The 72,089-nt window shown below is 42.1% G+C and overlaps 1 protein-coding gene and 1 long non-coding RNA gene across 2 annotated transcripts; one reads left to right on the top strand and one right to left on the bottom strand.

The window, feature by feature from the left end:
* The first annotated feature begins 14,939 nt into the window (after positions 1 to 14,939).
* TMSB4X (thymosin beta 4 X-linked) lies at positions 14,940 to 16,590 on the top strand. Its single transcript, XM_066176825.1, has 3 exons — positions 14,940 to 15,047; positions 15,633 to 15,746; positions 16,128 to 16,590. Exons 2-3 carry the CDS (start codon positions 15,647 to 15,649, stop codon positions 16,160 to 16,162), a joined length of 135 nt encoding a protein of 44 aa, XP_066032922.1. The 5' UTR covers positions 14,940 to 15,047; positions 15,633 to 15,646; the 3' UTR covers positions 16,163 to 16,590.
* LOC136285535 (uncharacterized) lies at positions 16,508 to 32,279 on the bottom strand. The gene is made up of 3 exons (XR_010719481.1): positions 32,233 to 32,279; positions 19,765 to 19,906; positions 16,508 to 18,819 (listed from the first exon to the last, which is right to left on the bottom strand). It is a non-coding gene; the product is annotated as an uncharacterized lncRNA (long non-coding RNA).
* Between the last annotated feature and the right edge of the window lie 39,810 nt (positions 32,280 to 72,089).

Below are 72,089 nucleotides of genomic sequence, written 5' to 3' on the forward strand. Positions count from 1 at the left end.
GGGTGAGCAGATACCTCCTCAACCTTGTTTTCTCCAGGCTAAATAAGCCCAGCCGCCTCAGCTGCTCCTCCTAAGACCTGTGCTCCAAAGCTTTCACCAGCTCTGTTGCCCTTCTCTGGACATGCTCTGTTATCTCGATTTCTTTCTTCTAGTGAAGGGCCAAAAGGCTTGATTTACTCTAGACCTTAGCAACCCAGACACTCCACTTTGGTGAGTGCTATGGGTTTAAGCTTGGTTGGGCTCGAGATGAGGGGTGACAGAATGGGGTTTTTTTTCCAAAAAAGAAAATCTTTGAAAACAGAACATAGCATTGAAAGGCTGCATGGAAAATCCAGTGGGATAGAAGAGGTGTCTCTCCTGGCTTTCAACGCATAAAATTCTGTTCTTCATCCACCTTTTTTCATGCCAAAAGGAGAATCATTCTTATAGTTCTTCAATAGCAGAATTGTCAATATTTTCGAAGCCACTATCCCTCCAGAATGTCTGCATAGGGCCAAGTATAAAATGTAGAGAAACATTTCCATCCAAGGTCTCTTTACATTAAGATACAATTTTTAGGTCTTTATTTCACAAGAAAGACTTCCATTAACATCATTGTGACCAATATGGGAAGAAGATTCTCAGACAAGGATCAGCATTAGCTCCATTGATTTCTTTGTGCAACCTGCAATCCTTTCCCCTCAGTAATATGGCACAGAGGGTGGCCCAGGCTTACACCATAAGTTTAGGAGTCCTTAAAGAGCCCAGTGATTTGCCTGAAAAATGCAGGAACAGGCAAGAGCCTAAAAATCCCCATAAAACCTATTTCTTGTGGGAACCTCCTCACTCAGTCAACAGATCTCAGGTTGTCAGATCTACTTAATGTTGACTTTAAAGGGAATTAAGCACCCAAGTATCTCTGAGAGTCTGGGTAGCTCACTGGTTAAAAGACTACAGGTCTCACCTAATACTAACTATCTAAAAGTTAAGTGACTATTGTGAGGTAGTCCTTCTACACCCTCCTATGGCCAATGGGATGGCAGTGAGAGGAAACTGGAGAGTGATTCATTTCCTCAGCCTCTATCCTTGGATTGGCTGAATCATCTAAAGCTGCTGCACTGATTGTGGGAAGAGTCTGGGCTACAGCTGCAGACTGACTTTAGGTAGGATGACTAGAATTCTCTGCAATGCTTTCAGCAGCAGTCAGGGTAATCAGGGAGTGTCCATTTTTCCTGTGAGAATAAGTTTTCCAAGTCACTTCCTTTTTTTTTTTTTAAAGACTTTGTCTGTCAGGCTGCTAATAAAAATCCCCTCTCTCAAAACACCTCTCATCTTGATAGAGGACTGATTGCTGATTCTTACTTTTAGTGGACACCTTTTGTAGGGGTTTCCCCATCCTGGCTATATTTTCTCAGTTTGGTTACAAGAACAGGAGCAGTATCATGGGCCCTAAGGAAGTCAGGATATTTTACACTTACTGATTTCTCATTATCCAAAGAAAGAAACTGGATTGGCTTGATCCTTGTTGGCAGTTCTTTATCATGATGTTATCTTCTGGGTATTAAATCTTTTTTTCTGAGGCTTGAAGTTAGGCTGTTAAGTATATTATGATGCTGTGTTTCTGTATTCCACTATTTAAAAATGAGTGTAGACTTTGACTTTCACATCTTTTCAGAGATCTCTCTTGTCTCTTCCATATTCTTTGAAGAACCCCCGAAGTTATTACTTTTATTTGCTCCATAAATATCTTGTCAAATTTCATCAGAATGGTTCAGCTCAACCTCACTGCCTAACTCAGTCTTCCCTTAGCTTGAATGCCACTCCTGTCTTCATCTGTCTAAACTAGTGTGATTAAGTCCTCACAGAGTTTACCTTTTGGCACCCAAAGGTAAAAGGTATTTTCTGATTTTTCCTAAAATTTTGTAGGGAGGCTTAAGTTTTAGGCACTCATTTGCTCAGAAATTTTTGTTTCATGATTGTGGATACTTACTATGTCCCACCCCATATTAAGGCACATGGACATCACCAACTAGATGAGGGAGTGAGGGACCTTCTAAGACAAATCCTAGGAGGTACAGCAATTGTCTGGGGCATGGGAGATCCTGTGATTTCAAGCCATGCCCCTTCTTGCCCCTTGTCCCATGCCAAGTGGTTTCAAGACATGCCCTGTGCACTCATGCTTGTGAATGTTTTCAGCCTACCATGGTCTGAATGAGAGAAGAGGTTCAAGATGCTCTCCTAGTATATTAAAATTTTAAGCCCATAGGGTCTGAGTAGCTCCATCTGCCTGGAGGTTACCCCATTTTTGATGCCAGAGTGCAAAGAACAGGCGCTAGCACACGCTGCCCCTCTGCTCTGCAAAGGGCCAGGGGACGTCACAAGTGGAGGACAGAGGGGTTCAGCATGCCCTTGAGCACCAGTGGAAGGCACCACCTGTGGGAGATGCCTCTGGTCGCTCCCTAGTCTAATCCAGGAAACACAATTACAAGCAGATTGCATCTTCCCCTGAAGCTTCCTGACCTCCCATTTTAGGCTTTAGGACAAGCATGGTAGCAACATTAAGGCAAATTTGGCTCTTTCCCCTGCTTCCCAGGCTGCACACTGAAATGTTCAGTGAAGCATTGCCTATCTTGGGCATCTGGATTACAGCAGGCTGGATTTCATCCACCTAATGCTGATGATGTATTTGTAAAATCTCAGAGGAATATTGATATTATGAACCACATGAGTATTTTAATATATCATTTGAAAAGTGGCAGATTTATATAAAGTATTTAAGATGCTGAAAGAAAAATTATCCCAAATACCCATTTATATAAACAAAGTAATTTTACAATATCTCTTGAAATCTTGCCCACCCCCCCACCCCCCCCCCCAAAAAAAAAAAAAAAGCTTGGGTCAAAACTTTGTGTCAGAAAATAATTAATCAGTTCTCTGAGGGAGACTGATCAGTCTCACTCTTTACTTCATTCTTTCTCCATTACCAAATCCCTCCTTAATCTTTCATTCCTTTCCTTTGCCCATTAATTGAAAACAGTAGCTTTCTCTCCCCAAGACAGTTTTGACTAGAAGTATCAAAAGTAAGTCTCTGATGTCCCCATCTCAGCTGATATCACACACCCTCAGCCCTCCTTATAGTCTGGGGATAGTAGGGGGTGGCCACCAAATTGACCTATTTTGTCACCAAACCACAGGACAAAGACAAATGCCAATAGAATACTAATTTAGATAATATCCATAGCATATCTTAACTGGTGCAAAAGAAATAATGGACTCTTTTAAGGTTTTAAATTCCAGGTGAGTTACTATGGCTGCTGGGGGCAGATGGGCAACTACCTGGATTAATAAGCATAAATGACTTTTTATGCTGGCTGACTTTCTGTGTTATCTTCCCCAATTCAAAAGGGACTTTGGATAATCAAAAGGTTCAATGGCTGAAATAAAAAGAGCAGTCCCATATGTGACTTCTTCCTCTGTGTCTAGTTTCAGTTATTAAAGGCAAAGGATAATCAAACTGTACCAAACTCTCTGATTCATGGTATTATTTATTTTCTCCCTAATTGTATTTTGTTTGCTAGGCATTCCTATTAAATTCATGATTGTAGAGCTGGTAAAAAGCAGGTGCAGATGCACGTAAGGAAGAAGGACTGGTTTGAACTGCAATAAAGACAACTTGCTGCCATTTTCCATCTCATTCAGAAACTCTGCTCTGTTCCAGTCTAAAAAGGGAAACAATACCCAGGAGCCAATGAGTAATACAAAAATAATCAGTAAGTCTGAAAACTTCATCAAGGCATAAAATAAATGATTCGTTTGCTCTCATCTGGGACAACTGCCTAAGCATTCAGTAGCAATAATATCACTCTGGCTAGACAAGCAAGGCTGTACCATGCACGTGACTGAACCGTGGTCACCATGCTTTTCTCTGGTCTCTGCCTAGAAAACAGAGAGGCAGTCTCAAAAGCCATGACAAATATCCATCTCGAGGGAACCTCGAGGTTGGGCTGCACTGGTAACTTTCAAAAGAAGATAATAAAAAGCATCCTGATGAGGATTTAATAAAGGTGATGAATGACACATAGAAGAAAAAGAATAACTGGAGATATCTGTTTATCACTTGCCCTTGTGGCAAAAGCAGATCTCCAGTGAGAGTGAAACTCCATGCATCTGCTGTTGGTAGAAAGATTTCTCATACAACTGAAAATTAACAATGTGAATTCCCACTAGGTATCAAGAAGAAGAGTTTGGTAAAGCTCATGACAAGTGACATGAAACAAATGTCCAGTTATGGTCTGTTCTCCTGAAGGAGTATAAAGCCTTATGCCTCACTCCAGTGCACAGTGGGCTTCTCACATCAATAATGGCTGCAGAAGCATCCACGTCAGTCTTTGCATGGGTCCTTGCAACTCTGCCATATTGATCACTTACTGTACTCAGACATGAGTATTTACCTCCAGCCTATTTTTCCTGCTGTTTCTAATCTATGGCACTATTTTTTCCTCGCTATCCGAGTTCAGAGTTCTCATAAAATGTGTTTCCCAAAAGTTCTTTGTTTTGTTTTGTTTTGTTTTGTTTTGTTTTGTTTTGTTTTAAATAAAGCAGTTACCTATTCTTGTTTAATCTCTGTTCTTCTAGGCTTTACATTCTGTCATAGGAAGCATCATCTTAATATTTTCCAGAAGCAATATTGACACATCATAGAATATTTTCTGAGCATATGTTAAAACTCCAATTACAGTTCAGCTAATGAAGCCATACAAATGTTTAATTAAATAAAACATATGCAGTGCAGTCTACCCACCAAAGTTCTTGCCCAGCAGCTGACTATAATGAGATTATGTGGATTCCTATCAGATCTGCTTCTTCAAAATTTTGAGGTGACTTACTGACTTAGAATATTGAAAATTAAATTGAAAACAAGTGAGTGCTCATCTCTCTGACCACAGATTGTTCATCACAGGGTCCCTCATTCTCACCAAGAACACGAAAACGAGAAGCCTCAGCATTTCCTCTTGACTAACTCCCTTCATAGTTCTTGCTCGTCTTTTCTTCCCTCAGGAAGGAAAAAACACCATAAATTGTAGGGTTTCCTCTTTGACTCTGTGGATTTTAACTTTAAAATATGGACAAAACTAGTCTTCACAATCTTTGTTTCATTTTCAAAATGAATTGTCTTATTTTCCAAATACAGTGCAAACAGCAGCTATTGGCAAAGTCAGCAAATCCAAAGCAAGTTATTTATGGAGCACATAACCATGGAGCTAGAAGCCTATATGCTGCAGATGTATGAGGATGGTGAAGCAATTGTGCCCAGTGGTATGAGCTCAAGAAAGATGTTTGAACAAACACCAACAGAGTCTTTTATTTCTTGTTGAAGTATTCTATGGATTATCTGAGACAGACTACTAAGTACCATCCTTCTGGTATCAAAAGAGTTGCATTCCTATTTTTCTGATAACCTCGTATTACTCTTGGAGAGGAGATATAATTTTAGATTCCTCATATTAATGAATTTTAGAAAAAAAAGCATACTACCTAATTATTATTATTCCCCTAATGATCAGAACCTTCCTCATGGCAGTGTGTTGGAGTTGCAAACACAGAACAAAAACATGGGTTTAGACTCACTGCAGGAACTGGAACAGTCGTTTTGCTCGCCAGCAATTGATAAATGAAGTTCTTGCAATAACTCTGCCCCAGGATCAACAGGAGAGAGTCTCTTTAGACCACTGCAATTCATTACTCACTCAGCAATGAAATCAGCCCACATTTATGGAGTCCTAATCCCTCATTCTTTTGAAGAATTTGAAGCAAATTTGAGATTTTTCAACTTCATAGCAAAGATGGTGACAGTTGTAAGCTGCATGTGAACAACAATTTTGTGCATGAACCCACTGCAGGGCTATGTTTCAATTCAGTATCATCTTTTAATGGATGAAATTGTGTGGTGCTAAGAAGAGGTGGAATGCTCCAGTATGATGAAGCTTTTCAGGAAATCCATTTTGGCTGCGGAGGCTGAATTTTTCCTCTTAAATAATTTTGCCCATGTCAGTAACACATCCAAATAGGAAAGATTCTCCACAGTCTTGCTGCTTTGCTTTCATTTTAGTGGTGTGTGAACTGGATGTGCAACATTAACCCTTACTGCCTGGGTAGAGTATTTTCCAGCAAGGTAAAAAATGTTAATGTGAATGACCCCCAGGCTAAGAAATATAACTAAAATGTTGAGTCAATATAGCATAATGTAATATAATATTATAGGTATACTACATTATCATATTACATTAAAAATGTACTCTATATCTTATGCTGTATTTTATGTTGTGTATGTATTATATATTCCATATTCCATGCTCTGTATTATGGTACATATATAAAAAATATGTATGATACATTGTATTTTGTACTCTCTCTCTCTCTATATATATATATATGCTGTAGGTACATATACATACATATAAGGATTATCATCACCCCCATCTCTGGCCATATTCTCACAGAAATGGTAGAAACAGGCATATTTTTGAAGAGTCAGAGTTCTAATGTGTTTTAGTCATGGCCTGATCAAGCATTAAGGAATTCTGGAGTGATGTAATTTCCACATCTTTGATAAACTTAGTCAAGAGCAAAGCACTGGGTGCTCAAAGTAGCTTATGTTCCTGTTTCAAGTCACGGATGGATCTTTCCTGCTGAAGCTGACCTTCAGTGTCTGAAGCCTGTGTTTTCTTGAATACCGATGTTCAATCTCTGCAGACGCATGGCAATGCTCAGTAAAATTTGAACCCTACAGTTTATACATATACAATTGCATTCCCTCCAAATAACCAATGTTAGGACTAAGCAATGGCAGGACTAACACTAACAGATGCAGTGAGTGTAAAGTTTATTGTGGAAAAAGGATCCCTCGTGGAACTTGAGGGTATGTCTAAATGAACAGAATTAACATCTATGCTGAGGGCATATTGCTGAGAGAGAAATGTAACTTTCTATCTAGTAAACGTCTCCCTCCAGCTGTCCTGTTCAGACATGGCTTGATTTTAGACCTGCATTCTTGGAATGTTTTGGCTATTGTGACAAGCATTGCGGACGGGTAGCATTTGACGTGTGTGTCGATACAAACCGCAGCCCACTGGTGGCAGCAGCTCGTTAAGAGCGGACAGACGCTGCCTGAGCAGCACGGGGTCTGCGCACAAACACGTCATTTGTGGGCAGAGACAGCCAACGCCCACATCTAGTTCAACCTACATGGATGCTCCTCTTCCTTATCCCAGAATGCGGGTTTCATGAAGACCACTCCTGTGAAATAAATTAAAAGCTAGGGAGACAATCGTCCAAATACCACAAGGCTATGAGTTGAGATGTGCTCCCTTTGGAACGTTTGGTACCATCCCCAATTTCACATCTGTTTTGTATAAGGCACAATGAGTAACTGTAATAAATGGAAGTTGGATCCTTATTAATATTAGTAGCAAACAACCATGGACTAAAACAAAACAAAACAAAACAAAACAAAAAAAAAAACCCACAAAAATCCCCCACCAAACAAAAACAAAAACAAAAACACCAAAAAACCAAAACAAAACCCTAAATCTTTTTACTCTCTGTCCTTCTGTGTGATAGCTTGCATTCAGGTTCAAAGTAGCTGTACACCTTTCTGCACAAATGAGCTCTGCCTGCCTGCAGTGACATATTTTGGCAATAATCCACTACGTCAATATGTATTAGTGTTACTGTTGTTGCTTTTCCTGAGCAAGTGCACAGTAACTTCCTACCAACCTCAAAACAGGCCAGGCAATGCTTTGTTTCTGTTAGACATAAACAAACTTGTATCTGTGATGATGAGCATGAGGTGAAACTTGAGATGCTACAGACCCTGTTATCACCAGAAGCTGTCAATAAAACTGAGGGTTCCTCTTCTTGCAAGGGGAAATGGACACTGATCCATCTGTTCCCACAACTACTTTTTCTGCCATCAACCATGTCTGTGGCTGTATGCATCTAAGCCTGACACTTTAAAAACAAAAATCACAAGCTTCAATTTTTAATCTCTAGCACTGGTCCATACCTTTCTGTGTGGAATAGCCTGAACATTCCTATGGGCAAAGTGGTGCATTCCTGAGCCCCCTGCCAGTCGGTCTTAATGGCCTCAAGAGCAAAACTAGTCCAGGTGAGATTGTTTGAAAAAGTGAGACAATGAGACAGCCTGAGAAAACTCTACCTACCAAGCACAGGGTCCTTTTCAACCCACACAACCTGCATGTGTGACTGCTGCAACAGATGTCCCTGCCAATCCACACCTCTGTTTGCACTTAGACATTGTAATTCCCCTCCAACTTAAAAGAAAAAATGTGAGAGAAAAAGATTTGCAAGTTTCAGGAGCTGTGTGGGTGCCAAGGACACAGGTTTGTCAGGTGATAAGAGAGCTGTGAGATGAGAGATGCTGTGAGAGCTGTGCCTTTCATCCTCAAGAAGATAAACCTGCAACACACACACACACACACACACGCACGCACGCACGCACGCATGCACATACACACCTAGTCGGTGACATCTGTGGAATACACCAGAGACAAATAAAATTCAGGATTATGGCAGTTACAAGAAGGACTTCTCCCTTTCTTTTTACAAACTGGCACTATAAAGAAAGCATCACATCAAGAAAATTTAAATGACTGTATGTGCTTTACATCAAGAGCTTCATCTCTCACTCCTTACCCTGGTGTAAGATTGAATGTCAGAGATGTGAGACATGTTTTGAGCAGACATCCTAGCTTTTTTTTAAATCTTGTTGGGTGGCAAACTTAGTTTCTTCTATTTTCTTTCTTTTTTTCTCTTTCTTTTCTCCTAAAATTAAATTAAGAAGGGAGTACTGTTGAAAAATAAATAGATTAGATAGATAAACCCACATATAAACTTTGAAAAACCTCACCTGCCTACAGCCTTACAAGAGACCAAAGATTGTTGCACTTGTTTTGGTTTGGGAAGCCAAAACCAGAAAGAAGCTTGATAGCTGAATATGTATAAGATGGTTTGAAAGCAAATGCCACAGACAAGGCTAGCAGCGTTCAGCACAAGCGGTAAAATCCACCCAAGAAAATCAACATGAAGCAATAAACCCGGGGTGAGTTCCAAGTTGCCACTAGTTTAAAGCCAGCTCAGAGATAACTATATACAGAGCACATAGCACAGGTGTGGCCTCAATGGCAGTGCTATTTTCCAAGCTAAATAAATAAGTCCTTCTGTATGCTCATACATAGTGACTTACACTACTCTTCTGTGTCATGCCAACTTGTCATAAGAATGTTGGCTGTGGAGGGAGGGAGGCCCACTTTGGAATGACATAATTCACCTAATTAATGATTCTGGGTACATTTTGTCGCTCTGAGACCCATCCATGAGTACAGTGTGCAATGTGGGTATCCTGGGGATGGTCTCTGACAGGTATTTCCTTATTTCTGTGCAGTTTCTTAAGAGCAAGTGGACTGGCAATCCTCAAGGGGAGTGCCAAAGCCCATACAATAGCCCAGGCAGTTTGACGCTATTAGTCATTGTTTCATTCTGTGTTTACTTCGGTCATTCCTTTTTCAATGGAAAGCAGATAAGAATGGCTGCCTTGTCTTTTGTACACATGGATGTCTTTGTATTTTGAATGGACATCACAGTATTTTGAATGCCTATCTAGCTTTACCTTTGCATTGAAAGAAACTCATATTCAACGATGACATAAAAATCCAGTCTTTTTTCATTTGCCTGAGATTTCTGTTTGTGATCACTATTGACACCCATACACATGCTATAAAATTAGCACTTTTGCTTAGGAGAAACCTAGTGTTGTAGGAACAAGGGGTTGCTGAGTTGCACTAGGAGAAATGATTCATCATGCTTTTGTGATGCATAATGCTGATATTGTCACTTACACACTTTCAAAATTATTATTTTTATTAATATAAATGAGGGGGAAATTGCTGCAAAATAAAGAAAGTGATGGCACGCACTTGTGAAACTTTGGCACAGAGATGCTATTCCTCAGGCAGGAGATTTGCTAGGGTATGGTTTTCAGTTCTCTCAGCTACTTTGCAACTCAGTCACTGTTTCTAGAGATAGCTTTCAAACATACTGTTTACATATAGAATCATAGAATAATTGAGGTAGGAAAATACCTGTAAGATCCTGTCATTAACCCAGCACTGCCAATTCCATTGCTAAACCACGAACCCACGTGCCCTGTGTGAAAAACACAAGACAAATAACGGGAAGTTTGATGGTTCCCTGCAAACTCACAGATATCCTTATGAAACTTTGAGACATACATCTCTTTCTTCTTCTCCGTTTATTAGAAATTTCAGAGTATGATGACAATAAGTTCTTGGCATCCTTGAAAAGCCAGAAATGACAGCCGAAGGCCCCCTCATCTTGTTTGCTTTGTTATTGATGATATGCAGGCAGCCTTCCACTTGCAGTATTTGAATAGCCTGGCTTCCAAACTGTTGCGCTGCCACAACTTTCCATGTGCATTAAATAAAGGCTCAGCACTCTTCATTTATTGTTTACCGGTATAGGCAAGGCAGGGAAAACAGAGTCAGGCAGATTGGTGTGGGAGAGGAGCATCTGCTACTGGAGAGTATTGAGCTTCCTGTGCAGCAATCTGAGCTCCCCAGCCTGGCTTCTCTTCTCCCACTACCTTCTGAAAGTCAGGACCTGTTGCAAAGTTCCCTTTTGTCAAGCACAGTAAAAAAGGAAATGCCGCTTCTTGTAAAGCCAATTAGCACCAGAATCTGTTCAGCTAGGACAAGCATTTTGCAATCCCTCTTCTGAAATCAAGTGGTGGGGGGGATGGGAAAGTTCTCCTTTTAAAAAGGTTGCTCCATGAATCAATTACCCTTTTTTAATTTTAATTGTCGGTAGCGACTTGTGGAATGTGGCACACCACAAATATTGTGCTCTGGTGTTTGAACAACTGAACACCCAAGTCCTGATGTCACTGTCAACACCCTGCTGCTGTTGGCAGGGAGGCAGTGCAGAAAGTGACTGCCCATAGGGATTGTCTCTTCACTTACACTCACAGGCTCACTGCCAACTCCTGTTTCCTCTAGCAGTATAAGGAGTGAGAGAAAGCATCCTCTCTCAGAGAGTCAAGCATGTGAAAAGAAGATTTCACATGTGAAACTGAGACCTGGAAAACAATCACTTGGCTTCTCTTTCTTTAATTTATTTCCCATATGATGGAGAAACTTGCATAGAGAATTTATTTTTAGCTTACTAGTCATTTTATGTGCCTGGAATCCCATTTTGAATAGTAAGTTGAGATGGGAATTAACCTTGGGAGCTTTATCACATAGATGTTTATTTATCATATTTATCACATAGCATGGTCCTTTACTTTTTTTTCTTTTTTTTTTAATAAATGAGTAAACTCTGGCAGAATAAGCATAAGGTCAGAAGATTTCTGCTCCTGATCATATCTCAAAACATTCTTTGAATAGAGTTCAAGGAAAAGTCCACTGAAGTGAGTTTGAGATACAGACACTTCCATTGACAGCTGCTAGCATCTGATTAAGCCCCTGTTGCATGGCCTTGAGCAAGTCTCATATTACATTTAAGCAAAGAGTATCAGTATGTACTTCCCTGAAGAAATTTTCATGTTTTTATAAGGCTTCAAACTTGAACATAAAATGACACAAAAGAACTATGGTTTACCAGTTACTACCTTTCCTGCAACGTGAATTTCATGGAATGCAAGAAAGAACTTGCTGCCTTGCTCTAACTCAGCCCTTGAAGGTGTTAGCCGAAAACTATGTTAGCAAGGGTCCAATTTCCTTCTTGCAAACGGAATCAGCAATGTGCTGAAAAGTGCTTTCCTTTAACATGCAAATGACTAATAGAGTGCATGTCTAGCAGGGTCCTACAACACCAAATATTAGTTGACTTTTTCAACTGATTAGTTAAATTTTTGTTTTTAAATAATCACAGGAAGAAACTGCTGACACAAAACTCAGTAAAGCACTTAAAAAAAAAATATTATCAGCTCATTGATATCCAAACTAAGAATTCCTAAGCTCACTATCCCTTACAATTCATGGCCTCGGACATTTATCGAGGACATCAACTCTTTCCCATCTAAGTGTGCTTTGTTGTCCTCAAAAGTTACTTGACATGTGATGGTTTTGCACGAACATATCTCTTCCTTGCATTCTCCAAATAATAACAAATATAAGCAAACATAAAAGGACAAGGAGATGTGCAATTTCTCGAGCTACACAACTAATGCAAACTGCTGTGGAGAGGATTTAATTTTACAGAAATTAGCTGACCTCTTACCACCAAGATGCAACAACATTCATTTTGCTTCACCAAAACAATCCTGCCTTGGTATGGAAAGTACATGTAACATTACTAAAGTACTGTGATTACCTCAAGTATTACTCCACCAGAAAGAAGGTACAGGAAGGCAGAGAAACAGCAACAGTGTGTATCTTTTGTCACTGTGTCTCAGAACTATGAGTCAGAAGTGGAGTCTGGTTTGTAGATAGCGGCAAAGTTCCACCTAAGGCTGTGGCTTACACTGATTTAGGGGATCCACGGCTCTGTCCCAAAATGAGCAGAAGAAGGCAATGTTGCTACTGGACAAGCAGCTTCTGAAAAAATTACCAGACCCCAGTCATACAAAAATTTGCTGTTCTTTCATTTCAGGAGAACATTTCCTGCACTGAAGTCAGGGGAATACTGACTTGCTTAGAAAAATCTGTGAAAAGTTAGAGAATTCATAGGGAAGAACAATTCTAAAGAGTATTTATGTTACATTTACTCTCAGAGTAAAACAGAAAAATTAAAAATCAGAAAAATGTTTGGCAAACCTGAAAAGTCTGAGGCTGTAACACCATTGGGGATGATTGAACTGATCATCAGGGAAGTTTCACAATTCCTAGTCTTGAGGTTCAACGCCCTAAAGCATCCAAGCAGTAAACGGCCATAAACTCATTTTACAGAACTTGCTCAAAAGCTAGCAGAGTTAGCTGGTATCCAACACAGAAGATCCCTTGGGAACATTTTTAAATGCCATTATTGTGAAAATATGTAAAGATCCCCAAACTATATTAAATATTCCTTGTCCTTGCTTTCCTGGGAGGTTCCTCTGGCCTTCAGCCTTGTGCAGTTCCTAACTTACACCATGTTGATTTCAGTTTTGGAGGTGCTCATGAACTGCAGGAGGAAACTTGACTTTATACACCACATCTCCAGATGCAAAGGAGCTCAGCTTTAGGATGACTGTGGGCTGACTGGAAATCCTGGTTCACTACAGAAAGTATAGAAAATATTGTTGGGATTCCCATGGGGACAAGATTTTACCTCCTCGAAAATACAGCTCTGGAAACACTATGAAAAGTAGCCAGCCAAGGGGGAGAGGACAACCATGAAACAGACAAAGCAGAATCCCCAGGGAATTTACTGACATGTATTTACAGTTCTCCTTGCATGTATTAATACTGTTTGTGACTCAGGGCTCTTAATTCACTAGCGATCACACTCACATCGAATATCCTTTTGGAGGGTGAGGAGCAGGGAGCAATACACTCCATGGTTTCCATTTAGGTACACCAGAAGGAGCAGAAATTAAGTGAATTCCCACACGCCTGCTCCTGTACCCCCTCAGACCTCGAAAGCGAGCGTGCCTTTGCTCCCGTGCAGGGGCTGCTGCCAGACAAAGGCGCAGAGATTTCCCCGTCTCCCCCGTCAGTCAGCCACACGCACACGGCACACAGTACTCCCCCCGGCGTCTCTAGGCTCTTCCACGTGAATAATTCAGTTATTTCCCAATGCCGTATTTGCAGAAACAGGAATCACGGGTCCCATACACTCCTCGCTTCTGCCCCCTCCCCTACAGCAGCTGCCCACCAAGCAGATGATGATGCTGCGGTTGGGAGCGATTGCTGCTCGGGGCTGCCTGTTTGAATCCCCCGAGCCGAGGGAGCCGCTGAGCACATCTGGAACACCGCAGCGCGGCCAGGCAGCAGCCCTGACCCAGCCGAGGGCCCCCACAACGCCGTCCTCGCCCCAGCCCTGTTCCCAGCCCTCCTTCCCTCCGGGCACCGTCAGACAGGGCCGGGCGGGCGGTGCCAGGCCGGGGCCGCCCCGCTGCTCGGGAGTGGGGCTGGGAGGCAGGGCCCGGCGGCATCTGGCCAGAGCCATTGTCTGCTGGCCCGGCACCAGAGCCTGGCCTGGGGGCGTTGTGGGGTGGTTCCCTGCTTCTGCTGCAGCAGGGTTGCAGCGACAACAGCAATGGGATTTTGCTGTCCCTGCATCGGGATGCAAAGGCAGCGGGGGACTGGGGAGGGGGTTGGGGGGCGCGCCGGCCGGCAGCTCCCGGAGCTCTGCAGGGACGAGGCTTTCGGCTTTTCCTTCTAAATGCCGACATTTGAGTAACGTTATCAGCGAGACGGTATTGCTCAACCCGGAGAGCGTCACGCAGGGATGTGGAGCACAACCACCGCCCGGCTCCAGCCGAGCACACCCCTCCGCCACCGCGGGAGGCGGCCGGCGGCTGCCCTTGCCCTGGCCCCGGTCCCTGCCTCTGTCCTGGTCTCAGCCCCCGGCCCGGCCCGGACACGCTGCAGCCCCGGGACGGGGGCCCGGGAGCCAGGGGCAGTGGCCGCCCCCCCCCCCGAACCCGTCCTGGGGCTGCCTCCCGTCGGCTGGGGCCGGGGCAGGGACCGAGGAGACTGGGGCGATGCTCGGCTACGAGCCGAGCTGAAAGCCGTGCTTGTGTCTCTGTGTGTGTGTCTGTGTGCGTGTGCGTGCGTGTGTGTGTGTGTGTGTGTGTGTGTGTAGCTTTGTGTGCGTGTACGCGTGTGCGCGGGGAGGAGGAGAGCTGGGCGATGAAGGGAGGGGAAGGAAGCCGGGGGGAAAGAAGAAGAGAGAGAGAGAAACGCGGAAAGCGGCAAAATGACATCACCGTCATTTGCATAGGCGCGGGGATAAAACCGCCCCGCCAGCGAGCGCCCTTTATACTGGCGTGCGGAGCGGCGGCTGCAGCGAGCGGCGGGACTGAGCATCACCGCGCGGCGACACCGGTGGGTCCCGCCGCACCCCCCCGGGTCCCTCAGCACAGGCAGCATGAACCCGGCACGGCTGCCGGGGGGGGACCGCGAGCAGGGCAGGGCAGGGCGCGGGGGCTTTTGTCCGGGGGGGTGGGAGGGAGGCAAGCAGGAAGGGAGGGGGCTATTGTCCGCGTGGGGGTATTGTCTGAGGGCGCGCTGCTGCAGGGCGGTGGCGTGCGAGGCGCAAGGCGGGTATGTTGCCGCCACGGGGCTCTATTTTTTAATTAGTTTTCCCTTAACGAGTTAAAAACGCGGTCAGAGCCGGGTGCGTCCCACCTATTGTACTCCGCCGCGCGCAGATACTGGGAGCTTCCCACGGTGGAGGCTGGCGGCGAACCGCAACGCCGGGGTTGCTGGAATATACAGACACTTCTAAAAATTAGTGATATTTTAAAATAAGTCGGGGGTGAAGCGTTTTACTTGCAGCGAGCTGGAGCGTGCGGCTCCCGCGGGTGCCCGCGCTGGGCGCGTTGGGCGCGGCCCCGCAGGCAGGGGCGCCGCGGGGGCCGGGCAGCCCTGGCCGGGGGTAACGGGCTCTTCCCTCCCCTCCGTGCGCAGAGTCACCTGCCAACATGTCCGACAAGCCAGACATGGCCGAGATCGAGAAATTTGACAAGTCCAAATTGAAGAAGACAGAGACGCAAGAGAAAAACCCGCTGCCTTCAAAAGAAAGTAAGTGAGGGCAGGCGGCAGGGAAGCGCAGGCACGGAGGGAGGGAGTCAGGCAGGGAAGGAGGGAGACGGGCAGGGAGGGAGGGAGGAAAGGATGAAGGGAGGGAGGCGGGAGGAGACAAAGAGGGGCGGCAGGCGGGAGCCGGGGGTGCGGCGGGTGTAGGGTGGAGGGAGGATACACGGCTGTGTCTGTGCTAGACAGCGAAAACCTGAACCCACCGCCTAGCAGCGCTTAATTTACAGTTATTTACACCCTGGTTTGATCTGTATCTAAAAATATACATTTATTTTAGCAATTTATAGCAATTGTTTTGTGAATGCATTTCAGGTTCTCGATTTTCATTTCGTTTTCTCCTTTTCTGTTTTTTTTCCCCCTTTTTAGCAATTGAACAGGAGAAGCAAGCGGGTGAATCGTAATGAAATCTGCCCTTCCAAATTATGCACTGTACATTCCACAAGCATTGCCTTCTTATTTTACTTCTTTTAGCTGTTTAACTTTGTAAGATGCAAAGAGGTTGGATAAAGTTTAAAATGACTGTACTGCCCCTTTCACATCAAAAGAATAGAGAGAACTACTGACACTGAATGAAGGCGCTGCCTTTCCCTCTGCCTGTCTGGCGTTGGTCCTGGTGGCATGAAAGAGCTTGCATGTTGATGAAAGAAGAACTTGGGTGGGACTACAGTAAACTAGAGTAACACACGAATAAATGCAAAGCTGTACCAAGGTCCTGCGAGCTGTAAAATGCAGTTAATCGAGTGCCATTTTTTTTTTTTTTTGTTCAAATGATTTTAATTATTGGAATGCACAATTTTTTTAATATGCAAATAAAATGTTTTAAAACCTGGATGGTATTTATGTCCTCTATCTGGAGAACTGTATCAATGGATAAGAAGCATAAGAGCCGGTACTGAGACACAGGATACTATAAAACCTTTGGAGATGCCTCAAACATCAGTCACCATTCTCTTTTTTTTCAATATGTGTGCTCACCAATACATAAATTTGTGATCCTCGAAGCTAGTTTTTAGACAGATTTCAGTAAAAAATTGCATATCTTAAAATTTATCACCATGTGAGTATATCCCTTTAAGTATTTCTTTTATGTAGAGATTGATAAAGGCAAAAAAATCGGGCTGTATTTATTGCTTTGCCCCACCCATAGCATAGCTCTTTTATTAAGAACCATTCTGTACTGTTGCAGAGATTCAGCCTCGGTTGTATAAACCCCTAATTAGTTTGTTTAATAATTAAGGCTTGTTATTTTGATACGGTATTTAAAGGAAGCTGTAACTTGAATTTTAAGTCCAAGATTGAACCTAAGGCTTTCAGTTTCGTAAGCATTTAGTGGTTGATGTCCCATGGAAATAGAAATAATTTTGCTACTATGTTGCTCATGTTTTAAACAATGTCTTTTAACAGTCTCCTTGATCCTAAGAACTGGTTTCCAAGTTTAAAAAGCTACAGTCTTCTTAAAAATCCAAAATGTACCATTTGGGGACAAAAACGTTGTGGTAACTTCTAAAATAAAGATCGTGATAAATGTGGCAATGCAAATAGCCACACTCCATTTCTGGTTTACAGCAATTCTTTCAGGCCTGGGACAGTTTTTGGTTATTTTTCTTCAAATGACTGCGGGTAAAACCTGTGATCCAGGGAGATCAGTAGGAGTTGACTTTAGTAGTCATGAATTTCATCAGAGTGGAGTGAGTAATGAACATTCTGGGAAACAAAAATGCTGTCAGATAACCTGTAGGAGGGTGGTGAGCGTGCTTCTGCAGTGCCTAAGTTTTATCTTATGGATTTGAGGCTGCATTAATTTCAGACAGTTCCTATAAAGCAAAATTAGTCCCTCTGGGGAAGCTTGAGTTTTGATGAGGCTGCCGACTTGGTGGGGTCTAGCTGATTTGGGATTTCATCCTATCGCTGCTTCCTGGAAGCATCTGACTGCAACAATATGCTGTCCTTGGGTTTACACCATTGAGGGCAGTGAGGCTCCTCTCCTTGGAGATTTGGTGGATGTTTGTGCTTCTGGAGGGTGGGAGCCAGAGGGGTGCCACGTGCTTGTGGGGACAGCTCCCAGCCCCCAGCAGTGGAAAACTTGCAGAGTTGAGTGTTTGAAAAAAATCTCATTTCCGGCTTGAGATTTTTTGATGCAGTCCATGAGAAGATTTGGGAAGTCCTGGTGCCATATAAGGACCTTCACAGTAATTTAAGGTGATGAGTTCAGGAAGGAAATGAACCATTTCTTGTGCTTGTTTAAGCTCTGATTTTATTCCCCATTTATAATGGGAAAGATGGGAAACTTACAAGCTGAGTTTCTGAAAAGTCAATTAATCAACTCCCAGCTACTGATCTTTATCAGGTAACATGGGATGTGACTTGGTGCAGAAGTGTACAGTATGAGCTGCATGGGCGCAGATGAGTAGAAGCAAGTGCTTGCTTAGTGTGGATTTATCTATGAAAAAAAAACCAGCAAGATGTTTCTGAGGGAGGCAAAGCATGAGGTATACACAGCTCTGTGTCAGTCAAGGAAAGTGCATGCTGTAATACAGCATAGTTCAGCAAAAATGTAATGAGTAATGAGGCCTATGACTTCAGAACTGCACGTCCAAAGTGATCAGTGCTGGTCAAAGGGTACCATCAACTGCAACACGAGGTGGTGAGGCTCAGGTCTGTTTTCAGGAGATAAGGCAATAAGCCACTACTACTGTTATAGCTCTGTTTCTGCCATCAAGGACTGAACAAAATTACAAAATCAACTGTGAAGAAAACCTTCCAGGTCAAATTCAGGGATTTCTGTCTGGAGTCTATCATCCCCTGCTTTGCACCTTGTTCAGCTCTTTTAATACATTGAAAGAAAATTTTGGCAGGTCTTTGCCATGCTTTGCATAGGCAGTACTGAGGTGGTCACATCTGACACCTATTTCATGGCAACGCACTTGATGATGTGAAACATGAAGGCTTGGAATTGATTGTAATACTCAGGACTGTGTCTGGACTGGTTGTTGCGTGTTGTCAATAAAATCAGTCTCTTCAGCTGTCAGTCTAGAAACTTTCATCAGCCACAAATTAACTAGAAAAAAAATACAACAAAACCTGGTTATGAAAAAGGGTCATTAGAAAGAGAAACATATGGGTTTTGATCTCACACTCTGTGCAGGCACAGTTTGCCAGCCCTATGAAACTTATGGTGTCTAGTGTCACTGCCTCCCCACCCCCAGCTGAAGCAGCTCCTCCGAGGTGATGTGGTGAGAAGCTATGCCCTCCAGTACTGAAGCAAATTCTTCCTTTCTCAGTATTCCTCAGAAGATTTTCTCTCCCGTTCATGCATGTCCCCAGATATCATTAGCTATACATATATTGGACAGAAAGCATATGCTAACCATATCAAAAATAGATCGTCGTGGTATTAATTACAGAAATGTGGACACTTCAGTGTAAGCATTTTGGTCTTCTGGGCTATTTTTGTGCAATGTTGAATGTGTGATAAAACACCACTTCCCCTAGTAACCCTTTACTTCCCTAGAAACAGTGTAGAAATGAGCAGTTCCTACTGTGTATTGTGATCATATATGGCTGCCACATACATCTGCTGCACAGCAGAATTTTATTAATAAAGAACCCTGCACTGCTCCAAGCATCATATAAAACACAATGAGCACATGATACAGTGTTCAGTGCAATAGTTCCACTGGGCTGATATAAAATGGGTGTGAAGAAATAAAAAATGCAGCTCTTGCTTATTTGTTGATATACAGTAGGACAACAATGCAAAGCAACCTTTGTCAAGCTTGGCCTCTCTTTGAGATCCTCTGATGTGCCACCTTTGTGCATTTTCAATTAGAACAGGCAAGGCAATCAAATTCTAAAAGAAAGGGCTACTTTGTTAATTCAGAGAAAAAGAATTGCAGACAGCATTTATTCATTATTTTTATGCTGTCTGGCAGTTTCATTTGCTAGTGTCCCTGTGATATGGTGATTTAAAAAAACCCAGCACACTGTGCTTTACCATACACACCTGTTTCGAAATTCTGTGCCTTAATGACAGGAGTCTATTTTTCTCTCTGTTTTAAGCTGAAGTTAATGACCTGAATTCCATTATTGCTTTCACTGGCTTTTAAAAAAATGTCAGAACCCTCTCTGACTTCCTCTTCTTCCTGCTTAGAAAGAAAAAAAAAAAAAAACCAACAACAAACCAAAAAACACCATAGTGTGTTCTCAGAGATGCTTAATTTGCCTCTGGGTTAATGAGCTCTTAGCATATTGGGAGCAGAGCAAAGATAATTTTTTCTCCTGTTTCTACAATCATGACAATTACAACATTGGTTTTTCTCCTTGTAATCAAAAACTGGAGTTCTCGGGAGATTTTTTGGTCTCATGGAGCTTGGGCTTTATGAAAACTGTCAGGCACAACAAGATTCAGGCAACGTTATGGGAATTGGCAACTGGGAGGTTCTGCAACCACTGCTCCCTCACAGTAAGTGGATGCTGATGGCTAAGCAGAATCAAATACAGACCTATAGCCTTAGTTTAAGGCCATAATATGCAAAGACTGGCACAGTGAGATGAGTAAATATGTTTGTTTTTTTTTTTAAATTTACTATTCCTGTTACCTCAGGTTTTCTGATAGCTCTAGATTTATTTTTGCCTAACATAGATTTTCCTTTCAGCAGTATTTTGGAACTGATTGAGTGGATTTACTCCAGCTTAAAAACATTTCCAGCATTTGAATAGTCCTCAAATATTCACCACATGTCCCATCAATACATTGTTGTGAAAAAAAAGTCATCACTACATTGACCAAGCTCTTCTCAGTGATGAAGAAAATTTTCCCCACTATTGTAATTCTCATCATTTTATCTTTGGCATGTGGTCATGGGCTTGAAATTTGGGCCAGGAAAAAAAATCTCATGTGATTTTTAGACATTGCAGATTCCATGAATTTGAAGTGCTCTTTGCTTGCATGTTATGGTCAAATATTGACTACACTTACCACACTTAGAGATAGGTTTGAAAATGGAAAGAAAATCCCCCCAAATCAAAACAACTCCCCCCAGTAAATACCAAACCAAGAAGAGGAATGCATTTGTGTGTTTTGTAATATCTGCCATGAACAATTTAGTTATTCCTAGTATCTTCTAGTGGTGTAAAACTACTACAGTAACATTCAGGTCTCTAAGGAAGTCAAATGAACTTGCTGAAATCTACTCTATAACTAAAAGTATGAAATTCAGACTCTCAGATGGTTCAAATCTTACCTAATGTATTTTGCAAGTTTCCATAGATATTACTTTATGTTTTATTTTTCATAATGGTGCTTCCTTTCCATCTGACATATAACTATATATGTTATGGTTTATATTATTCAAGTTATTATTCATTTTTAAATGTTTTGAAATGGATATATACTTCTTCAACCATCACTTGAAGTTTTGGAATTTATCTTTAAAGCCTTCTGCTCAGCTAGATTTTGATGTAAGATAATGCAGAGAATTGTGGAGCTGCATAATAATCAGAAAAATAATTTTTTGGATTAGTTTTTCATTCATCTTAGTTCACCTCACCTTCTTTGTATCATGTGGCCTGTACAAGAAAATTGAGCCAACAGAAAGATATTCTTCATCTTTCCACCTAAACTGGACACTGCCTCTAACAAACGCCACTGACCCCCCGTGCAGTGTGAATAAAAAAGTCCATTCTTTGCGCTGCACATTTTTCTTGATGTTTAATGTGAGAACCAGTAGTGGGGAAAAAGAGGCCATTGCAGAGTGACATCCACAGACCAAAAAGTGGACATGACCCCAAGCATCCACATTGCCAAAGTGGAAACTATCTTCAGCATGCTGAGCACCCACCAGGCTCACAGCAGGTTTACTCACACCTTTTTAGGTTCTTGTGAAGGGGGACCTGGTGGCAGGTCACCCACAGTGTCATCCTGTGGTGTGCATTGCTGGCAGTATCACAGGATGGCCCCCAGAGGCAGCCCCAGGGCAGCCCCAGGACAGCAGGGACTTTTGTATTTTCACATTTCAATTCATCTTTCCCATCACTTCAGTCACAAAGTTTCAACCATACAGAGTAGTAACACAAAATGCTTGAGCCTTACTAGAACTAGGCTGGAATGCAGACCAGCCATAACCTTACGGTCCCAGCCCAGTGATGGCTTTACATCCAAAGAACAGGGCAAACAACTCATATGTAAATCCATTACTTAAAGAAATTAATGACTAGATTAAGGATACTACAACCTGTATGAAGGCTTTTGCTGATGGGGAGCCTGATGCCTACCTCTTCAAAAAATCTTGTCCTTATGCTAAGCCAAAGGCTAGAAGGTCCCACAAAAAGCTATCATAGAGGGCATAACAAAATGACTTTCATGAGAAAGCAGTAAAAGATGAGCTTCATACAAAAAGTCCTATTCCCTAGCAGGAGCAAGAAAAACAAGGAATTGAGTTGGTGAAAACATCAATGATTTTGCTGCCACTATTTTGTTTCAGAATGAATTAAGAATAAGAAATCTCCTAGTAGCTGAGCTATACCCCACGACTCTGACATGTTGGGGCAGAACAGATGGATCCCAGACAATCTCATCTCCATAGCTTGCAACTACAAAAGCAGCTGATGCTTGGATCATGCAGAGAACATTGCTCCTGGGAAGAACTTCACGTTTCTTTAATTTTTTCATTATTTTTTAGCAATTTTAATTACCACTCTGAGATACACACAAAAAACTGCTGCCTGCTTTACTCGTGGTAGCTGACTTGCCAGCATTTAGTGGAGGGGGGAAGGGGAAGCCCTGAAAATTAATGAGGCTAAAAATGACACCACTTCTCAGCATGAGGAGTTAGAATGATGCCAAGAGGAATACAGGTGAAATTCTGGGAGACATGCATCCTTTTACAGTGGTCCATAGTCTGTACATATTCATACATGTCTGCTTCCTTGGTGCTTTGCTTGTAAAGTCATCCCTGCTGCGTGTGGGAGGTGTGGGTTACACTGAGAAATGCCAAAGTTGCTCTTGAAGTCCTTGCTGCATTTTAAAGGTTAAAACTAGAAACAGACTGGCATTCTCCTAAAGGTCTTTAAATGGAAGAGCTGTTTAATCACATGCACTGCAGCACGAGTAGAGCACTGTCTCTTCTATATCATTCTCAGCTGGAATTTTTGAGCTGATAGGCACAGAGTTTCTTTTCAGCAAAGGCAATGCTGTGGCATCTACAGTTCGCTCTCTCCAAGATTAAAAAAAACCAAACAAACCCAAAAACAAACAAAACAAAAACAAACAAAACAAAAAAAACCCCCAACCAAACAACTAATAAATAGTGTTTTGAGACCAGGAATTGTTTCACACAGTTTTTAATTTGGTTGCCTAGAAAACTTCTAAATGCACATTTAGGGCAAACAGTAGTGGAGCAGTTGAATGCTCACACCTTCCAGTGAAATTTCCCTCCTTGCTGAAGCAAAGTCCCTTTGAAATGCCAAGGTGCTGAGCAGGTGTGGTTGCCTTAATTTCGTTGAGTTTTCTAGATATGAGGCTATTTTTCATTTGAGTGTCTAATTAAGGGTAATAACATAGTTTTAGTCCCATGCAACTCTCCTCAGTTTATGATATTAGCTTGTATGGGGCCTCCCAGCCCTCCCCTCTGTTGCAATGAACACTTCTCAGAAGGAATGGGAGTATCCCCCCTCTTTGCACAACATATGAAATGAAATCACATATCTCAAGGCTTTCTCTTCTCACTGTTTCCTTTCACATATTCTAATTTTTCATGGAATCCTGCCCTAAATTTGTTCTCCGCCACCTAGATAAGCACCCTAGTAATGCCACCCTTATATGCCTAAGAAGTTTGGTTTTCTCCTTGGTCCTCATTCATCAAACCCAAGCTGTGACCCCTGTCAGCAACTACTCCCTGCTTCAGATCATATGTCTGACTCCACTATATGGTCTAATAGTCTGTCAGATTGCTGGGAATCTTCAAATTGCTCACTCCCAGCAGGAGACTTCTGCCAACTTTTTGACAGTGGAACTCTGTGAAGTACTTTTTGCCTGAGAAGGCTGTGCCTTTAAACTACTGCCAGCAAAAGCTTCGCTCTTTCCTTTTCCTTCTATATGGAGTGACCAAAACTGCTCCTCAGGGCTGATCCAGCAGAGGAAAGAGCTGCATGCCAGCAAACGGGAAGGGTTAGGTGCTGTGTAGGCTGCCTACCAGGAAGAAAGAGCTCGTCCCTAACCTTTATACAGTCCTTCCTCTTGTTTGTCTTGGCTTCAAAACAATAAATTTTAGATGGTGGCAACGAGCTTGTTTATTTCTAGTGCTAAATTCCTAGACTTATCCTTTTTCACACTGCTAGCCAGCAGTGGGAAGGTTAAAAATGCAGTCAGTTACCAGTGGCAACATACCAGTGTTGTAAATCCTGCCCACACATCTTCAGATCTACTGACATTTGAAACATCTAGGTCTTTTCTGTTAGCTATGCCAGTGTAATTATGTCTTGGTATAGCTTTTTTTCCTACATGTCATCTTTCAGGAGTGCTCAGATAAGTATATTTGAAGGATATAAATAGAAGGAGAAAGAAAGAAAGAAGGAGGCTGAAGTTACAAAGAAAGAAAGGAAGCCATTGCAAATACTTCACTGGGGTGTTTGAAAAAGCAATATGACATATTAATAGTTGCAATTTAATAGCAGATTACTGATCCCTTGAAATTATTTGAGATTGTTGCCTGTGAGCTGCAGGACAGGCTGTGCCAGTGAAATCAATTACATTTCATATCAGTACTGTATGCTTATCTTGCACAGCAGGGAGGTGGAGGTGCTGTACGTCCCTCTAGTCAGCAGTGCTGTAAGCTAAACAGGCTGGATGTAGTGGAACTGGCATATATGCTAAGGAAAACGTGTGAAATCTCCATGTGAAGACCAGTGAGTCATTGCTGCTTCTCTCTGCTTCTCTTTAGAGTCAGCAGGGAGAGGAGAGAGCTTTGCTGTTGGTCAGGATTCAGCTCAATGCAAAACTGGCCCGAACGAACATGAGAACCTTTTTGTTTATAGTGCACACACACACACAAGCAAATGAAATTTCCAAATGGAGTGTGTTTCCAAATGCCGAGAGAAAAAGGCTTTACTGTTTGGTCAAGGCCTTTCTGCCCTGATCACTGCCTTGCTCAGTAGCCAAGACCACTGCTGTTTTCTGCAGGACTTTGTGAGAGTCCAGCCCAGTACAGGTGACAAAATGGAGCCACAGGTGATGGGAAGGGCACCCCCTTCAGTTGGATGTGTCCAGGGAAGCAGCAAGTCTCAGCTGGAGCATGGTCCTTGGCAACTTTCTTCTGCACAGAGCTTTAGAAGAGGGCAGGGAGAGAGGGTCATCCCTTCATGCCCAGCTCTGGTAAGTGATCTTGAACAGTTTGTTATTTTTATCACTTCCTGCTGGCCCAGAGACAGCAAGGATGGGGCTACCCAAGAGCACTGATTCTCCTGGAAGAAGAGAACATCTCACTCATCATCCTTCACAGAGAACAGTATCCAAATATGCACGTGGAATTAAAGGCAGATAGGAAGCTGGAGTACCATGCAGTAGTTAACATGTTTTAAAATTTCTTTTTACTATATTTTTACAGAAGTAATATAGCTTAGATCAGTGCTGTATTATGGGCATCTTAATCACATGTGTCTTCAAGCATGGTATCCTTCTAAAATGCTATTGTTCTTAAAAGAAAATGGGCCACCAGAGAGAACAAAGTAATACAAGCTTATGATTAAGAAGCAATCACTAGCAGTTTATACCCTTTTCCACTCCTGTGTGGAAGACTTTTTATGGGGTGGGCATGCTCCAGGCTGAGAAAAGGTGGCAGTAACCAGTGGAACTAATCACAGGAGTAAACACCACAACAATGAACAAAGATCCAGCAGTTGTTCTCTGTGCAGATAAATCAATTAATTATGTGATCAAGGCCTGCACTTTGGTCTTTGCCTATGTGAATTATTTATAATGCCATGCTGAATTTCAGCCATATACACTTAATTCGTTCAACAGATGTAATGAAGTCTGAGAAATTATTCTTTGTGATATGAATGTATGTTAGTGGGCCCTTATAGATTGCTTCTTCCATAGATGCAGAGTACAGATTTTTAATCTGGTGATGGACTGTCTGCTGCCTTCAGCCATTATTCTTGCATTTGACAGTAGTGAGGCCATTTTTAGAAATCTAGTACAATTTATCCACAGTATATTTCTTGCCTAAAAGGGCCATATCACATGCAGACTTTCCTTCTTAATATGAATACCAGTATTTCCAGTGAGGTAGTCAAATATACTTTTGCCGTTCAGAACATTCAAACATTACAGCACTCAATAGTGCACTCAATATCTCCAGTGTAAGCTTTCAGGATCCCATTTATTAGTGTACACTGTACACTTAGGACAAATTATATATTTAGACAAAAATTGTCTCTTAATTTGCATATACCATTCTTGGTAGTATTTTAAGAGTTACTATGTATTTGACCCAGCTCACAAATATTTTTTATGTTAAAATATGCTACAGTTTTATCTCAACAAACAAGAAGATACGCAGCTAGCTACTGCAGACATCTCTGTTGGCATTAAAAGGGAACTTGTCTGCTAGTTTTGGTCTTTAAAATTGTACAAAAGTTAGATCACCAAACCAGCTTAATGGAGAAGATGTGGATTCCCTTATTAGAAGCTTTTACTGCACTCTTTTTTTTGCAGGTTCCATTTCAAATACTCAGCTGGACTGACAGCATGGATGGCTCTGCAAATTGAGCTTGGAGGAACTGTAAATTTATATCCACACCTAGTCTTGACACATCATTTACTGCCTGATATTACTAGATTTGGTTAGGGAAAGAAAGGTGCCTACACAGACAGACTTTTCTACAAGCAGAAGCAAAAGAATGTTCCTTTGGTGGGAATAACCACCATCCACACTCCTCATCAGCATCCCTGTCTCTCAAGATTGAGGAAGCTGGTCCTTGTTCAAGAGCAGCCCTTTTTTCTTCCTCATCCCTCAGCAACCCACAACACACTCACTAAAATAAGGAGGCAGCCTGAGGCTGCACTGTCATTGCTTAGAGAAGTATTTAATTGATAGTTTAAGGTTTGTCTGGGGCTAGATAAAAGTTAGGAACTCAACAGACACATAAGATGCCACCTTCTATTTCCTCCAGGTCCTACTATGATCCTTCTTTGCTTTTTACACAATTCCATCATATGTGCATTATCCCTTAAGACAATGAAATTTTTTTTTAAAACCCCACACTTTTAACTCAGTCAGTAGCTAAATTGACAAGAATATGCATGCTTTACCACCTTCAGAAAGCAGGTATGAATATATGAGGATTAAATGAAAATTAAATGAAATGGTTTTATTATTATGACTTTTTTAATTAATTTCTCAGTTGTGACCAGTGATTCTGCTTCACAGTAGGAAGTCATATTTCAGCAACAAATTTATAGGGCTGGAAATGAATTACTGCCCTTTTTCAGTGCTATTTTACAAGCCTCTAATTTCACCTCTATTTTCTCACTTATCCTCTTGTGGGTGTTTTGGTTAGTTTATCTTAATGGTAAACATTCAGTCATTTTGGAGCAATAGTGCAGCTTGTACCATACAAATGTACACCTTTCTTATGCAGTATTCTCTGAAATATTTTCTTGGTATAATTTCAACTGGTGAAAACATTAGCTGGAATTTCCACAATTTCGAAGATAAAGTTTGGGACAGGGCAGTGCCTTGTTTCCTCTTAAGAAAAGTGCAATTTGTGGACATTATTGGTTGATTATGACTTTAGAGTTTAGAAGCTTGGTCCACTTTAGGGAAAGCAATCTTAGTAAACACATTTTAAAATATGTCTCTCATAAATCCCCCATGAAATGAACCAAATATCAAGGTCTGTTGCTGTCATTAACTTCTTGTTGTCTTGATTTTCTTCCAGTAACTTAAAAGAACACTAAAACGTGAGAACGGCTGATCTCCTGTACAAAAGGATCTAACTGATAGTTTTATTTGGCTTTTCCCCCTAGATTCTGTGCAATTGTTTTAGCAGGGATGTTTCATATGTTGAATGAGTTCTGTATTTAGGACCATATGTATGTAATCTCCACAGAGAATTAAAAGTTCTGAGTATGGAATACATAGTTATATGAAGCATTTATAGGGTAATACATAACCTTATATACCCAGTGTAACATTTGCCTAGCCCTACTGCCTTTATGAATATAGTTTTCTTCCTACTTTGTCTTTCACTGTTTGAGTTTATTCCCATATGCTTCCTGATTTACAGTGTTTCACACTCTGCTTCTTTGTGTTAATCTGTAAGGACAGACTCCAGTGCTGAAAGTGAAGGATCCCAGAGCACCCACGCAAACAGACTTGAGGGAAGGGACTGTCGTGCACATCTTGTAATTAAGAAATGTGCTCAGAGTGTTAACAGCATCAACAACTGATGTTTCTTTAAAAAAAAATCTTAATTATGCTGCCACTTCTCTTGTTTAGAGAGCAAACTGGCCTGAGTACCTGGACTATCTCCTACAGTACATTTATGTCAGCTTTTGGAAATCAATTAGTATGCACAGGTGGGGACAGATCTGCAAAAGCATCCACTTCATTTGGACATGTATGCACTCAAACCCTCTCTTTTAGTAGTAGCTCCAGTTGTTCTGTACAGTCATTCTTAAAGGACTGGACCCTTAAAAATGGGGCTCAGGGCAAATTTGAAATAGCAGATCCTATGGAGTCTACCACACTCTTTCAGGCAGTGTGATCTTTAGGTAATATGGTGGCTTGGGAAATAAACATCACCTCACCTCTTTCAATAGGTAATTCAATATAGACTTTTTTTCAGTGTGTAGCTAGGTTAATTTTTGTCTATTCATGAGATGCTCAGCTTGTTGTTTTTTGTTTTTTTTTTAATATAGGGCATTCTCAGATCCCTCTACTTTCCCCCTTTGTTCACAGTTAGCAAAACTCCCAGTTAATTTATGACATCATGTTACTTCTGACAAAAACTAGCCCATGTATTCCCATTTTTGGTGAGTTTTTACCTGAAGCTTTCCGATCATTTTTGTTCTCATTAGCTGAAGCAACAGACAGGTATCTCCATGATGGCTAGGAACTGATTCTGTCAGGTGTGGGAGGGAAGCAGGGTGAGAGGGACTGGGGCCCTCCAGCAGTAACAGAAGCTGGACACCCTGTGAAGCCAATGTGCCTGCAGTGTTACTGCATCTTTCCACGTCTGCTGAACCGGGGTTTCCTCTCTCCTCCTCACTTTGTTCTCTGAAGGTGCTAAACAGTCAGCAAGAATTTTGTTCTTTTGGCTACTGTTAAGATGAAGAATCTGGGATTCTAGTCTTGCATAAATAATGAGTGTACTTACATAAGGATACTCATAGGAAGCAACAGAGAGGGGAGAGCGGCTGCTCCCTCAGCCCATATTGTTCCTGTATGTTACCTGCTGGGTTCATTGTTAGATGTAATGTCCTGCTCTGCAACAGCTGAAAGAGAGGCTAAGTATGACAGATTTATTCTCAACCTCCCACTAAGACACTAATTCCAGTTTCAGCAGCTATTTGTTCCCTTGCCTTTAGACTGTTCCTTCCTAGGTTTGCCATGCCCTACCCTTCCCGCGATGCAGGAAAGCAGAGGGGAACAGGGACTCCACAGGAAGGGAGAGGGGGCAGCTTTTGGAAGGAGCGTTCTTACTCCAGAACAGCGCGGTTGGGTGTGCTTTGCACCTTCTCTGGGCTGCTAAGCATGTCATTTATCCCCTGTGAGAAGCTCTCCTCGGGTCCCCCTCCCACGCAGCCACCGAGACTCGGTGACACGCGGTGACCGCCTGGGCAGGACTCGGAGTACTCAGTTCCCTGCCGGGGGCAAGGCGGGAGGTGCGAGCTGCAGGAGCTGGAATTCCAAACTGCGCCACTCACGATAAACAGCAAACTGAGCCTGCCATAAGGCAAGCAGATGGATGTGGTGCCCTTTGGTTCCTTTCAGCTACAAAAGGAATTTTTTTTCTCTTGAGTCACGCCTAGCAATGGTACAATTATTTTTGGACCACCACCAGGGCAGCACTGATATGATGGTCGTTTCTGTGGTACAACTGCTGGCCATTACTTGTGGCAGAAATATAAAACAGTGTGTTTAGACCCATTGCTTTTTATTTTTAGATGTTTGTCCAGCTTCGTTTAAAATTTTCTTATTGCCTAGTAAGACTGCATGAATCTGAGTGCCCAAACTGAAACACATTAATGGACTCTGAATCTTGATAAGCGCCACAAAGATTGTCTGTCAAAGATAATCATGTAAGTCTGTGGGGCATTCCAAATGTACTTTTTTCCAATACTTTTGTCCAGACATCTGGGTATATTTCATAGACACTGCTGCCTATAGTTTTGTACTTTGAAAACTATTACCTTTTTTAGTGTATTACTCAAGTAGTAAACTGATATGGAGCTCATCAATATTGATGGGATGTTGATTTTTGCATTATTTTATGTACTGATTGTATTATTATGTGTTTGCTGTGTAGCATTTTTAGAAATGGGACCCTAGGATGCATCTTGAGTGACACTGTTGGAATGGCTGGGTGAGGTTCCAGTGTTTAATTTCGCTGAGGTCAAGGGACTAATTCTTAGGCAAAGCAATGAGTACGTATCTGAGGCTCTCCATACTGTTAACAGTGAGAAACATTTTCTTTTAAAAGGCAGACACCGGTCTAAGATTTTCCATTACTCTAGGCTGTACATAGCTGCTGCCATCTCCCCCATCCTCCTGTACTCACTTCTATATGGGCTACTGCTTGCATCCTTACCTCCAAATGAAGTTTACTGCTTTATAAGAAGCCAGTGACACTTCTCTGCTTCTGTGGTCCCATGTGAAGGTGATTTTACTCCAGAACAACCCATTAGGAGATGTTATGTATTGTGACTTTCATCCTTTGAGGGAACTTATTTGCCTGACAGGTGATGACAGAAAATTTACTGGTCTTTCTAAGATCTACAGCAAACAGGAGACAGTACAAGAGACTCTGGTGCTGATTTTCGGGGTACTTGAACAGGATTGTAAAGCTGTATTTTCTCCTCATCTCCTTGACACTCTCCATTGTGACATATGGTCAGCATTTGACATGGCCGCAGCTGAGCAGCTCCCCATTTAGATCTGGGCTGCATCTGCCTCCAGAGACTCAGGTGGAATGTGAGCCATCTGTCTAATGCTAAATGCAGAGACAGCCCAGGGAATGTGCCCTTATATGACTTTTTATTTTATTTCCTTTAAATAAATAGATTAATCATTCTTGATCTTACAAGTTTGAAAACAATGGGGGGTTAGAAACTACATCTGGGAAAATGTCTTGGGGGGCTCCTAAGTACATTGACATATGGGAGCAAGTCCAGTGGAGAGCAACTAGGGACTGGAGCATATATCATACAGGAGGAAAGACTGCAAGAGCATCTGGGTTTGTGCAGCTTGGAGCAAACCCAGACTTAATGGGACATTAGAGAAGATACAACCAGGCTTTCCACCTACAAGTTACAACTGGTGTGTATTAGAAAAAAGCTTATGATAATCAGGATTGTCAACATTGAAAGCAGAGGGGACCTCCATCACTGAAGATCCTCCAAGTTCCAAGGGCTCTGAGCATCCAAATGCAAGCTTGGCCCTGCTTTGGGTGAAGTGTAGGAGCAGATGACCTACAGACCTCCTTTGCAAACTAAATTATTTGATAGTAATTTAGCACATGGCATGAAGGCAAGAAACTAGCAGCTGTATGCTAGGGGAGAACATGAGCACAGCTCCTGGGCAGCTGAAGCCATACATAATTTATATCATAGGATTATCATGGCATGAACTATTTCCCTGCTCTTTAACCAGGTGTGTTACTAGACTAGCAGTATCTGATCAGATCAGTGCTGCAGTGGTTCTTGTAATGCGTTACTTGGTTGTGGTTTGCCAGTCATTCCTTTTCTCCAAGCAGTGATATGAATATTGGTAACGTGGAGACTATTTTGGCAGTATTTGCATCAGGCAGGCAATACTTGGTCACATAACCAATGCAGCTGTGTCCGTATCTTGTCATGTGTAACTGTATCCTCCTGCAGTGACTATGGGTACAACTGAGCATTTCTTCAACTTTCAGCATTTAAAAGCTTTTGAAAATATTAAGGTAAACACACGTATTACTTGCATTTCAACCTTCTTACCCAATGCATTAGCATAATTTTCCCCCTGTGCAGTCCCATGATGACCATCAATTCACTGCCAGTGGCAGGGACTTCCTTCAGACTCTGTCTGAAACAGGGAAGATCCACCAAAGGCCTCACATACCCATAAAGCTAAATACACCCTTTCCTGATTGAGGCTACAAACCCAAGCCTGTACACATATCAGACACTATCTTTGACCTATTTGCTTCTGCAGATATCCTTGTCCCAGAACCCAGAATGCTGTGACCTTGCAGAGTCACTTACCATTTGATCGAAATTTAAGAGACATTTGGCTGGAATTTACTCTCTCTTGCTCTCTCTCTCTCTCTCCTGCTCTCATGACCTCTCAAAACTCTCTCCAGCCCTGTTTTCCAGAGCTATGCAGAATAAAACATAAACCAAAAATATTATGTCAGCCAGGCTAATGTTTAAGTATTAGGTTTAAGAGTTCACATATGAGAAGGACATGAAATAATGGAGTCAGAGGATATGAAAAGGGAACCTTGGACATGCTGGGAGAAAAACACATATAATTTGTTCATTATAAATGCTGGAAGCCAGTATTGACTCCATAAGCATTCAGACATCTGGAGAGCTACGTATGTTGCAAAGAATATTGAAATCCTCACTGAAAACCAAAATTTTTTGCTGTCAAGCTGGCAGATGTTATTTTATTGCACAAGAAAATGACAAATAAGTTCACAACCCTTGACCTGGAAGTCTAATAAAACACTAGAGCTGACACAGTATCAGACAATATATAAAAAATGATAAAAAAAATAAACAGGAAAGGGGCATGACTTCATAGATGCATGAGTCATGAGGAATTTAAGGGACCCCGGAGTAGTTTCTGCCAGTTTCATCAGGCACATCGTTCAGCAACACCTTAAACCCAGCCACTGCTTCTGGCCACCTGGTTCAAGAGCTCTTCTGCTGGATGGGAGTCAAGCAGACAGGGAAGAAACTTGTCTCGTTGTCTGTATTTAGTGACATGAATCGTCAGGCTTTTCTCCTCTGGAAGAACTTCAACTTTACTCCATTTGTTGCAAGGGTGAGGGTGAGGGGGTGACATCTGGCTGGGCAAGCGGCTGTGCGAGCATTGTGGGCTCCACCAGCACTGCTTTCAAGATGAATCAGTGGCTAAGAAGTAGGTGCTCAGTGAATGTCTTAGCTTCTACCCAGCAAGGTTTTCCCTCTCACCATCCCCCCATGTCAGCTTGATCCCTGAGCCCGTGGGTGTAGGCTCGGATCACCATGGCACTGTCACAGACAGGGTGCTGCCACTGAGTCACCAGCTGCCACACGGAGTGACCATCAGTCCACCAAGCAATAAACTGAGTAATATTTGATATCATAAAGTGAAAGCAAAAGACAACACAAATAACACACGTCTGTACCTGGTGCTCCCGGATCTCCTTACTCTTTAACTCCACTGGAAAACCTGCATGGGTGCTGTGGTCAGGGCCAGGCTTTGAGCCACCCCTTAGGTGATCACAGGACTGGGAGGTGCCACTGACACTGAAAAGTCTTTGCTTTTAACATTTTGTCCCTGAAAATGCTGCTGCTCATCTTTGAGGTGCTTATGGCATGCAAAAAAAGGTTGGTGGTTAACCTCAGCTGTCATAGTAGTAACTGCTCATAGTAGTAACTGCCAGTAACATTTGTCAAGGGTTTTTTTCTCAAGCATAGGGGTATTGAAGTGCGACAGGAAACAAGGAGAACATGTGCGCAAAAACAGGAAAAGGAGGAGAAACTTGGCATGAATTTAAGAGGCTGGGGTTACACTGGATGAGGCAGAAGGCTAGGCTGAGCCTCAGAGTGGCAAAGGTGAGGTGGCATTTGATCTTAGATGCAGGGGCTAAAACTACAGGCAGCAGTACTATTGACTTCTAGGAGTATTAACTAATGTAGTAACTACAGGCAGCACTCAGGGTGTCCTGTTCCTTCCATCAGCAGTGCACTTCTCCCTGCCATGAGGTGCCACAGAGGTTTGTGAAGAGATCTTTATTTTCTGGGAATCTTTATTTTCATCCCATGAAAATATTTGGGATTTCAAAGCAGGATAGCAGCATGATTGGAATAGAGGAAAGAGCCAGCTCCAAAGTGGCTGGAAACTCCTAGATTTGGTACAGGAGTAACCTTTCTCTGTAGACTGCTGCTAGGAAAAATGAAGAATTCAATATCTTCTCAGGATAAAGACTTTGCCAGAAAATATTGTCATTATTTAAGATCAGCAGTAACTAGAGAAAGATCTTTCCTCTGATCCTTCTCATTCCATGGACTTGGAGAGCACAATCCTTACACCTTCTTTCTGGAGGCACATCTTTGGTCTCTAGCAACAGCTTGGGCAGGGCTCTGGAGCTCTCCACGTGGCCTCTGAGGAAGCCCATGAGCATCTGCAGAGGTGGGGAACCACCAACCTTGCTCTACAAATCAGCTGCAGGCACAGAGTGATGGTATACCCTTGTTGAATCTCAAGGAATTGGATGAAACCCAGGGAAATCAATAAGGTCAAATTTCCCAGATGCTGTTAATTTAAAAACTAAGGCAGATGAGGCTAAAAGCTTTTCAGTGCAGAGAATGATGAATGCAATCCGCTGTTGCTGCTGCTGCTGTTGCTATTATTACTAATAATGAAGAATGGTTCTTTTTTCATTTCAATTGCCTTTGAAAGGTTTCCCTGGTAGAAGCTGGATTAACTGCTTTCCCAGATAGAGGGATTTTTCTGATTCCCTGGGCTGTGGTGTGTCAGTGCAATGTAAGGCATGGAGCCCCTGCCCTGCTGAACAGTAATCAAGGGAGAATGTTCCTCTGGGAATTCTGCTCCCATGGTTGCTCTCATCAGCACTGCTTATGTGCCCGGGAGAGAGCACCCCAAGCCTGTGACAAGGGCATAACCACTCCTATAGAAGAGAATTCCTTCAGAATTTTGAAATGAGAAATGCAGCATGCACACCCTTCAAAGCCTCCATTTTGTGAGAGGAAGAAAACCCAAGTGCCACGACATGTGTGGGGCACTGTCCTAGGGAAAGCAATGGATTTCCTCCTGCTGCAGACTTCCTGCTGCAGTTGTAGGGCTGTGCAAAGGGAGGCACTACACAGCCCAGCACAAGGCAGCTGAGCAAAAAGGCCATTTGCCTTGGGCACATTGCTGTCAGATCATTCTCACTGCTTGCTTGTCCTTCTGCTAGGATGAGGTGTGTTGAAAGCAAACCCACCCATTTCCTGCAAATCAGTCATGCTGGCACTGTGTTTTGCTGAAGGAATTGCTTGTGGGGGAGGAGGCATTCATGGGGGACAGGAGGTGTATGGCACCCCTCCAGGATAAGTGAGACATCCCCTCCTGAGCAGCTTGTGAGACATTACCTAGTAGCCCCTTTGGCACCCTTTCAGCCTTACTTAGATCCCTACAATTCAGTCTGAGGCCTGTTGTGGCTCACACCACTTGCTCAGTGGTGCCAGCCAAACCTGGAGCACCAAGTTTTGAACTTTGAGTGCATTCACTGAGCCCTTCCACACTAGAAAACCCAAAGACAGATGTGGTGGAGGTACTTGTACTACCTTCCCGTGCCTCAGCAGTGAGTGACAGCACTTGGGCCCCAGGGTGCTCATAAACATTCATGGGTGCTACCTACACCAAGAAAGACACTTGTCTGCACTCTGCCCCCAAGGTGGGAGTCTAATAGGAATTCTTTGAGACACTGATCTTTTATGAGACACAAAAAATAATGCCATAAGTAACAGCTTTGATAGCATTTAAAATGAATGCCCAGCTAGCAGCGCACATCCCAGCAGAGCTTACTTGAATATGACTGCATTTTCATTTAATTTTCATGTAGAGTGCTGAAACAACAGCTTTTTAAAGCACTTCCTTTGCTCAGTGGTACTTGCTTCCCTGCTCTATGTTAATCTCTTTCATACTATAGCTGATTTTTTTTATCAATTGTGGTACAACTTCATTTAGGCAGGGACATACAAGGTGCTTTGGTCCTTGCACTGCATTTTTAGCCAGTCTCAGTTCAATTGCAGAATCCTACTTTGTCAAATAAAACTGTTGAGACAAGTCTGAGTCGGCTCAGCCTTTTGTTTTCAAACAATATAACACAGAAGCATATGCATCTTCCTTTACCAAAAAGAAAAAAAAAAAAGGGCAGGAAGGCAAAAGAGATGCTTGAAATATTTTCCTGAACTACACAATGATGAGTGCTTCCGTGTTTGGTGCAATCTCTTTCTCTGGCCAAACATGGTAAGGAAGTGACTGCTCCCCACAGCACACTCTTGCAAATATCTCCTTTCAGCTGCCAGAGGAAGAGAGGAGGCTGCGTGTGTCTGCTCCTGTGAGCTTGAGTTCAGAGAAAGCCAACAGTCCACAGAGACACCGTCTTTGTATCAAATCAAGGAGGAAGTGATCAAAAATGATTTATTTCAAAAATACTTGCAGATCACTGAATTGTTCTTTGTTTATCCCAACTGTGATAATAAAAAGAACATCAAGGTTAGGATTTACACAAATCCTATTAGCCCAGAGCAAGCAAAGGGGTCTTACCAGCCCACCCTAATCCAAGGCAGGGATTCAAACACATGGGGCTGGTGACAACCCCTTTCTGGCTTCTAGACTTGCTTTCTACTCTGGATCACACAAAAACAGCACCTCAAACTTGCATAGAACCACATCCGTTCCCATTTCTCTTTTGAGGCTCAGCAGCTGCTGAGCCTTTACACTGAGGCTACACTGTCAACCCAAACCCAAAATTTCACCAGGGGAACTGCATTAGAGTACATTATCACTGCAGTATGCCCTGGTGTGTTTCTCACTAAGGTCTGGGAGGTGGTGTACAGAGGAGGAAGGTAGCTCATTGCTGTGACTTTTGCCCTTCTCTCTATGGCTTTTGGTCCTTGTGGCCAGCTTCCCAATGCTCAGCTTCATGCCTCTGAATTTGGCCACCTGAATTGGTAACTTCAATTGTGCTGATCTGTGAGCTGGATCCTCTCCCTTTTGTCTAATAAATGAATGGTGTGTGATTTTACTACGTGGTGTGAAAAGCCTTGCATTCACCCATTTTCACAACATTCACTCAATTTCTGGTAAAACCTGTGCTGAGCAGAGCTTTGAAGCCCAGCAGATCCCAAGCACCGCAGAGAGGATGTGTCTGGCTCTGGCTCTGGCTCCTGGCTGAGAGCACATCCAGGGACCTGGTGAGGTGATGCTGAGCTGGCAAAGGCAGGCATGGAGTGACCTATGTTAAAGTCTTAATTTGCTTGAATGAAGGCCAGCTGTCTCTGAATACTGAGCAGGTTTCCTTGACTATATTAAGTTAAAGCCCTCTCTGCATCAAGTTGCCAAAGGTGTCATCTTTTACTAATCACAGAAAAGATCTGTAAAAGCAGGGGAGGATAAAAAATATCAGGAGCAGTAGATTTTGTTTTGCTTAACAAAGCACTGTCTGAAGTGGCACAATGTGAAAATAATAAAGAACTGAAAGAGAAGAAGGCTGGCAAGGGAAACCTGTGGACTACTTGACAAGAGGAAGGCTGGGATCTGTTGATTTGGACCCTGTTTTTCAGCTGGGCTCTGCTCAGAGACACCCTGTCTGTCAGGGAAAAGCCTTGAGCAATGTTTCTGAAAGATAGGGAGAGATGTCTTTAGGCACAAGGAAAGGAATACCCACAAAAGTCAGGTCCCTATTTCTATCTCATATTCAGAGCTGCCAAGTTTCATACTCATCTATAAATCTATTGCTTTCTAACTATAAAAGTGCCTTTTTGTGTTTTAATAGGAAATTATCTGAGAATTTCACTGAATGGCATTTTCAGATGATTTAAGAAAAGGCTGTTGATTGTAGACATCCATAAATGGTTTGGTAAATAAATACAAAACTGAACAAAAAGATGATTTGATGTTTCCAATGACAATTTGGTGGCAATTTTCAGAGATAGAATAGTTCTGCATGCAAAATAAATTTCTTTTTATATCATGGCTGGCAGGAATCAGATATTCTACTTTTTTTTCCCCTGCAAATTCATTGAAGAAATTTTGTGGTTTGGTATTAACAATGCTGTATCAGAAAAAGTCATTGACTACTGCTTTTTGCTCCCATTAATAACACCTTCTGGAGGTAGTTCCTGATAACTGCATAATGTATTGCAAACCAGATCACTGCTCCAATACTTTTAAAGGTAATTTATGACTGTAATATCCTGTGAAGATTAGCTGTTTCAAAATTCTTACATAGTTTACTAACACAATTTATTTCCAGGCCTTACAAAGAGAGTGAGAAATAGAGGATGGTAGAAGTTGCAATAAATACCTGCTATAGAATTTTCAAGGTGTTATTTAACTTGCAAGTCACACTTGGTAGCTGCACAATAACAGAACAATATTTTTGCCAAAGTTAAATTTTTTAAAAATATACTGCATTTAGTATTTTCTGTCTATTTTTTTTTGTTTTTATCATTCACATATTATTTACTATTACCACTATACATTTAAGAATGCATTAATCTTACTATTATTCTAAATGCTATTGAGTTGAGATAGCTCAGCATCAGTCATTTTAGAGTGCACCAGAAAAAAATTGCATTTATACATCCTAAGTTTGCATCTTCTGATTTTATTTTAAAATATTTCAAACAATAAACTGTCCAAGAGCCTCACCATAGAAGAGGTCTTGCCTTCATTGTTACTTCAGTCAAAAGCAAAAAACCTGCATTTTTAAACCCAGAAGAATATTTTACTGAACGCTTGTTTACAAGGCGTTCTGTGAATAACTTAATGTGCCTTGAGCATTGCTGAAATGTAATTGCAACTATTTTTGTAATGAGGGGTGAGGTTTTCACACAGGAATTAGTGTGGGGAGCAGGTGAACGTGTCATGGGGAGCCAAAATGAGCAAAGTTATCAGCGATGTTCTTCAGGAGTGCATTTGGAAACCCAGGCAATCCAATTCTTTCATTGTTCACCTGGGTACAAGAACATGGTCTAAGTTTAAGACTTTTGTCAGCAATATGAAGTGGCACAGGATTACTAATGCTGAACAGGATGGAACATCATTCATCAGAGAGGACCAGAGGACCCATCAGAGCAGCAGAAACAGTGAATTGCAGAAGCAGAAAGTGCAAAGCCATGAGCACAGACTCATGAGCAGGGTCCCTGAGTCAGAGGCATCAGGGAAGAGAGGGGGAATGTGGAATGGTGGCTGAAGATCTGTGAACCACCAGTGTGACACTGCTGGGATTCAATCTCAGGGACTCTGAAGAGCAGGATTGAATGTCTGGGGTAGTCCCAGGCAGTCCGTTTTCAGTCTTATATTGCTCCACTTCTATGATGTATCCAAGCATGTTCAGCAGAAAAAAGAAAGCTTTAGTACAACTACAGAAGGAATATGTATCAATACCTGGAGAATATCAGAGTCTTTTTTTATATTTGAAAATAAAGGGAATTTAAACTGAAATGGGACCAGAGAAATTCTACCAAGGTGATGAGGAAACTGAGAGTAACAAATGAGAAGAGATTATTGGATCTTGGCTTATTTACCTAGGCAGAGAGAAATAAAAGAATAGGATTACTTTTCACATTACTCAGAGAGTGTATACTAAAGAGAAAGAAGAATAGGGGAAAGTAGAGAATAAGAATAGTGGTACAATCAGTTCTGGATTTAGAAACTAAACTTGTTAAACATAACTTGCCAATTTCCTTCTTTTGGAAGGAAACTTCAGCTAGTTTTGGGAAGATGTATGAGGGGATTTCTACCTTTGTCTTTAGCCTGAGAGGTTGGACTCAGTTAGGGATGAGAAGGTGGGTGAGCACTGCTGGCAGCTACTTTGGCATGCTTTGCTGATTTGCTCACTGTTAGACTAATTGCCTGGGGTCATAAACCAATTTTACCCATCAGTTCAGGAGGGACTTCTGGGAGAGGGAAAATGCAAAGTTTGAAGAAATCGAGATGAGAATTCTCAACTGGCACTTTATAAACTCACAAACAAAATACCCAGAGCAGTTAAACTGGAGTTTGATTTCTCATTTTCTCTGTAATCCTGTAGGATTTGCCCTTGTGTTTGAATGGGGATACTGAATAGGCTTTTGTGGCTTGTGGAGAAGGCAATGATCAGGTTGGATAATACCTTCCCTGCCCACTGCCTGTGACTGTGGGGTGTTGGTCAGCCTCAGACAGACTGAGCTCTGGGTGCCTGGTCCCCTGGAAATGTTGCTATGGTTGGGACACTTTGTGCTTGGGTTTTGTGAAAGAAGCAGCTGGGGACCCTCATGTTGCTCAGGAAGAATTGGGTGAAGGTGTGCTAGGCTTGGTGCAGCCTTGGTGATCCATCCTGCCTGCTGGTCTATAAGTAATTAAAGCATTCAGAGGCCAGTCCCATGACAAACGATGACTTACACTTTCTAGAGCTCCAGGGTTTTTCTCAAAGATGTAACTGGCCCCATCCTGCATGGTTTATAAGATGAGCTCACACAGGGTAATTGCCAACTCACATACAATGAAGCACAATAGTAGGAGAAGCACTCAAGACATCAGCCCTTTTCAGGGCATTTACACTTCAGACACGGATTGGAGAGAGAGATTTTATTATATTAACAGCCTAGGAAAGAATCAGATGATTTTTTTTCCTATATACACAAAAGGATGATGAGAGCCATTTCCAGCTTGAAGAACTAATGTTTATAGAATTGAACTGCAAACCAAACCAATGTACCTCAGGAGCTGAGACCTGAGCTGGTGCTCTGAATCACCCTGTTAACCAGCTCCTTCACCATGCTGCTTGCTCTTTCTCTACCTCTCTCTTCTTTCAGGAATTCAAAAACAGTTCAGAGTATCTTTAGGCAGGATATTTCATAAGGAAAAAGAAAAAGACTTTAAAACATAGTCCATTCCTTGGTGAGGTGTGTCTTACCTTACATAAGTCTAGCAGAATAGCTAGGTGACTGAAATGTATTATTAAGAATAATTGCTGGTGATGAGCAATTGCAGACTGCCTTTTAAAATGTACCCTTGTATGAAAGCAAAAATGTCTGCAAAAATATGGAAAAAAATAATGCTTCATAGATTTTTTTAAATGAATGTACTCAGTACCACAGTGTAATGCGTACCCATGTAATTAAAATGGTATTTTACACTAAAAAATTTGTCTTCTTTGAACCTGCAAAATATCATGCTGTATTGCAACAACCACTTACAATAAACATCACACTGGCTCGGTAAGAATCATTTATATGCTAATATCAATGGGTTTAATTCATTCTATTTCAGCTTAGATTGAAAAGATTATTTTTATCAGAATCACAAGCAGACGAACTCGTAAGAATATTAAACAAAAATCACAATTGCCAAGAGGGAAAAAAAAAAGAAAAATGTGGAAGTAATAGTATTTTTGGAGTGACTTGCTGAAACAGAACTTCTGTGAATAAGTGTATCCATCTTCTGGATGTGCCTGTTGTACCTGTTATTTTTTTAAATTTCCTATTTCAGATGCTTACATCTACTAAAAAAAAATAATTATCCATAAAGCTTACTGTAGAATTGAAATTCTGCAGGCAAGCACTTAAGTCAGGAAATATCCATTGCTTTTTAATCCAATCCAGCTGCATTTTGTAGTGTTAATATTTTTAGTGAATTTGCTAACTTTATTTTAAACACTCATTCAAAGAAGCAGCATATTTGCAAGGAAAGATGAAAGAATCTCAATGGCCTGATGCTTTTTGACCTTTGTTGTGCTTAAATATAATCACTGGGCTCGTGATTTCAGGTATTGTTCCTTCGTATTTCCTGGGAGAAAGAAGTCTTGATATCTTTCAGAAATTTAGACACAAGCAATGATAATTTGCAAAACTGGAGTCAAGCCTGAGTGCATTTGAAAAAAAATATGTTTCTGTGCACAGCACCATTTTACTTCACAGCAATATTTTAACAACATGTTCTGAATTATTTAGTGCTAATGTGGAGAATTTTTGATTGATAAATTTCAAGGTTTCAGTTTTGTAACAGTGTCTGGAGACACTGAATGCCTGTTTTGCAACATTTTGAAATAGCCCAATATTTACTGCATCACCTGTTCTGGAAATCAGCAAGGTTTCTGGGCAAGGTGGAAGAACTCAGTGCATTTTTTTTCTGAAGAGGTTGAGGAGAAGCTCACACAAGCCCTGTTTCTATGTATGTGTGGAGTTCAGAGAATGATCTTCATTTTGGAGCAGGGACAGGAAGTCAAGGCAGTTCCACTTTCAATCAGAACACTAGTTTGCAAAATGAATATCAGTTTTTAGACTTGTGTGTGTTCTGCAACATGTAACATAAAGGCTACAAAATCCAAGGCAACGGGCATAAGGGGTATGCAATGCAATGGGTTCGATTTTGTCAATCAGATCCTCAGGCTGTAGGTACTTTTATACCAGGAGTTGAAGGAAAGCCTCAATTTCCAATTTATATTGCTGCCTTCCTTTTCTGACCATTTCATAGCAACCCAGCACCAGTGCTTGTTTACCCGGGATGGATGGAGGCTCAGGAAAGCTGAGGGAGGCTGACCCATCGGGGTCAAAGTGTTTTTGTCCTCTGAAGTTTCTCCATCACCACTCACTCATTTGCAAGTTTTTCTGCAGCCTCTACCTGACCTACAGAGGCAAAGAAAGGGTCACTGAATCAACACCCCAGGGCTAATAATAGCTGCTGACTAACCTTGAGAGGCTGTGGTATACTCCTACCCTGTATCACTGTGCCGAGCATCCTGCCTGAGAAGCCAGGCAACTTGAAAATCAACAGCCCCTGCTTCTAACAGCCAGATAATCCTAGAGCTGCAGAGGCTGTTTTGCAGTGGGAGGCCCTGAGGTTTGGTGCAGCTGGAGCAGCTGCAGGACCCTGAAAAAAAAGCTGAGCACTATGGAAATACAGGATGGGCACTGGGAACTTGTCTGCAACCTGCCACTAGTCTGTGGGTAGGCTCAAGTATTAATTACATCAGAGCACTAAGGATAAAGTAAAAATGTTCAGATTGATGTTTTCCCCAACTTTTTTCTCCTAAGGATGGAGCAGGGTGGTTCTTGTCTCATAAAAGAAGGTGCTGAACACACATTGGTGAATGAACACACTGGTGAATGGCTGCTCTGACACCATGTGTGACCACTGCCTGCACTGCTGGACTCCCTTTTCTTGCCCACAGCCCTGGCCAGGAGCTGCAGCCATACCTTTTGCGGCCAACAGCAGTGGTACTTGGCCGTGATATACCTGGGAACCAGCTTTCTCATTCAATCCTCCTGGATTTACACAGTAGTCCTTTTACATCTCTGCCTGTGCAGACAGTCAGCCTTAAAGGAGAGAAAAGAAATCCAGCTCATGGGGGTTGCTGGCTTTGATTCTCTTCGTGCAGCTGGAGAAGTTATCGCACAGTAAACTCCCCAGCTGGCAAAAAAAGGTGTTGAACTGAATCATGTTAATCTGTGTGAAGGCTGAAAGCAGCCACATCTTCACAAATACTTTCTTCTGTGTCCACAAATGAGAGCAGGGAAGACCAAACCCCAAGAACTGCTATGAATTTTAACTCAGGAAATGCTTAAACATGTGCCTAAATTTAACTGCTCAGATAATCCTGTGCTTAAATTTGCTGTTTGTGCTGCCTGACTGTGGTCAAAAGGTCCTTGGAACTCTTGATGAATGAGGACCAGGCGTGTTGAGGGAGCTGAATATAATAGGTTGGATCCTGCTTACCTAGTGCAGTCATGTCACTCCATTCATGGTTTGACTGGTCATATAAATAAAATGAATAGGATCTGACCCAGGCATTGCACTTAGTTGGAAATAATCCCTTTTATGGTTTTTGAGAGCAATTTCTCAAACTGCTTGTACTTTTTTGGCCTCTGAGCAGATGGATTGCTTCCAAACCTTATCACATTCTGATTAAATTGTTGTGTGGGAGTCAACAGGTACATATTAAATAGGCTGTAAGATTACCTTCCATCCTGATGGCACACGGCATGTAATTAGAAAAAGAGAAATGAGGCTGGAGGAACACGACGCAAAACTCTGGCAGGAGCTCAGATGGAACCAGAAGAGTACATAATGCACTCTGCAGACCCTTGACCAGAGATTTCAAGGTCTCCACTAAGGATTGATTAAACTGCATATTTTCTTTTCTTTCTGCCTGTTTCTCATGCAAATTCTGCATGCATAAGGGCTGAGCAGGGGCTGAGCCCTTAATGTGTCCCAAGCAGCAATAAGAAAAAAAAATTGCTTTAAATAAATGCAACAGCTGTAAGAGGATTTTGAGCTGGAGGATAAGGAAGTTCTGGAGTCTTAGAATAGGAAGGAATGCCTGTATTTTACTTGCTGGTGATGTTTGTGCTTCCTGTTGTGACCCCACTGCAGTGTTTCATAACACCTTGGGAACAGCTCAGTCTAACACTGTAATGAGGAACAGGGATTCCCAGTTCCTCCATGCTATCTGCCAGAATTCAAGGTCTCTTTGGTGATGACAAAAATTGCAATAGGAACTGAAGAAAAAAAAGGCAAAATTCCCCAGCAGCTGAAGAAAATTTCCAGCTTTGTATTTCCAAGATCTAGGACTCGTACCTCAGTGGAGGTCCTGAGTAACGCTCATGTGATTCCTGAATGGAAATGGCCACACTACTTTTCAAAGGGCTTTGTTAAAAGTCACCTGCACAGCCAGGCTCTGAGCTGCACTGACTGTCAGACCAGAAAAGCAAGGACAGGATGGGAGGCTGCTGATGGGAAGGCAGCCATGAACCATCCTGGGGGCTGACATCATCTTTTGCTGTCTCCTCATGGGTTGCTCTGCCAGAGCAAAACAGGTAGACTTTGATACACTGTATTCCTGTTTCCAGCTCCTCTAATAGGTGAGTGCACTGGAGCTGTGGTGAGTGAAGGTGAGGAAGGGATAGGAAAAAAGGAATTTTTTGGATAAAGAATTTTTATTGATATACACCATGGCTATACATGTGCACAAAACCTCAAAATATTGGTTAAATTCATTTTGGACTAATTGATTCAACTTTCCAAACATAAATAGATACCTAATTCTCTGCCTAGGCTTTTATATTCACTGGGCAGGAGGAATGGCCTCCAGTCTAAAGACCTGCAGCTCTACAAGAGGCATGTGGGTAGGAACATAGTGTTTGCACTTTGATAAGGCATAATAACTTACTGCAGTTTAAATTCACAGCATTTTAAAGTAAATCTAGTTAGGCTGTGTTCACTAGCAATACACCCACACAACAAATACTATGGTAAGTGGCAACGAGATAAATTCTGGAAAGGCAGCTGTGAAGCAAAATAAAATATCTGTAGGGATAGGCAGCACATAAGTCATATGAACAGTTTTGAATCATCTTATCCCTGGAGACACATCTTGGATGGCTGTACTTTGTTCTAAAACACTAGTGAGACAAACAGCATAGATAGAAAATTGTAAGCTAGTGTCCACTAAGGAGATAATAAGAGATGTCCAAAGAAACTGAGAAAAATTTGGTGGAATAAAAAAAAAAATTAGAGCACAGCTTGTGATGTTTACCAACGTATTTGCTCCACTGAAAAGCTGTATTTGAACAGAGAATTTCTGTTTGTCTTGTATACCTAAATTCCTAAGCAGAACAGAAAAAACTTTTATTTTCACAGCACAGTAATTTCACAAGTAATAGGTCACGGTCTCCAGCCTTTATCAGATCTTAGCCCTTCCCTTCTCTCTGTTTTCTCTTATTCTCTTTCACCTTGTTTTGTTTGTTTTGTTTTAGGAAATGTGAATTTTGTTCAGTGACTAAAACAAAGCCATTCTTAGATGAGATTTACCTGTCTGTGCCTAACAGACCTTTTCTGATCAAAGTTATACTGAAATCAGTCCTCTGCAGTAATTGTTCAGTTTGCAGGAAAAGTGTATTTCTCCACAGACTACCAATATCATTTAACCAGAAGAAATCCTGACCTTCTCCACTTTATATGCTGTGAAAAATCTTTAAGAAACTGCATGGAAGATGGAAACCGTTCACTGAATGTTTTTTTGGCAGCATGTGGTATACAGGTTTCCCAGGGCTACTCCATCCATCCACCTTTTCCTGATCTGGATGGCCAAGCTGTCTTGATCAAGACCTACAGCAAAATTGCCAGCCCCTGCCTAGGGTTGGGTATTTATGGATTTTTGCACAGCAGGGAGTTTTTCCATGCTGAAACTGAAACAGCATTTTATCCCTTCTTGGAGACTCTGGATGGACCCCAGCTAGTTGGAGGGGCAGCATAGTGTGGCAAAAAACATAAAACATGTCTCATGGCCAAGTTCAGGTGCAGAACACCCCACCTCCCTCTGCTGTGCTGCAGCCATCTTAATGTCACCAGTGTGTCCCCAAGTGCTTGGGACAGCACAGGTAATGTTTATAATGCAGGTGTAGATAACAGGCTGCTTTTAACGCCACTGTATCTATGGGGGAAAACCACTGAGATTATAAAATATACTGCTTTGCATGGACAAATAAAAGCAGCCAAAGTCGGCTTTTGATCTCATTTATACCTTCCATCCAAACTTCTTAGATGAACTTAGAAATTTTAAAAGAAATAGTCTAAACATGGATAAGAAATCAAGATGAAAACTCACTTTCATTTCAGGGAAGATTTGAAAGTAGACAACATGATCACTTGATGTATCTTAAGAGCAGAGCCAGAAGTAGGATTTTACCTACTAGGCTGAAAGGAACTCAGAAATCTGCCTTCAAAATTTTGGGCATGTTAGCTCTATCTACTCTTAAGTTTGAAGGGGAAACTTTAATGTAAGAATTTTGAGTCTGAGAGCCAGGGCTTGACTGGGACAGTACAACTATATTGTAGAGTTAAACTCTCATTCACCTCATTTAGCCTTTATACCTTTCCAGTAATGGAAAAAGTAGAGAAAGGGAAATTTAAACAAGATGAAAATTCAGAGAGTAAAGTTTAGAAATGGCATAAGGACATGAAGAAAAACTTAATAGAGAGTTTCTGTGATAAGAAAAATCCAGTAAGGAGCTAGAAAGGAAGGACAGAGATGGTGAAATGTGCAAACAGTCCTACTGTACCTGCTAGGCCTCAGAGAGTAAAATTCCTTCAAAGAGGTAAGGTAATATCTTGGCTTATCTCAGTCTCTTTTTCAAACTGAGTATGAGTTATTTTACAGTTATTCAGTTCCTGGCATAGACTGAGAGAAGTTAAAAATTAATGATTTATGGGAAATGCGGTGCTTATGGCAGAGAGTGCAGCCAATGCCAGCCCTGTTCCTGTACCAAAGGACCAAGCATCCCCACCTGGGTTTGTCCTAGCACTGGCTCACAGCAGCAGGAGGGTCTGAGAAGCCCTGCAAGTCTTGCCCCACACAAGGAGATCCATTCCACCTCCAACAGGAGCAGCACAGAGAGACAGACAGGGACACTGTCCAGTTCAATGGTGGTGCTTTGATTTAGTGCTTCCCTTGCAACTTCTGCCATCAGGGTTTCTGTGATGGCTTAGTTGTGATTGAAACTGTGTGAGGTGATCTGCTTGGGTGAATGAGAGCACAGGTGACATCTCTGCTTCTCCAAGGTGAATGTTACCAGGTAAATGGCATCTAAAAATGGCATGGGCTTGTTGAAACCTGGCTTAGGTACTACAGTCTTGCACTGCAGTCTGCAGTCAACCCCACTATTTAATGCTGAATCCATCCATAAAATGCTTCCAAGTGCTTCCCAGCTGGGCAGTGTGTAAGAGGTATTGTCCCCAGAACAAATGTATCAACAAGCCTGTACAGCTGCTTGACAAATGGGCTGCTCTGTGGTTTTCTGCTAGCTCAGGTGGTTTTCTTAAAGGGATTACCTCCAATGTCTGCAACAAAGGGTCCGTCAGCCCCTTCTACAAAAGATATAGAAAATCTCAATCAAAACTACTGGAAACCTATTTGTCAAAGTAGCTTTGAAATGTTCCACATTCACCATTTTCTTCTGCATGTATATAAAATAAGTGTGATAAAACTTTTAGAAAACCTGAGAGTGGGAGTTGCACGTACAGTTTAAAGAAAGAAAGAAAGAAAAAGAAACTGAAAAGAAGAAAGTAAAACAATGGAGTAAATGCTTCCTGGCAAAGACCAGCAGAAGAATGTAGCTGCTCAAAGAAGAAGCTGCCTTTGATTAACTTTTATATGCAGCATGCACTTGTGATTCTTTTCATTTGGGTCTCATTGCAGCAAATGCATAAGAAGTCCCTGATTAATGTGATTGCCTTAAAATATTTTGTTTCTAACATCCTCCAAATACAAATCTACATATTCAGGACATCTGAATGCTGGTTGTCTTCCTGTCCTTCCCATAAGTACCTCATGGAGGCTGTTTTCTTCAGCGTGAGGAGGAGTATGTTCTGGTCTGCAGGTGGGGTAGCACTGCCTCTCCTCCCCACAACAGCTTTGCTTTGGCAGCTGCATCTCTTACATGCCCACTCACAGTAACAAATGAGCTTGTACAGGGATGAAAGTGTGAGATCCACCTGTGAGATGGGATTTACAATTCCTGGCTGTCAATGTGATTGCCAATGGGAGAAGAAGGGAAGGGAAGGGAAGGGAAGGGAAGGGAAGGGAAGGGAAGGGAAGGGAAGGGAAGGGAAGGGAAGGGAAGGGAAGGGAAGGGAAGGGAAGGGAAGGGAAGGGAAGGGAAGGGAAGGGAAGGGAAGGGAAGGGAAGGGAAGGGAAGGGAAGGGAAGGGAAGGGAAGGGAAGGGAAGGGAAGGGAAGAGAAGAGAAGAGAAGAGAAGAGAAGAGAAGAGAAGAGAAGAGAAGAGAAGAGAAGAGAAGAGAAGAGAAGAGAAGAGAAGAGAAGAGAAGAGAAGAGAAGAGAAGAGAAGAGAAGAGAGACCACCACTCTTTTCTTGTCTCTCCTTCACCCCATTGTCATCGCCTTCACCATCTTTCTCAGATCATTAATCTCTTGCTCCACTCAGAAAATACGCCTCTTCAGCCATGTGCTTGTGGCTCTGGAGCAAGTCTGGCAGGGGGAGCAGGATCAGGCAGGGTGCCCTGCCTGCAACAAGCCCTGACACAGCACGGGACAGGAAGAGGCTCTCTGTTGCACCCACACCAGAGTCTTGTTGCATACACAGGGTGGTATCTGGGGACCCATCATTTTAAGGTAGCTGCCTAGTCTGAACTAGTCATCTCAGCTTCTTCTCTGGTTAATATGGAGAGCCTAAGGGAGGTGCCTAAGGTGGGAGGGGTGGCTCTTCCTCTGGAGTTGTCTGCATATCTACTGTGAAGTGACCTTAGATAATCAGCTCTGACTAGATATCCAACTTTTAGATGATTACAGCTGCATAATAGAAATACCTCTCTAGGGCAAAAAAGATGAATGTAGGATAAATAATTCAGAATGGTGGATCATAAATCATTTGCCCCTTGAGAACTCAAGGCCTGAGCTCTTTACACCAAGGATTTTGGGATATTTAATTATTTTTTTCTCAATAGACACATATTATTGTACCCTTCCCCTATAGGTGTCTGAATAAAGTACATATTTCCTGACATGATCATCTAATGGAGCTATTCATGTGCTAAATAGGTGGAGGCTTGTATTTTGGAGCTAGAGGTTCGGCAGAGAAATCCCATGGACTGTTCATTGTATGTGTGTTGGGGGTTAGGTTTGTTCCTTCTTTCTCTAAAGAATTTTTTCCCCCTAAGTTACTAAGGAGACCAAGTGTTGGATACTTGAGAGTACTTAACTGAAACAAAGAGGTGGACAAAGTTGGAAGGGGGAGATAATGCAGGTAAAAGACAGAGCTTGAGGCAGCTGCGGGCTTTTCTTTTTTCGGAGTTCGGGGAGAGAGAGAACAACGGCTGTTGCTGGCTGGAAGAGTTTCACTGTGGCCAAAGGGATCCAGTCCTGGGAAATCTACTATCACCGGTTCGGCCTGAATCCGGAGTTTTTCTTTGCTACCCGCGGGAGCTGGGCCGGCCCTGCCTCGCCTTCGGCTTCTTCGGCGCTGCTCGTCTTGGTACAGCGTGACCCTGCACCCCCTGTGCTGCCGGGACATCCTGCCCCTGCCTGCCGGGACACCCTGCCATCCCAGCTACCAGCCCGGGACTTTTCCACTGTTTCAGCTTGGTGCTCTGAGGATCCTGCAGGGACACCGAAACCAAACTGCCCTGGGTTTTGTGAAACAAAGCCCTCAAGGTTCTTGGTACTGTTTTCGTTTGTTATTAATGCTGTAGTTGTTTGGTGGGGTTTTTTGTGTTTGTTTGCTTTGTAATACATACTAATAAAGAACTGCTATTCCTATTTCCCAAATCTTTGCCTAAGAGCCTTTGATTGTAAATTTATAATTGAAAAAGAAAAAAAAGGGTGGAGGGGGGGTTTGCACTCTCCATTCCAAAGGAAACTCCAGTTGTTTGGTTTTTTTTTTATTACCTGGCAGATACCTGTCTTCCCAAACCAAGACAATGTGTCATTTGTATTGCACAAACCCTGAATGAAGTTTCTCAGCATGTGATGAGTTTACAGAAAACCTGTCCCCATCTTAGCAACCAGAGCTGTGAGAATGCTAAAAGTGCTGAGCGGAGTGCTGGAGCCCAGACTCTGGCTAGCAGTGGGAGTTTTTCGGAGCAAAAGTGACAAGACAATTCAGGATTTATGTTACAGAAGAGGCTGTGGTTGCACCTGGCTCCTGCAATGAAGTGCTGACCATTTTCGGAAAATCTGTAACTAACTGTATTAAGCCTGGAAGATTTAACTGGAAGATTTATCTGGCTGGCTGCTGACTGATGGAACAGAGAATTTGTATTCCAATCTTTGATTGCTGATTAGGCTTGGATGGCACCAGGTTAGCAGCAAGGCACTTCTAGGCATGCTCAGTGTTGCACCTTGAGGAATGGAAGAATTTAAACCAGTAAGTATAAGGAAAAAAATCCCAAAGAGTCAGAGTCAATGATTTGGGTTTTTTTTTGTTTTTTTTTGTTTGTTTGTTTGTTTGTTTTGGTTTTCTTTTCCAGTTTAATTTTATGTGTAGGTCCCTATATCCTCCCTAAATCCTCGATGAATTTCTCCAGAAATGGCCATTGTGCAGTAAATGCTTTTGTCCTAACAGTTGTATTAAAAATTATATTTAATATGTATCAGAATTGGGATCTGAAACTCACTTGTATGAGTTTCTCCTCTTAGCTGGGAGCAACTGGACTGAGATGCAGCACGTCTCCAACCACAGTATTTCCCAGCAAGATGAAATAATCATGACTTTGAGCCAGAACTGAGACTGTATGAGATTGGGGCCTGATGTCCTACTTTTGTCTGGCAAGCAGAATCCTTTCCTTTTACAGCCTCTGTTATGCAGGTGGATAAAAGGCCCTTTTTTATGGTAACTGTTGTCACAGTCATGGAGGAACTACTGATTGAGGCCCAAAGATACAGGTCTAGGACTCTACTGGTGTGCATCATGCAACCCAGCTGCATTATTTGTCAGGAGTGTGTTTCTGGGAAGCGCAACTGTTAGTGGTATGGTGGACAGAAAAGTAATTTTATCAAAAGATTTAGTGTTACAGAGAGGAATGCATGCAGGGACTAAGAAAAAACCACAGTGAAAATGCAAAGGGCAGTATATGCATTTTGGATGATGGAAAGGCAGGAACAGGACCATTAACAAGAGGAGATGCTGTCTTTTCAGAACAGATATCCTATATGAAAGCTCTTGATGGCTTCATCTGAGACTGAAGCACCAATGTAAGTCTTTTAGTGTGCTATCTCTTGAGACCTCTCATTGAACACTTACCTTTTCTTTGCATCATCATGCCTGAAATGCATTAAGGTTTATTGAATGTGCAGAAGGATGTTGGCACACTGTGATGACAGTGTCCAGGAGAGCAGGTCATTAAGTGGCTGGTGGTGGATCTCCAAAACAAGGGGTGGCAAAGTGGCAGAGAACTGGACATTACTGCCCTGGAACTAAATGGTATACAAGAGAGATGTTCTTCTGATGAGTATGATGTGAAGTGAAAAGAGATGAAAGGCTTGTCAGCTCTGACCACACCAGTCATTTCTTTCTTGCTTTCAGAGTACAATACCAGCATATTGAATTGCGTGTTTACATGCCAACAGTAAGCATGCCCTGCAGTTTGTGTCAGTAGAACCCATGAGAAGTCAGATCTCCATAATGAATATCTGTGTGTGTGTTTTTATTCCTCAAGAGTGGAACGATCCCCACCAATTGCTGCAGGCAGGCTTGTGGGCAGGGCTCTGGAGCCAACGCAGAGATTAGCTCGCTGACATCTCCTCACCTCGACAATAGAATTTAGCCTGGAACAACTTCTTGGGTGTAATCTGTTTAAAAAGAGAAAAGGCAGATGCTTTATTTATATCAAGAAATTTTGTACTTAATCTATGCTTCCAAGTGAAATGTGCCCTCGAGGAATCTCTCTAGTGATGTCAGATGTTCATATGCCTCGCTACTACAGAGGTGGTGAAAAGGAGTAGAAAAAGCCAAAGCAATTGGGATCCTTCCCCGTCACACCACTGTTATTACTGCCCAGAGAGCACTACATGTTTGTCTATTCTCCCTAACGCACTGGTTCATGGCACTCTTCACATGAGCAGTGAATTTCCATAAGTGAGTGGTGACCTACATTCAAGGCAGCAGCCTTGCTGCTTGCTTTCAGGAGTGTGCCCTGGCTGCCTTCCAGATCAAGCCTGAGATTCTCAGCATTTCATTTCCTGGCTCATCCCTGTCGGGTTTTCTAAGGACTGGGTTCTCTGCAGAACATCTGCACAGAAAGGTCACTGCAAAAAGGAGGTTGGAATGAATTTTTGTGGTAGCCTTAAACATTACTCTGACAGAAGCTATAAAAATATAGCCTATGATGAACACAAATCAATAGGCAGTTAAGAAAGCATGAGCCTTAAAATCTGGGCTTGTAAAAATCAAGACTGCGTTTCAGTATAACTTATTTTTTAAAAAGTTTGTCAAAATCTTACCATTAAGTGAGCTCCTGAATTAGAAGTTTGGGCTTTGCTATTGATGCTTTGCCCTGCTGTGTACCTTATCACTGACAGGAGAAGCTACCAGGCAGTGAAGTGGTGTAAGAGTTTTAAATAGCGTAACAAACCTTTTTTATGGACAAACAAGAGTGTGTAAACTGAGTACATGATTAATTTTTTAACATATTACACAGCAAACTGGCTGTGAACTTCCTATTTCTGGTTTGGGGTTTATTCTGCAAGTAAAGCAGTTGTTGGAACTGCCTCAGGGAGCTGTGGTAGGAGTATATGAATCACTGATATCTTTCAAAGAAAAGCTCTGCTCTAAGTGTGGCTGTCTCAGTGGTGAGGTGGCATGGAGACCAGACAGATCAAAACCAAAGCAGAAATTAAATTAGTTGAATCTGCTCAGAGATAACCATTTCTAGAGAAATTTAGACCAGCTGTTCCTTTGGATTCACACAGCACAACTAAGACAAATACTTCAGAATAGGCAGCACTAGCCTCACTAACATCCTCCACAGCTATGAGCATAATTGAATATTAGGATGTGTTGCTTGGGCTCATGAAGAAAATTCCCTCTTCCAAGTTATCTCTCCCTAATGTGAAAATGTGCAAGGGCTAAGGGAGCACGTTCCTGTCTGCTCCAGTCTATCACACTACATAACCACACAGAGAAAGGCGAACAAATAAAAGTATCAAATCAAACTACCCACAAGGAAAATCTCTTCAAACTTGCAGCCCAAATACTGAAAATTCAGAAAATCCTGAAAATCCTTAAAATTCTGAAAATTCTGAAAATTCTGAAAATTCTGAAAATTCTGAAAATTCTGAAAATTCTGAAAATTTGAAAACCAAGGGGAATTTTTCTTGGCTAGTGAACAAATAGGAAAAAATACAGGAATGAATCATTAGGGTCAGGGCTAGTTCAGACTTCAGATCAACTGGAGTTCGTTTCAGGCAACTGACTTTTTTCTGTGACACAGACAGAGGAAAGGCTGACAAGGCAGAATGCAAATAACAAGTGACCGTGACTCCACAAGGCTCTTCTTTCCCAGTAAGCTGGCTAATTGCTGGGAGGCTACTTACTGTGTGGAAGGGTTATGCTATGTTTTTTTCAGTTTCTTAACTTCAGCCAAATGCAGTAACCGTACCTGAATCTACTTTGGCATAAAAATAGATCAGGAGTAAATAAAACAGCAGTGATGGAAAGCTTTGAGATTTTGCGTGTTTTGACCCCAGGCTATTTCTCTTAGCCAGGAGAGATTTCCCACCCTACTTAGCAGTAACCTCGCTTTCCAGCGTGCCTCATTTAGTATGGCTCTGCCTGACCAAGGGGAGTAGAGCAGGGCTGTTCCTGTGGCAGCTGGCAGAGCAGTGTCCTTAGCTGCAGTCATGAGAGAGACCTCTGCTCTGGGCTTGGGCCAGGGAATGGTACAGGGTCTGAGTGCATTATGTCTGAGAAACGCTGACCCAGTGTGACTGGGGCTGGTGTTCAGTTTCCCTTCGAAACACTCCCTTTCACTTCCATTTCTGCTTTTGTGCCTGCAGTGCACAACTGTGTTTTACTTATTTCTCTGTCTTGTGCTGTCTGCTTCTCGTTTTCTTCTCCCTCAAGTCTTTTCTTTACTTGTTCTGTATTCTTATTCTTGTTCAGTGTGTGCTTCCCCTCTGGTCTTCTTCAAAAATTGCTGCTCCCACCCTCCATGATCGGCTCTCAGTGATCCTCACCCTTCTGGAACACTGAACAATGTCAGGAGCTCAACCACCGCAACAAACCTGGTGGTTGAACTTAATCCTGTATATTTCTCTGGTTGCTGTGCTACAGAAAAGGCTGGTTTGTGCACAAAGATCTGAGCCTTGCCAACCATGCTTTACCTGGGCGAATGTAGCAGCCAAACCTACACCATACTAACACTAGCTTTTAGGTCCGATACTAATACAAGCTTCTAGGCCAAAAGCTGAACCAGGATTTTAATTTGCAAAAATAAACAAAACTGCATTGTTTAATGTAGAATTTGGTGTTCTCACTTTTGATGAAAAAGCATGGGAAACTGAAAAACAACACTCTGCCACCAGGCACTGCATGAAGCAAGGTAAGGACAAACTAATAATATTGGGCTACATTCTTTTCCTAATTGCCTGAGGAAATCACCTAAAGCAAACTTGGATGCTAAAAATGTTTGCAAGATAAAAATATCAAACAATTTTCAGTTAAAAAAAAAAAGATGCCAATATTCTGAAACTTTACTATTTCCTCAGTGCTTAAAAAAGAGTCTGCTGGGGTTCCATCTCTCCTCCTGGTAATGTGAGAGTAAAAGTTTTTCTGAAAAAAACCTCTTGTGTTCTCCCTCACCATTCAAGGAATGTTTCTCCTTTTAAAGCAAAAGAGCATCTTTTACTGGTTGCTGTAAATTCCGAAGTCATGCGTTGGTATCAGCAATCCACACCTTGCCATAGTTAAACCTTCTGTTTCCTTCCTATCCAGCCTGCTGGACTGAAACACAATTTTAACATTGGCATCCCTTCATCACATTTGTATAAACTGCAAAAATACCCACTAAACTGAAAGCAGGCGTTATATATCATTAATAAATATCCACCACACTGGGACATCAATAGAAAACTCATCTGGGAATATTCCTTATAATAACTCTTCCTTTAATCTACTTTGGCTTTTTAAAGAAAAAATCCAATTGCCACCTTTATTTCTTTTAGGTTGTGGTTCTTTTTCAATCAAACCCAAAAATCCAGTCGGAGTGAAGGAATATCAGATAGACCCTCAAAATTGGGAGCGTAGAATAAATGTCAGATGGATGAGGGAAAATATATCTCACCTTTGTTTCCATTCTTTCTTCCCTGGTCTTTGTGGCCCCTTTCCCCCTTATTAGCCAGAGGATGAAGTGCCAGAAGGAGTACATAAGGAAAGCTCAGGTTTTATGTGGTACCTCCCCTGCAAGATGGCATGGCAAGCTGAAAAGGGGGTCACAAAAGCTGTATCTGCCTACCACTGCTGAAGCAGCCCCACGGAGACTTGCCCAGGAGAGGAGGCAGCTGATGGGATCAGGTGAGGGTGCAGAGGGCTCCTGCCAGCAGCAGGGGTGCATGGCACATGGGCCAGGGCACCAGGCTGAGCTGAAGTCAGCCTCACTTTGAAAAAGTGAGTTTGAAATGTTATCTTTAATACAGACCTGATTGTTACTTAGGAACATTGGGAATTTTTAACCCATTAGTTAATCAGTTCAAATGGATTGTACAGTCTGAAGGAAACAAAGAGACAGGTGTGGGCAAGACTGCATGGTACAAATCCATGTTACTTCTGAAATGAAGATTCACTCTTCCTCTTTTTCCCCCCTCCCCTTTGCCAGGACTCTGACTGCAGGGTGCAAAGATAACTCCTTTGTTTGGTATGGTGAACATTTCACTTATTCCATTCTGTGGGAAGCAAGGCACCCTGATTCAGGGAGACCACGATTCTCAGCAGCGGCATGGGTACACCAAGTCAGCCGGCCTGCAAAACTCTACACATGTAAAAAATTACAATCTTATACTGAACAGTCTCTCTTCTTGCATCCACAGGGGGTGTATTACAGGCAGAATTAGTGTGTATTTCTTAATTTTTTTTTGTATTCTCAATAATTCAGTAACTTCTCAGTCTGTTTAAGGAGATTTGAGTTCTAAACTTGTTCAAAAAACCAAAAGGAACAGTATCTTTCCCACCACTTTCTTGCCTGCTCCTTTGGGCAACTCAGTTACCTGGGTTAAACACTGTGAGAATGATTTAATTGCCTACACACTACCTGTCAATGATGCTTTAAAAAACCACATCCTTCTTGAGTTTCCTGGATCTACATCTCAACAGCCTAAGTCAGAAAAAGAAAGGGAAGGTTGTTTCTTTCTTTTATAAAAGACTTATTATGTTAGGATCTGGACAATTCTCAGGGACTCAAGAGGTCAAGGATATGTGAGAGCAGCAGTGCAGGGTCTTGCCACTAACACTGTTTGCTTGAATCCTGCTTCTCAGACAGAATTGTAATTTTCTTTGTATCTGACTGACATGTACATCTGACATGCAAAGCCAGGATTTGTGCATGCACATACATCCCTGTTGCGTGAGAAAATGTAAAATTTGTTCAGACATAAGATTTCTACCAGATGCAATGATTGAATTTCTACACTATGATAAAGCTAGGTTTACACATGATTTTTCCTTAGTGCTTTGCAGACTAGGAAGATAAAACAGTACGGTTTGGAATATTTCAGAGCAGGAAATTTGGTGCCTAAGGATTTAAGAATCACAGTTGTACACAAAAAGCCAACAAATGTGTGTGGGTGGGAAGGAAGGTCAGCCTGTTCCTTATGCAAAATCATGATCAATAAGAGCAGAGTGGTGGCTGGGGTGAGAGAAGGGGGTTACATTGCAACGAACGGGGGTAAGTGAGAGAGCAATAGTGCAGTCATTATAAATCCGTTCAGATTTTAATCTTCACTGTATACCACAAGAAAGAGGCTGTTTATCTCTTGTTTCTCCCTCCCAAACTGTCACCAGCTGCCCGACCCTTCTACTTTAGGGGCACAACCCCTGCAGCTTCTTCTTCCTTTATCAGATTTCACTATGGACTGTTTTCTTCCTGGCATACCATTTTGTCTACATCCCACTACTTGCACCCTAGTGTGACTAAACAAGCAAGTGCTGCACATCATCTTTACCAGAACCTCATCAGGTCTATGCCAGGCCCACCAGATACCCCACAGCTCCCCTCAGATTTTGAGTGTATTCACTACAGTGTCCACTGCTCTCTAGTAGCAGGCTCTTTAAATGCAGCTTTAAAAACATCATTTGCTGTGTTGCCTACAAAAATCCTAACTACAATAAGGAAGTGATACCTTCAGCTTGCTGTGCTGTGCAGTGTTGCCTCCTTTGCTCTTTTACTTGATCATCCATGTCCATCTTCTTCACAGCTGTTACTTAATGGGACCAAGAAAGGCCTTTAGTAAGCTCTGTGGTTGGAGCCATGCATAGCAGAAACCACGGATGAAGTTGCTGGGCATTACATCCATTGAACCTCTAAGAAGCAGAAATATAAAATACAATACCAAGAAATATTTGGGCTGGTCTGTCTTGATTTGTCTGTTGAAATAAGCAGTGTCTCAGCTGTTCTGGCTCTTCCCAGTTGACTCAGAACTTGTTGCCAGAGTGCTCCAGTCCTACATGCAGCGGTAAAAATGTGAAGTATGCACTATGACCCATGTTACAGGTTAGCATTTATTCAGGAGTCCGTGAATTCACTCTTTAGATTTCTCTTGTGATAATCAAATAATGGGAGGTCAGATACTGGGAAAGGATTCAGGGGAAAGAGTTTAGACTCTTGGCCCAGATTCCTTGTTTCCTTCCCGGTCTGTAAAGTGGTTTTCTTCCTCTCACAGAAACAGTTTCTGTTTTGTGTAATGCAGCTACACATTTTCCTGGGGTGTGAAATGTGCATGTTCAAAACCCCCTGGCAACAGTAAGCAGAAAAAAGCTCAGGAGGTTCTGTTCCTGTCAGCCAGCTGGACATCATCATGCAGGTACTGTGGGGGTAAAGCCTAGTGCATTTTCCATGGTGAGTTTTTGCTCCCCTGCTTAACAAAGGATTTGCACAATCTCCTCTGCTAGAAGCAGAGTGTCGTGTTTGCAAATGAGAAATCCTCCTCTTCCCTTTTCTCATCTATTATCAGTGATCTCTGGTGTGAACAAAGCAAAAGAAACCCCAGAGAATTAAAAGCACTGAAAATGCTACTTTAGGCCACAGAAGTATTTTGCAGTTCCTGACTGTCAAGTTCACAGCCAGGACACGATCTGTGTTTGCGGCCAGCCCTCATCACTTCCTCAGCAGCTGCCCAGACACTTCTGGGCACGCTGGGACACGTAGGGAACAAACCCACACCGTGCAGGGCTCTGCAGAGGTGCTCAGGAGGCACCAGGAGCAGGCTGGATCGTTAGCACCTACATGATCCTTCACTGAAGATCTTGGATGGACTTTCCCAGGGGTTTAGACAAGGGAGGGGCTGGGGAACACAGGTGACAGGACGAGAAGGAGGTGTTGAGAACTGGAGGCAGAGCAGCCAGCTGCCCTAGGAAGACAGAAGCAGTGATGCCAGTGAGTGGAGCTTGCTGAAGGATGTCTTATCTACCCTTTCAGGAACTGACTGTGATTTCAACAGCAGTTTTGACCAAGGTTGATCAGTTACTTCCAGCACAGCCCTGGCTTTTGGGTCTGCAGCTAACTCAGCTAATGTCTGTATAGAGCAGATACGCTACAAAGACACTGTGGCACAGAGCAGACAATGTCATAAAAGGGTGCTACAAGTGCTGGAATGGGAAACCATTCCTTCTCCTTGTCTTTAGGTACATTGGTACCTTGGCCTCGTTGTAACTCAGTTAATACAGGGAACTGCATGGAGCTGGTGCACTTGGACCCTTGTATCCCTGCATAGTGCTTCTCTGGATGGCCAGTGTGCTGTGGGCGGGAGACACAGAGGGGCAAGATCCGAGGATAAGCAATGTTTAGGGTTGTCCAGATAGTACAAGGCAACATGGAAACTAAGTTCCCAGACCACCTTTATCTTTCTCCAGCCTGCTAAAGGAAAGCAGTAACACTCCTGCAAGAAGCAGTGTCAGATACGCTGTTCTTTACTGGAACTGGAGATGACTACAGACCTACAATAACCTTATTTAAATTTTTTTTCAAATTCTTTCTTTCTGTATCTTCTTGTCAGCCATTTAAATGCCCACTCCCTGTGTTGATTTAGTGAGGTGTTCAGCCAGTCCTGGGAATAAAGAAGTCTTAACAGTGTTTTGCATTCAAGCCAGTATCCCTTCTTCTACCATCATCACCCCAGGATTACTTCACAGCCAGACAAAGACAAAAGCCTGTGACAAAAGTGATGACAGCCGTTTCCCAGGCTAACATGTCCCAGAGGCTCCTCAGCTGGGCACCAGCTTTCTTGTGCAGTGGGGAGTGAAGGGGCTTTGTCCCATAAGGTAATCCAGAGCCTGGGGCATCCCAGAGGATGTTTATGTTGCCAAAACACAGAGTGGAGCCGGGGGTTTCAGTGACTACAGTGCTGGGAGGACAGTGGTCTTGGCTGACAGCTCTCTTCAAGAGCAATTAGTCAGCACCACCAAGTGTGTGTGCCCAACCCTGCATTCACTGCCAAGGATCCATTCCAGAAGGGGTGAAATGTATCTGACAATACCACTGCAGCTGTGAGTCTGCTACACTTCTGTGTGGAGAGCCCTCTTGCTAAGTACCACTAGGAGAGTAATTTACTTGCTGCTGCTATGTCAAAAAACATCATCTGTGCTGTGGTCCCTTGTGGTCCCTGCAAATTCATCTTCAGCACTTTCCTTCTGCTTTGCTCTCAGATAGTATTTTCCCAGCGCAAGAGGTCTTGCTTCATTCCCTCTATTCCACAGAAATAAAACATAAACAAAAGCACGAAATAAACATGTGGCTCTCCTGTGTAAAGCTCCATTAACCAATGCTCCTTCAGGGCTGGATGAATCACCCTGAGCAGAGATGTTTCTAAGCACACACTGTATGTGCTTTAGAGCAAAATAGGAAATACCTGTGCTTCAGTCTTGTAACAGTCGTGCTTGAATCAAAGCAGATGATTCGTAGCCTGGGTCAGGTTCACAAGAAAGGGCGAGGTTGCCAGAAAGTCAAAGTGATAAAGCTTCCTGTTTTTAGAGGTAGATTTCAACAATGATTATTGCTGCCTCACAGAAGGAAATGGATGCCTGCTAGCTGAAAAGTACCTCACTATCTCTCCTGGCATTTGTGTGCCAAAAAGTCACAAACAACAAGTGTATTGTGCTGGAAATGAACGGAGGTTTCCTTTTGGAGTTTTCATCTACAGTAAAATTACTACACACTGCAAAATTTAGGCTGCTCTGCTTTTTTGCTGTTATGCAAACTTTAGGCTTTCTCCTAGGCAACACAGAGTGCCCTTAAGAACTAGAAGTGCTCCATGTCTTATGACTTTCTTTTCCTTATATACACAATGATTAAAACAAAAGACAGCTGTTAATTTCAGGAAAAAGCCATCATGCAATAAATCTTTTGTGCTGCACTATAATAACACTTCTCTTCAGACAGACACAATTGAACATAAGAGTTGTCTACATTTGGTACTACTTACCATAAGAAGGTATCCTTCTATTTCCAAATATAAATGAAAGTTGACTGCACATCACAGAGCTGCTGATCATAATACATACAGGAAATGAAATCTATTTTTTTCTTCTTAAGTGACACTTCACCAAAGGCATGACGTGCTTTCTGTGTCATAGAAATAATATAATTCCATATAATCATGGAATGCTTTGGGCTAGAAGGGACCATAAAGATAATTTAATTGTAACCCCCCTACCAGGAGCAGGGATATTGCTCACTAGACCAAGTTGATCGAAGCTCCATCCAACCTGGCCTGGAACATTTCCTGAAATAAGTACACACTGATTATTTTTCAGCAATGTCATCATGTGTTTTTGTGATACAGGTGTCAGATTTCACATTTGCTGTGAATTGTGTAAAGTCAGTTGACCAGAAGGGTCTGAATCACCTCTTTGCCACATAGGCTCACCTTGTCAGAGCTGGGAGAAGCAAGGCAGGAAGAGGCAAAGTTCTTAGTGTCTTCCTGGTTATGCATCCCAGAAACCAGTGTACTTTACTCCAGATAGAAAGGGGCAAAAGCTACATTGAATATCATCAGGTCCTCTTCTCCCTGGATGTGATGAACATATGGTTTGATTCAGTGCCCAAGGAGCCCTGGAGATGGGGCCTTTCCCACACCCAGGCTATCCTGTAAAGTCCAGGCTTGTCCTTCCTGACAACTTAATCTGCACTCATGTTTCATTTTTGAAGGGTAGTTACAAAACTGAATGGGCACCTGTCTTTGGAATAAAGTTGATTTTCATTCAGTCTGTGCTGGTTCTGATCAGATTAGGGTAACTATCCATAATGAATTGGAACAGTTATAATAAAATCATCTTGTTTCAAAATGAGACACCCACCATGGAACATGCTTTTCCACCAGAAGCTGTAGAAGTATTTCTTCAGTCAGTGTCTCCCCATTGAAGAGCATTTCCTGTTTGTATCTTCAAGACTCAGGGTCACTTGAATGCCCAAAGCACCACCAAGTGTCCCCCCAGCTGCAGCAGAGCACACACCCTCACAGGGCTGTAGCACCACAGAAACAGATCCATAAGACAAGGTGATGAGCTGCTGCCAAATGATGAGACCTGGATAAACACATTGAGGCAGGAGCATGTAGATTTTCATTGCAATGCTTTGATACAGACTCTAAAATTATCAAATGCAAAGGGTATCCTGCCTGGATGCATTAGCTCCTCGACAAAACAAGCTCTGCTTTTGTTTTGAATCACCCTGAACAACACAGTAAGCACTGAATTCATGTAGGTGAAAAACACTGAGTCAGCCTTCTTGGTTTAATAATTTCTCAGGCTCTGCAGGTAAGCTCCATTAATATCTCTGTGGATTTTGAGGGAGATAAGATTTTATGTGCCAGGTGTTGTAGAGGATTTGGTGACTCTCTTGATTTCAGCAGTGATAGAGAAAGTGGTACTAACAGTTCTTTGTTGAGTCCCTCGTCTCTGTTTTTGGAGGCTGAATATAAGTTCAGTGTCACCTTGAATCTATATTTTTCAGGGTAGTTTTTGCACAAGTAGGTAACTGGATAGAAAGAAGGTACAAAGAAAATAATTTGCATAGATTTGATGTTTTAGAAACAAGAGTACTTATGAAATGGTGTGTGAATTCAGGGTCGTGGTTCATCTTCTGGAGTCAGTTCTGAAGTTCAGATTTGGAGCCAGGTGCACTTTTCAGATAATTTTCTAGGTTTAGCACATGTTGATTATAAAAAATATTGTTTTATAATCATATGTTGATTGATAAAACATTTAAGAAAATGTAACAAGAAATCACAAAAGTCCTTTTTCAGGTTTATTTGCTTTTTGAAAAATGTCTTCCGATTGGGAGAACTCAGACTGGTTTATGAAAAGTTTCTCTGCATTTAGAACCATATGTGACAGATGACAAGCTAAATTAAGAATTAGAAAGTTTACTTGAGAAGCAAGTAAGTAAAGGATTCCTCCAAGCCATTAGCTAATTTGGATTAGGAAGAGAAATACTTTAGGCTCCTGTCCTAGACACCAGCTGCAAGCCCCTACAAGGAGAAATTCAGCAAATTTTCTTGTTCCAAGAAGCAGTGCCACTGCACATAGTTTTTGAACTATGACTTAAGCATAGGTTGCCAATTTGATATATGGCAAACAGAACATCATTTATGATCTTAAAGTGCCCAGCAATAGATTCTTATCCAAAATTCCAGCAAATCCTGAAGATTCTAGAGCTGTATAATTATTTACCTCACAAGGGTGGTGGCAGTGGGAACTGATTTTCAAGTAATGAGAATTTGGGCTTTCTCCTTAGTTTTGATTTTGTTATGGGTATTGGTCTTTTAAAAAATACTTTGTGTGCAGATTATTTTGCAGGAAAAGCAAAACTCCCAAGCACTAACCAGACTCTGAGCTGAAGAGTAGTTTGATTTCTCTTCTGCTTTTTAGTGGCCACTGGGATTGCTTTTACTTTTCAAGAGGCAAAGTTGAACCATTGTTGCAGGGTATTCATTCTCAGCAAGCAACCTACTTTTAAAATTCAAGCAAACATGAGTCTCCCCGAGTGTCTGTGAATTCCAGACATCCAGCTGGGTGCTGCTGATAATGAAAAGGAACTGACAGCTATGTCCCAGCTGTCCCAACACAGAGTTAACTTCTCTGTTTCATAAAGAGAAAACAAGCCCCAAATCCTGCCCATATCCCAAGGTGGAAAGGGTTGATTGGACATTAGAAATGGGATCTGGCATGGGTGAAAGTAGAGTAGCAATTGGCAAAGTGGTCTTTTTTTTTTAAGAATGAAAAAACCAGTAAGCTTTTTGATGTTGAGTGAAGTATGAAGCAATCCATCAATTTCACATGCAATATATTTCTTTCCACTTGCATCCCTGCCTGCTGTACCCTTCTGAACTAAAACACCAGCAGTGGGGCTGGATGCACCATGGGGTGTGATGAGAGGCTGATTTCTGTGGACACAGAGAGATACCTCTCCAGCAGCACCAGCAGCAATGTGTATCCATGGGTGTCACTCTGAACATGTACAAATCTGGCTCTTTGTTCCATCAGCTGCTCTGCATGTGACAGGGGGCTGTTTCAGAAACAGGAGTTCCTTGTTTATGCTGCCCCGAGGATGAATGAATATATACTGACTTAGTAAGGTACCCTCACACTGGAAGCCCAGCTTTTCAGCCATGAGGAGATAAAATTGGCATGGCCTTTCCAAAAGAGTTAGAAATTTTGTGGTTGTGTCCTTGCCCCCTCCCCCCAGTTTTAGTGAGTAGTACATGCCAGCCCTGATGTGCCTCAGTGCTTTTCATTTACCTCTGCATGGAAACAGCAGTGGTTTGGCGTGGTGTGTGGTGCTGACTGCTTTCTTCCTTGCCAACTGATTGCTGCTCTGAAGGCACACAGTGCAAACCTTCTAATCATAACCTTCCTGCAACAGCTGATTTTATGAGTCAAGAGCTTACTGCTGGGGCTGCAGCATCCCTCAAAGATATTTGCAGCCTCAGTGTGCTGTGCTGAATTATTTTTCAATGTGAATTAAGTCTTAATTTTTTAAGCTTCTAAAAAGACTCCTTTTTTTTGCATTTTCTCTCTCTAGCTGTGACCTCAGCAAGAAACATTTTTGCATGGCCTGATTGCTTCTGTTTCCTAATAATTATTTGGTAATTACCTGTTGCTGGTGAGTGTTTGCTAATAATTAGAACAGTGATAATTAGGAAAACACTTCCTCCCTGTAAGCATGTAAGATATTTATAGTAACTATAAAATAACATCTAGCATACAGAAACTTTCTAAATGAAAGACTAATGCAAGTTAGGAGTGGGTTTAAATGATCTGCACATGGCTTTTAAAGAAGCAAAATATTTTAGACCAAACCCTACATTTCCATGTCCAATTTGGTAAATTTTGTCCTTCCTTGACAAATGACATTATTTCCATTAGTCTCTACTGCTTTAAAGTTACTCTACTTTGATGCCTGCCATTAGCATGTCCAAATGATTTAAAGCAAATCAATCCAATGGCTCAGTATGTTCCAGAGGGAACAGGTGACACCATGGCATGTTTCCACAGGAAAAAAACCACCACTGACAGGTATAGAGAAACAGGGGGAAAACTGGCCAAGAGCCAGGGAATATGGTTATATGGCCAGCCCTCCTTCCTGCAGAGGTTAATGGCTGTATCATAACCCAAAATTAGTCAATGTGAGCTGCTCCTGTGAGGTGTGTAGTGTAGTCTTGTCTCTTGTCTGCTGGAGCACAGAGGAAGAAAGGAGGTGCAGTGGCATTTAGAAATCCACCCTCTTGGCATCAGTTTAGCCCAGGTACACACTTTCCTACACAAAAAAACACTCTTCTGCAATTCTGCCTCACCATTGCTGATGCCTGGTTCCTGTGGAGCAGAGGGAGGAAGTAGGATTTACTGACTGTGTCTCAAAAACATGGTTAACTTGTTGTAGCATTTTACCTTTACTACCCAATGGTGCCCATTGTTATCAGAGCATTGTATTACCTTCTGTTTTACACACACTAACACAGGACTCAAGAAAACATCTCTGTTCCAGGCCTGTGCTTTTTTTGTCCTCCCCATAATCATTTGGAGCACCATATAATCTGTGGTATAGAAGTACATCTCCTCAGGTGCAGGATGCAGTATTCTGAACCTGATCAGGCTGCCCAGGGAAGGGACTGAGTCACCACAGCTGGAGGTATTTAAAAGATGTGGATGTGTTCAGGGACATGGTTTAGTGGTGGACTTGGCAACATAAGCTTCACAGTTGGACTCAATGATCTTAAAGGTCTCATCCAAACTAAGTGATTCTATGACACTATTGATTCTATGTTGTGCATAGAACATGCACACATAGATGCTGCCTCTGCTGAAATAGTCCTTTCACTTCTTTAAGCCTAAATTAAGACTGCAGCTTTCATGTCTTTTGCTGATTTATTAACCATAATCTAATTTCTCTTATTTTTCCTTCCATTGCCTTACCAGTGTACCAGAGCTGATGCACTGATATCAACATGCACCAAGGAGCAGATTTATGCCACAGAGCATTTTCCAGACAGCAGTGGCATGGTGGCTGGAGGAGCACAGATGAATGAAGTGAGCTAGACTACAGAACAAAGGTCTGAGCCTACCATCACACTAATGCCTACTTCCACTGAAGATATTCTAGAATACATCAAGAGCAGGTGCAGACACAATGTGAGTGAGGAGGAAAAGAAACAAAGCATCACTATCCTGGGTTTGGCTCTCTGGTAAAGCCATGACCTGTGTGGAGATATTTGGACTTAGGTTACCAAAACATTTCACAAAAGACAGAGTTGAGCATTGCAAGGATCTCAGGTTAGTGTGGTGTGAGGGCTAATGATGAACGCTGTGGGGCTGCTGGGACTGGCCACAAGCAAGACTTAGAGGAGGACCTCTTTCCGCACAACTCTCTGTCTCCTATTCCCCACCAGCAGCATTATGCCTTTGAACTAAAATACGATGTACACTGGAATTTCAAAATGGGAAGAACTGTGGGATCCTACAAGGATCCCCTAACGCCTTCTAGCAAATCCACCTCTGATTCATTACCACTGAAATTAACCCATGGGAAGAAAGCAAAAGGTGATTCTAATCATCTGCCTGAGGATGCTTTGGACGAATAGGGTCAAGGTCAAAAAATAAGAACTGGAAAAATAGTTCTTACATATGGCCTCTGTTGAAACACTAAGGTTGATAATCTTAGAAAATATTTAATGTATCCCTTAAGCAGATGAAATCGACACAAACCCACACACTGTTCAGATAAAACATTTGTGCAAAAATGACTGCCTATTCAGAGTGGTATTTTGAATACAATTATTTATTTACACAAATATTTACAGTGTTAGTGAATTCTGCAAAGATCCTGTTGAACTAAAATCTACTTGCAGATTTGTTAATGAATAGCAAAATAAAAGTGGTTTTAGACACTGCCTCAATTAATGGGCTGTCTTATTTCCGGTACTCAAATACCATATTGCTACATTCACCAAATGCATTGAGAGGGTAATAAAAGTGATTAATGAGCTATAGCAAGTGACTTATTAGAAGGAACTAAATATATCAGTCTTGCTGACTCTGAGGGAGCACCTGCAAATATTTATACAGGAAACTGTGAGTTCTTAAATCTGATGTACTGCTGAACAAAGGTTGTACCCACCAAACGGCATCATTGGTGTTGACAAGGTGTCTTCTGGTTCACCACACCAGTGCAAATGAATGATGATAGTGGTGCCAGACTTCAGTAGAGATAAAGGAGTTATTAACCTGGTGCCAGTTCAGAGATAAGCTGGTAAAGAAGAGGAAAAAACCCAGAAGTTTAATGGCAGAAAAAGTGTTCTTAAAGGCGCCATCTATGATGATTCCCCCAGGTGAAGGAAAATTGCTGTCTTTGGGGTAAATAGAACAACTGTAAGGTCTCTTGTCTGAACTGGACTGTGATGGCAGGAAGATGGTGAAAACTGCCAAATATTTATTGATATCCTCTAGCTCTAACACTTTTACAATTCCACAACCTTGCTGTGACATATAACAGTCAAGTCTACTTCATACAGGCATGCAAAACCTCAGCTTCAAAATGATGCAAAAGTTCTGAGGAGAGACTATAAATTTTTTGTGGCTCATCTCTGTGGTTCCTTGCCCTTCCCTGGACTATCAAGAGCCTGCAGAATGAAGGCTGAATTCAAACCTTCAAAAATATCTAGGTCACTATCTAGCAAGGGCAACAAGGAGCTTCTGAAGAGAAGCTGCAAACTTTCTACGTCAAGAATTTAAGCTGCAATGCTAATGCAGAGAAATGTAGACGTGCCTGGAGATGGAAGGGTGAAGAAGGAAGAATGTATTCATTCTCCCTTATATTTTCCACTCTAAATTTTACATTTCCATGGAGTCAGGTTTCCTAGATGCATAGGAATCTCCTCCCATGTTCTTGCAAGTCATGTTATTGCCTATCCCAGAGCTACAGGCTGTGATGTCTCCTTCCTTCCTGTTCATTTTCAGCTGAAACAGGAAATCAGGCAGAAGTATGTGGCTGGCACTCAGTGGAGCAAAGGAAAACACTTAACACAGCTCTTAATTAAGGCTCCAGCAGGATCTTTCTGCACAGGGACCAAGATTACCTCGAACAAAACTGAGAGGGTGGGACGTGGGGAATAATGAATCCTAAAACACACAAAACTGTATTCATGAAATCAGTTTGGGCTACTGGGAGGCCAGGGAGTTTTATGGAAATGAGGCGACCAGTAAAGCAACGACTCCAGGAACAATGGGCTCCACTTTCACAATCCTGTTTGGGAGGCAAAAACGAAGTGCACGGTCTCGGTGCCTGTGGCTGCTGCATCTCCCTTGTGCTGGCGCAGCAGCTGGCCCTGTGCAACAGGAGATGTCTCCTTCCCGCAGCTGACCCAGAGAGGCAATTTCTGTATGACTGAGCCTGTAAACTGCTGGGACTATGCAGGCTTGCTTTGTTTGTTTGTTTGTTTGTTGTGGTTGTTTTTTATTTTGGGGGGGTTTTTTGGGTTTTGTGGTGCCACCACCCTCAATGGCTTTTGACTCCAGGCTAAATAATTTCTGCCCTCCTCCCCCTCCCTGACACCTTTTCTCCTTTTACAATCTTATATTGTTGTGGACAGTTACCAGGGTTTGCCTTGCCATTGTTTCACCAAATGTGATGTTAACACAGTTAACACATATTTTGTGCTCTGCAGTTTTCTACCCATGCCATTCACTATTCAGTCTGCTTCTTTTTTTCCTTCAGAATTTTCTCTGTTTTGTCTGAATACATTTTATGTGGAAGCATTTAAAGCTGTGTGTAATAATATGTTATCTACCACAGCAACTGTAATTTGAATTGTGAGAGCTGGAAACTGTTAAATATTTCAACATTAAATTTATTTTAGAATATCTTAAAATATGCTCTAGAAGACATTTTGGACTACCTTGAAGCAGTAGACCCCAGATGCACTTCCCAGTTGGCAGGTAGAGATGAACACAGCTAGCAGGTCCCATCTGAAGTTTAGATTGGGACCCAGATCAACATGATTTTGATCCCATTCATCTCTGTGTACCTTGCTTCCCACAGAAAGCAGCTTTCCCACAGATCTCCCAGAGAGGCAAAGCAAGGGGGCAGGACTGAAGGGCAGAGGGGTTTGCAGGGAGCCCTTATAGAGGGCTCACAGACAGTGTGAGCTTAAAGGGGAAGGAAAATAAAGGGAAGAAGACAAGGTTACAGCAACATATCTCTGCATGGGGGTACAATGTCTGTGGGTGGTAAAACTCTAGAGCCCAAGCTAAATTTTTCTCATTAATATGGTGTGACTGGCTATTGTCAAAGAGCTTAACTTTGTAGTGACTGCTGGCAAAATATTTGGGAGTGTGGGGAAGAGGAAAATGCTTAACTTACAATCTAGCACTGCAAAGCAGAGTGGAATTTGATGCATTGTATAACAAGTGGATGTAGCATAGTATAAGACAATGCCTCAAGAAATAGTCTTAGAAAAACAGATGTAAAATACAGCACGGTTACCTGATTTACCCTCAGCTTTTAGTCATGAACAGGACTATAGATATTTAAAATCTGAAAGGCAAGCCTTTTACTTAAGGGAAGGCAACAAGTGCAGTTTCAGGGGTGCAACTGCACAGTTGTATGTTGAGACTATCCTCAGTGTTCTCTCCTGGCTTGATGGCAGGGACAAAAGCAGAAACAGGAGCTGGATGTAGCAATTTCTAGCTTCCCCTCTTGCAGTGGATTCAAACTTTTGATTGGAGGGAAATGTAGCAGATTCTAAGGCAAATGTACCTCCTGGTATCCCTTGATTCTGAGTATTGCATATCATTTGCAGATTTTCTGGTCAGCTATGAATGGGCTAAACTTCAATCCTGTCCTGTATTCTCCTCCACCCTGCATGCACTGTATACAGAAAACTTGGCTGAGGAAAGGATGAGAGTGGTGAAATAATGCTTCGTCTCTTCCCCAGTTCTTCAGGTTTTTTAGTTCCCTTCTAACAATATGGAAATACTGTTTTTACTGTCTTTATTGGAAGATCCAGAAGGAAATTTTGCCAAGTCCTTCCAGTACTGGAAACTACCATGTTGGTTCAAATTCAAAACTGAATACAGTTTTGTGAAGTCAGCCTGGGACCCGAGAGACTTGGTTCCTCTTACTAGAAAAAATTGTGATCTTGCTGCAATCGAGATCTCACACATGTTCCTGCATGACTTAAATGAACACATTTTATCATAGTTTGTGCTAATGCCGAACCTCTTTGCAACCAAACATCTTGGATAAAATCTTGAAGTGAATAAAAAACAGGCTACCCAATATAATCAGATTTATTATTCAGGTAGTTTTATGAAAATCTGTTTCCAGTAGACTTTTGTCCTCTGGCTGATTTATTTCTAGTGAGGTTCAAGTTCTGATCAAGTGTTGGCTTTGTGTGGGGTTTTCAGAGCTTCATCTTCTGTGTATTCACTCTGGTGTAGTAGGGCTTGGCTTTATAAGCTCTGACTGCAGCCTTCCCCTCTTTTGCACCATGGCCTTTCTCCCACACTGACAAAGAGCCTTCCCCTCGCAGCCACTGGCTTTCATGGAACAGAATTTGTTGACACCTCTGCTCCCTTACTAATTTTGTTGGTACCTGTGAATGGGCTCAGATCTCAGTCAGGCAGATGGAGAGTTACACATATACAATGTGATTGCACAAGTGTTCTTTTCTTTGAAAACCAGACAGAAGAGGAAATTCTCTCAAAGCGCATTTTACGAGCCTGCGTATTTTTACTCTTTGGCTATTTGAATCCATGGTGTCCAATCTGAATAAAATGTATCAGCAATTCTGCTTATGCTGTACTGTTTTGCTAGTGGGGGCCTTGTGCAAAACTACCATTTAGAAAAAAGTACCATAAGTGTATCTTTGTCTGTGGGAACTAAGCATCAGTAGGTGTTAATACATGCTTTGTTAGTGAAGCTTTGTTCAGTAGCAGTGATAAACACAGATTGGAGACAGACTCCATGCTATTTTTACAAGACATATTATTTTGATTCCTTCTTCACTTAACGGTCGCAAAGGATCATAGGATGAGTGTTGATATATCCATAGTAATATTATGTCACATATTAAATTTTTGTTAACCAAACTGTGAAGTCAAGAATTATCATTGCAGATGTATCCTGACTACTAGAAAAGTTAGTAATTCTGTCTTGAGACTAATGGCCTCTCTTCCAAACAAGTTAAACCTACCTATGCCTACTTTTCCCTTAAACAAACAAACAAACAAACAAACCCATCCAAACAAACAAACAAACAGAATTCTTCCCAATGATACCAGTATATGTTCCTTTACTTGGTTGTCTTGCATTTTTGCCAGATGAACTTCTTTGACATTAGTGTTCCTGTGAAGCTAATAGAATCCTTCGATTGGTCTCTATCCTTCTCTTAAGTATTTTCATCCCTAAATCATGCACATACCTTTCTTTAAAATCTGAAAATTATTCAGCCAATTCTGCCAGCAGACCACCAAGAGCACGGCCTTCACTTGTGAAAAGAGGTGCGGAACATGCTGTGTCAGCAACCCAGTGTAAACAATCTCTGTTATTTTATACAGCATCTTTTTTCTGCTCTGGTAATAACAATGTGAGTTTTGTTTGTGACTGTGGCAGGATTTTTCTTGTTTATGGCTTTTTTTTTTAAGTCACAGCACTTCATAACAATCTTCAACTCTGCATTTTACTCCCTAGCACTTTCATCAAAACCCCCAGAGAGTGTGCTGGAAATACTTTTCCCCACAAGCTTTCCTTTTGATTAGAAATTCATGCTTTCAAACTGAAAATCACCTCTGTTCACCAGAGGAAAGAAATAATTTATGGCCAGGTTCATTTAACAGTGCCTTCTCACAGGCAAGGATCAAACATTTTGTGAAGGAGGGAGTTGCCCTCCCTGGCATTACTGGTCAATGTCAAGGCTTTA

This window comes from Chamaea fasciata, unplaced genomic scaffold (assembly GCF_029207755.1).
Source record: "Chamaea fasciata isolate MVZ Bird 193981 ecotype frontalis unplaced genomic scaffold, bChaFas1.0.hap1 SCAF_2, whole genome shotgun sequence".
Taxonomy (NCBI): Eukaryota; Metazoa; Chordata; class Aves; order Passeriformes; family Sylviidae; genus Chamaea; species Chamaea fasciata.

Excerpts from the sequence above, each read along its gene's own strand:
- TMSB4X (XM_066176825.1), top strand. The coding sequence starts at position 15,647 with ATGTCCGACAAGCCAGACATGGCCGAGATCGAGAAATTTGACAAGTCC. Across the intron at positions 15,747-16,127 it reads CCCGCTGCCTTCAAAAGAAA|CAATTGAACAGGAGAAGCAA; the intron begins GTAAGTGAGGGC and ends CCCCCTTTTTAG.